Source organism: Nannobrachium achirus (genome assembly GCF_963921795.1).
Source record: "Nannobrachium achirus genome assembly, chromosome: 14".
In the NCBI taxonomy this organism is placed as follows: domain Eukaryota; kingdom Metazoa; phylum Chordata; class Actinopteri; order Myctophiformes; family Myctophidae; genus Nannobrachium; species Nannobrachium achirus.
Window position 1 is genome coordinate 6,878,755 of NC_137821.1, and position 72,089 is coordinate 6,950,843.

At 43.6% G+C, this 72,089-nt stretch overlaps 1 protein-coding gene across 1 annotated transcript; it reads right to left on the reverse strand.

Annotated features, from left to right (window-relative positions):
• Positions 1 to 4,138: 4,138 nt before the first annotated feature.
• aco1 (aconitase 1, soluble) lies at positions 4,139 to 57,786 on the reverse strand. Its single transcript, XM_080741967.1, has 20 exons — positions 57,634 to 57,786; positions 49,742 to 49,940; positions 48,228 to 48,396; positions 46,212 to 46,349; positions 44,557 to 44,626; positions 44,164 to 44,347; positions 37,611 to 37,750; positions 36,853 to 37,024; positions 35,832 to 35,932; positions 30,678 to 30,794; positions 29,188 to 29,347; positions 28,015 to 28,150; positions 25,580 to 25,821; positions 24,662 to 24,786; positions 24,118 to 24,222; positions 15,370 to 15,512; positions 11,490 to 11,637; positions 8,892 to 9,014; positions 7,968 to 8,153; positions 4,139 to 7,144 (listed from the first exon to the last, which is right to left on the reverse strand). The coding sequence occupies exons 2-20, from the start codon at positions 49,848 to 49,850 to the stop codon at positions 7,028 to 7,030; spliced, it is 2,685 nt and encodes an 894-aa protein (XP_080598093.1). The 5' UTR covers positions 49,851 to 49,940; positions 57,634 to 57,786; the 3' UTR covers positions 4,139 to 7,027.
• Positions 57,787 to 72,089: the final 14,303 nt, after the last annotated feature.

The window sequence follows — 72,089 nt, forward strand, 5'->3', positions numbered from 1 at the left end:
TACCTAAACGTTGGAGGCGTTCCACCCCCCCACGGGGAAATCTTTATAGGACCTCGTCTCGGAGCACAACAGTATGCAGCGACGGGTGAGGTTCTATATGGGGCTACTGGACTTACTGCTTGACAGTAGGTTGTCAAGCAGATGAATTACGCACATACTGTACCTGTTGGAAAGACCCTTTAGAAATGACATTCCTCTCTGCATTTAGCGTTAAGATAAATATGATCATATCAAGCTAAAGCAACGCACAACCGCACATGCTTCAGGTGAGCTGCATCCACTTTATTGCGGAGCGGTTCACAATATTACGGGCCCATTTTTTTTTTACCGTCCATTCTTGCCCGCAGGTATTTTAGAAAACACTCTGCACAACATTTGTGTCGCTCCCGTACAACGGTACATTGTCACACATGCAAGAAACAAGGACAGTTTACAGTAGGGCTGTTACGATATGACATTTTACATGATGATTAATTGTCACTCAAATAATTGGCGATTAACGATTTAATTGTGTTTTTGTCGTTGATAATTACATTTCTGTTTGGCTTTTAGGCTTTGAAGTTGTACATGGTAGATATGACACATAACCTAAACCTAAATATACAAAGACATTACTGACATATTTGACAACTTACTACTAAAAAGATAACTTTGACAGTGGAAATAGCCGATCTACAAGCTCACAACGCGTCGCGATGCGACACGTTGTGAGCTTGTAGATCTGCTATTTCCACTATTTCTGACATTTTTCAACATTCACGATTATGACGATTATGACAAAATAATTGCGATAATGTCAAATAATCACGATTAGACGATTATGTAATAATTGTGACAGCCCTAGTTTACAGCATTGCATTGTCAACATTCTACCACACATAAGAGCGGAAATGACCAACTGAAGACGGGAATGTTTTGTTACCCACCCCTGGAAAACCCTTTATGGAGGCTATATATTGGCATTGATTGACCATTTTTGTGTCATGTCTTGATAACCTAATTGTGCTGAATATTCAACAAATAGGCCTCCAGTAACTTTAATATGCTTTTCAGGATGCATTGTTAGTTATGGGTAACATTGATAGTCATGTAGTCAAGTTGACTCAGTCTTTCCAAAGGAATTTTCATTGGGTTCGGAGCTCTCTCAACCTGCAGCCACAATTGAGCTACCTGAGACGAATAACAGTCTTTAAGTCCGTATTTTTGGAGCTGTGTGAAGCACAGGCTCCCTATACGTGGCCGTGTGGGTCTGTCTGTGTGTCTGTGTGTGTGTCTGTATGTAGCCTGAACTTCCTAAACTTCGGCACGCTACTAGTCCCACAGTTTTGCCACCACACACTCGCGCCATATGTCAAATCGACCGGCTTACTCGGGAATCGTGGGCTAACTTGCTAAGAGAAAGGTTCAATAGTTTAATTGATATTAATTTATTAGTGAATTAATTTTCCCCATTGACTTATAATGGGAATCGCAAAAACTCACATTCAATTATTTGTCTCTCGCAAACCATAGGGGCTAGAGTTTCAAGACTTGGAGAGGAGGTTCATAATGATTTCAAGGATTAAATAAAAAATAATTGTGTCATTTGGCCACATGGTGGCGCCATAACACCCCACTTTACGTTTTGGCCTGTAACTCTTGAACCGTAGGTCGGAAAATTAAAAATATTTTTTCCCTGGATTCCTTGGGTCATGACGCATCTCCCCATATAGGCCACGCCCATTTGCGCCATGATAGATTTTCCGCCATCTTGAATTTTCTCCAAAACACACTTTTTGCTCCTTTTCCTACATATTTTCTTCAAATGTCACAAAAATCGGTACACATGATCTCCACACACACACACACACACACACACACACACACACACACACACACACACACACACACACACACACACACACACACACACACACACACACACACACACACACACACACACACACACACACACACACACACAGCTCCACTTCACACGGGTGTGATTTTTAAATTTTGGATAAAGATATTTTTTTGATTTACCAGACTGTAAACCACAAGCTAGAAGTTTTTAATCCCTTAAAGTCTTAATGTACTCCCTTCTCATTTTGTTGAATTAAGATGTTTTTACTTAAATAATATATATTAGGAATTATAAGACATAATACTTATGGAAAGTGGAAAAACAGTATATCTCCAGCTGTTTGTGGAACAACAGTCTAAGTCCGTAAAAGCAATATTCAGCAGACAAAGGGAGCAGATAACATTAAAACAGACAATTTAACAAAATGGGGGGAGATTGCATTAACAATTTAACAGATTAAAAATGACTATTTTGTGGTTTACAGTCTGGTAAATCCAAAAATATATACATAAAAAAATAAATATATATAAAATATTATACTGTTATTCGTCTCAGGTACTCAATACTGTACTTCTCAGCACGTTACACTTTTCTCAGCATCTAAAACAGTGATCGAGTTGCGGCGGCGAAAAAAAATCGGGTAATTGCGGGTATAAAGTCGCCTAAAACGGGTACTTTCCTATATTAAATCATATTAAATCGGGTATTTCGCGGATATAAAGTCGGCTAAAACGGGTATTTCCTATATTAAATCATATTTTTCCTTTCACAATATTAATTCGGGCTTCACATTGGCTATGTTGACAACTCCAGGCAGTCTTTTCTGTTCATATTAACTCACCATTATTGCTCAGCCTCCAGTTCCCAATTCCTCCATCTGATGATCTGAGCTCTGAGCCATCCAGCCAAAAGTTCCCGTTCTGGTAGCATAAAGTCGGCTAAAATGGGTATTTTTCTTTCTCAAAACAAGGCGGGTCGGGTTCATATTTATTTACTAAAAAAAACATTGTCACGGGCACAGGCACACTAAGGCTACAGTCTTGCTAAGACAGCGTTGTTTTGTTTGGTTGTTTTGTTGCTGTCCGGCGTGTCCGCCTTCCTTTGCCGTCCGGGCCGTGGCTAGAAGTGCAAAGACTCGATGCAGTGGTTCCTAGCTTAGCCTATGCCCAGGCCATGGCGAGACCACGCAGCTGGGTAGGTCTGCATCCAGGGCCTCCTCGGCCCTGGGGGAAAGGTAGGAACCATTGCAGCGAGTGTGTTATAACCCGGACGGTAAAGGAAGACTCACACCCCACATTAAATGCGCCTGATTTATAATAATAAAATGAATAGTAGGATTAAACGGTGTGATGTCATTGTTCAGTCTTACTGTCTAACATGTTTATTTAGTATATCTAGTTAACATAAATAATATAAATTCTTCCAATGGAACATAAAAAAAAAAAAAAAACGAGAAAAAAAAAAAAAAAACACACTTAGAAAAAAAGAGACCCCAAAGGGGGTTGTTGACTATGGGGTCCCAGACTTTAACTATGGGAGCTAAGACCCCACTGGCACCCACGTAACTCGAACTCTGATCTAAAACAATTTACAATCTACATTACATTCACATGCAAGGCACCACAACCTGCTCATGGGGAGCAGTCAGCGTCTAGCTCAGGGGTCGGCAACCCAAAATGTTGAAAGAGCCATATTGGACCAAAAAACCCCAAAACAAATCTGTCTGGAGCCGCAAAAAATTATAAAAGCCTTATATATCGTCGTTGTTGGGTAGAAACCTTGTATGTCCAAAACTTTGTTTTGTATTTATCATTTACAAAAATTAACTAAACTAGTGAAAACAGCCGATCTACAAGCACACAACGCCTCGCGGTGCGAGGCGTTGTGTGCTTGTAGATCTGCTGTTTTCACTACCTTTGTGCGTCAGTCTTGTATGATGAAGCAGGGCTTTAGGCCTACTTTGCAAAAAAAAAATACAAATTTGAAACTTGGAGATACAAGGTTTCTGCCCGACAGTGACGATAAAAAAAATACATTTTTTCCATTTTCATACATTTTTGAAAAAGCTCCAGCGAGCCACTAGGGTGGCGCTAAAGAGCCGCATGCGGCTCTAGAGCCGCGGGTTGCTGACCCCCGGTCTAGCTCAAGGACACTTCAACGCTAACTCTCTGGGGGAGCCTGGGATCGAACCGGCAACCTTTCCGTTTGTGGCAGCTCTACCTCCTCAGCTATACTGCCACAGAGACGGAGGGAGGGTTAGGAGGGAGGGCAGAGATTAAACAAACGAGAAAACCATTCCAAAACAAATAATCTTTTATTATTATATATTTGTCAGTATTTTCTATGGCTTAAAACTCTGTATTTCCAGCACATCTCTAGTACTAAAGCAACAGAGACACACACATATCAGTCAGGCTTATGGACATTCCTTAAAAATCACACGTTAAGGCAAGTCAATACTATTAAAACATGAATGATATGGCCTAGGAGGAGGCGTTTCAACACACACACACACACACACACACACACACACACACACACACACACACACACACACACACACACACACACACACACACACACACACACACACACACACACACACACACACACACACACACACACACACACACACACACACACAGAGTAACACGTCCAATCACTTGGAAACAAACGAGAACAGAATCACATGTTTTGGAATCAGACGAACAGGAACACGAATATGCTGACGAAACAAGGTTTGGTCTATCGTTAGAATGTCATCCACAGATGCACATAGGGGAGGGCGATATGGGAAAAATACAATATCACGATATTTTCCCAAGCTGTATCACGATACACGATCTTATCACGATTCTTTTTCGTGTTGGTTTTTATGGTTATTGTTCAAGTTAGTTAACGGTACAACAACCACCTACAAGGTAATACTCACTAAAAAAAAAAGAAAAAAAAAGAGTAACGGGTCATTTAGACCTGTGGTCCTCAAAGTGGGGTCCAGGGACTCTCTGGGTTCCTTTTGGGAGGTCTAAATTTGACCCTTACAAGTATGTAAGTATGTACAAGTATGTGACAGTATACAAATGAAACCTGGTTTCATTTGTACACTGTCAGAGTTAAAGGGAGACATTGCCAGTTTGAAGTTTGAGATCCACTGATTTAGACCAAAATGGTTGAAATGGATTCTGCAATTAATCTCTGTATTACAATTCAACAGGTTTAAAAAAAAAAATAAGGCTCCCTCATTGTATCACAACGATATATCCTCTGAAATCACGGAGACATTGTATCGTTTCAACGATATTTATCACCATATGGCCCACGCCTAGACGCACAGTGGCATTCATGTATTATTGTACTCGCCACTACAATGGCAGGAACTCAAGCTAAAACAAGGAATGTGTCAAAGTGTGAACAATATCGCCGCCTAGGGGCGAACGGCTGCTCACTGTAACATCATCTGGTGACAAGAGGATTAAAGGGGCGTGACACCACAGGTTGGTTCTGTAGTTCATTTTCCACTCCAGGTTATGAAAAAAACTACAGCATACACTGTGATGTAAGCAACAAAGTTGCATGCTGCGTTTACATGCACAGGTCAGAGCCTTAGAAACCTTAGACAGTTCTGCCACTGTGGGGTCAGAGGCAGCGCTGGTCACGTGGTTCATTGTCACTTTCCCCCTCATAGACTTCAATGCATTCTGGAAACCTCCGGTTCGCGGTTTGCCCCTGGACGCCAATATATGTGTGCGTTGAGGATCTGGCCCCATGAAGTGAACGGGAGTGGCACGACTCTCTCTGTATACAAGGCTCTGGCACAGGTGTATTCCACTTGTATTCAGAATGACTGTTCATTCAGAATATAAAAAAAATGCTCATGTAAATACGTCGATTGGAATAGAATATTCTATTCTGGCCTGGAGGGGTGGTGTATACCATTTGAATATTATTATGATTATTATTATTATTATTATTATATTCAGGTTCCATATAAACAGTTGGTTACGAATCTCTGAATGAATGAATAAATATTTTTTACACTTTCTGTACACTTTTTGGATCACAGCACCCTGTCTTCAACCACTGTAGTTTTTAACCTGAAGTTGGAAAGAATAACTACAAAATCATCCGGGGGGGTTGTCACGACCCTTTAACCACTTACTTACTAGTCGATGTTCCACAGCAAAAATAGCTGATTTTCAACTCTTGTGAGCGTGATAGATCGTCAGTTTTTTTTATATATCTTTCTAACCGTCAGCACCATCACGATTCTGTGCGATTTGTCTATTGCAGAAACGTTCCAAATAGAAATGTTTGCGTCGACTTTACCGCAACGCAACCTGTGCTATGAATTTCCACCTTTTCTTACCAAAGGCTGCTACTGACTGTGTTCACATCGCTAAACAAACAGCAGCCTTCTCAGGAAAAAAAATAACGAAATGAGGAAAAACTACAATAAGACGCTTGAATGTCGTATCATTCATGGATGGGACGATTACTCCATTTGTAGTTGTAACTCGCAAACAAAAGCATGGATTGCACGTTAATTAATTCTACTGTAAAACCGACGACAACAAAAAATATGAAGATTCTACCGCCCCTCCCTCCCTCCCCTGAGAAAAGAAAGAAAAAAGGCACGCGTTCCTGTCTTTCTGTGCGTGTTCGTTCAGCAGCGTCATTTCTATTCTTATTTTTTTGTCTTTTTTTTTACTTGGTACATGTTTTTAATCACTTGAACCCCAGCATCCTTATCCTGGGGGGGAAATGTTCGCAGAAAACAGGCCGATCGCAACAAGCTCACAACGCGTCACAGCGTGACGCGTTGTGAGCTTGTGCGATCGGACAGTTTTCATGCGAAGAAATTTAGGCCTCTATTTTGATTGTACCAGACGTACCAGCTCTTATGCCTTAACCTTAAAGGCCTGTCCATACTGTCTCCGACCACCAAACCTCTCGCCGGAGAGTTCTGATGCTTTTCAGAAGATGGGAGTGAGACGTCATTTTGTAGTTGAACCCGGACCTTTTCCGATGAAAGGTACGGTGATCGGAGACAGTACAGACAGGCCTTTTAAGTTAAGGCATAAGAACTGGTATTTCAGCTACAATCTACTACGATCAAAATAGAGTCCTTGGTCGCGTACAGACCAGAGCCAAAAGGAGGACAGTCTCTAGTACGGAGCCCTGAGGTCAGTTCTCAGACATCTTGCGGATCATGTAGTTGAGGATTCCTCCGTGGTGGAAGTAGGTCAGCTCCACATCCGTGTCGAACCTCATCCTCACCTGGAAGCTCTTCCCCGTGTCCAGCTGGGGAGAAGAGGAGCACAGTCACAATCATCTCTATTGTCCCATCTTTTTTTTTTTAGCGCTGTGAAACAATGGAAAGGTACACATGCCCTGTCTTGTGCCCTGTCCCGTCCAAACAGCCCAGAACAAACTGATTAGGGTCGTGCTTGGTCTTCCTCCTCGGGCCCACCTTAACATTCATCACCACGAAAGCGTGGGGTGGCTTAAAGTAGCTGACAGAGTACAGCATCTTGCAATGGGCCTGGTGTACAAGATACACTACACCTCCAAGATACCCATGTACCTGACAAACTACTTCCGGTCAAGGATGTTCACGATCACAACACCAGAGGCAGCTCCACTAATCATGTTCAACGTAGATTTAACACAAAACAAGGCTCTAATTAGTTCTCCTGCCAGATGACAGTGAAGTCACACGATTTCTTTTCATATCTGATTTCTAATAAAATAAATAGAGGTGAGGTCACCAGAACCTTTTAAGGACTTCTTGAAGACCTTTTTAATACCTCAATAAAGAAAATAATAAGACCATTACTGCATCAAAAGAATCATCAAACTAGACTATGAAAACATTAGCAAGAAATGTTTTGAAAATAGCCGATCTACAAACTCATCTATATTTCTATCTGCAGCATAAAAATGAATAGATTGTCAATAGAATATCTGTGTATTTGTATAATTATGTTATTAATAATCATAATAAACCGCATAAAACAGTATCGTGATAATATCGTGTATCGTGATACTGCATGAAGAGAATCGTGATAATGTTTTTTTCCAGTATCGCCCACCCACAGTTTGGGAACCAGTGGAGGTAGGGTACCTTGACATCCACCATCATCCTGGGTGTGAGCGGCTCTGGGATGAGGACGGTGTAGCGCTCCCGTCCGGTCAGCCCCAGGCTGTCTGCAGTGTCTCCCTCCAGGTACTCCAGAGGGATCACCCCCATGCCCACCAGGTTGCTGCGGTGGATGCGCTCATAGCTCTCTGCCAGCACCGCCTTGATGCCCTGGAAGGGAACAGAACAGTGGTTCTTAAACTTTGAAAGGTTCTGCACCAGGGGTGGAGCAACTTTGATGATGGCGAGGGCCACTATATTTCCACCTTCACTCCAGAATAAGAAGGGAATATCTTAAAAAGTCCTGGAATAAATTCCTTAAAAAAAATGACTAAAACATTAGGGAGGGACTAGTGGAGAAGAGATCCAGTAGAACTAAAAGACACGTCGTTTTATGTTTGGTTGAAACTTGGGTGTTGCGCTCTCAGGGGTTAAAGCAAAAAATAGATAACAAAATAACAATAATAATCCCAAAACTGATATTTTCAGACCATGTCACAATACGTGATTTCAGAAACATGGCATGTGCATATCCGGGGTGTTCGCCTGAAGTTCTGAACTGCCTGTCACTGAATGTGTGTGTGCCAATCCATGTTCATTTTATACAAGTATCTTCTGAGGTTCTGTTGTATTCTATGCTAGTCTGGCTGTCTAAATACTCATATCTTGAAATTATAACAGCTTTTTAGTTTAGAGATCACTTGACTGATCGTTTTGACTACTTTGTCACCCACGCCGCCGAGATCGCTTACCTGCCTCTTATTTATTTTGCCGATATGCTGATCTCAGAAACGGCCCCTATGGAATCCCCAAGACTGAAATCAGTCCCCAGGACAGAGAACTTTAACCCCTGAGCTCTGAAAATAGCAGATCTCCAAGCTAAATGAACACACAGAGGGTGAGACTCACCAGCAGAAAGGGTCCTTTAGCGGCCCAGTCTCTGGAGCTGCCCGATCCGTACTCCTTCCCTGCCAGGATGAGGAGGGCATGGCCCTCCTGCTGGTACCGCTCTGCTGCGTCAAATACATCCATCTGTAGAGGAGGAGAACACCTGTTAGTTGTACCGCTCTGCTGCGTCAAATACATCCATCTGTAGAGGAGCAGAACACCTGTTAGTTGTACCGCTCTGCTGCGTCAAATACATCCATCTGTAGAGGAGGAGAACACCTGTTAGTTGTACCGCTCTGCTGCGTCAAATACATCCATCTGTAGAGGAGGAGAACACCTGTTAGTTGTACCGCTCTGCTGCGTCAAATACATCCATCTGTAGAGGAGCAGAACACCAGTTAGTTGTACCGCTCTGCTGCGTCAAACACATCCATCTGTAACCACAGTGACACCAGTTAGTTGTACCGCTCTGCTGAATCAAATACATCCATCTGTAATCACAGTGACACCAGTTAGTTGTACCACTCTGCAGCATCAAATACATCCATCTGTAACCACAGTGACACCAGTTAGTTGTACCGCTCTGCTGCATCAAACACATCCATCTGTAACCACAGTGACACCAGTTAGTTGTACCGCTATGCTGCATCAAACGCATCCATCTGTAACCACAGTGACACCAGTTAGTTGTACCGCTCTGCTGAATCAAACACATCCATCTGTAACCACAGTGACACCAGTTAGTTGTACCGCTCTGCTGCGTCAAACACATCCATCTGTAACCACAGTGACACCAGTTAGTTGTACCACTCTGTGGTTACAGATGGATGTATTTGATGCAGCAGTGATACCAGTTAGTTGTACCGCTCTGCTGCATCAAATACATCCATCTGTAACCACAGTGACACCAGTTAGTTGTACCGCTATGCTGCATCAAACACATCCATCTGTAACCACAGTGACACCAGTTAGTTGTACCGCTATGCTGCATCAAATACATCCATCTGTAACTACAGTGACACCAGTTAGTTGTACCGCTCTGCTGCATCAAACACATCCATCTGTAACCACAGTGATACCAGTTAGTTGTACCGCTCTGCTGCATCAAACACATCCATCTGTAACCACAGTGACACCAGTTAGTTGTACCGCTATGCTGCATCAAACGCATCCATCTGTAACCACAGTGACACCAGTTAGTTGTACCGCTCTGCTGAATCAAACACATCCATCTGTAACCACAGTGACACCAGTTAGTTGTACCGCTCTGCTGCGTCAAACACATCCATCTGTAACCACAGTGACACCAGTTAGTTGTACCACTCTGTGGTTACAGATGGATGTATTTGATGCAGCAGTGATACCAGTTAGTTGTACCGCTCTGCTGCATCAAATACATCCATCTGTAACCACAGTGACACCAGTTAGTTGTACCGCTATGCTGCATCAAACACATCCATCTGTAACCACAGTGACACCAGTTAGTTGTACCGCTATGCTGCATCAAATACATCCATCTGTAACTACAGTGACACCAGTTAGTTGTACCGCTCTGCTGCATCAAACACATCCATCTGTAACCACAGTGATACCAGTTAGTTGTACCGCTCTGCTGCATCAAACACATCCATCTGTAACCACAGTGACACCAGTTAGTTGTACTACTACTACTACTACTAGTAGCTCTCTACTGCATCAAATACATCCATCTGTATAGAGGAGAGTAACACCAGTTAGTTGTACCAGTGGTAGCTCTCTCCTGCATTGAACACAATCCATCTATTCTATATAGAGGAGAATAACACCAGTTAGTTGTACTACTGGTACTTCTCTGCTGCATGGAACCCATCTATCTGTACACAGAGAATAACCACAATGATACCAGTTACAGTATACCAGCCTCGCATTCTGATTGCACGAGAACTTTGGCACTGATCGGTCCAGCGAAAAATCTGCATGTTCACACTGTGTCGTGGGGAGCTCGAAAGACACTGGCGCGCACAACAAGATTAATACAGCAGGGGCTGGCGTTCTGGGCGCATGCCGCGTGGGCTCTGGTGCCTGGCACAGTGTCACGGGGTCGGGTCCCGAGTCTCCCGACCCCGAAGGGCTTTGCCGAGTGTCACTCCCTGTCTCTACTATCAATAAGGGCAAAAAGCCCCCAGAAGAAATTATCTTTAGGATTAATACAGCAGCCATTCTGAAAATGTGATGAACTCAGAGTTTCATATCAGAGTGAAAACATTGCGGACTCATTGTTAGTAGGGATGTCAAAAATGGACCTTTATCAAAATCGATTATTCTATAGCCATAATCGATTATTACAGGTAATCGATTATTAATTATTAATTATTATTTTTAATTAAAAACAATTAAGTGAAAAATAAATCAATGGCCATTTACTATTAGCATTAATACTATTATTAGCCTATATTTTGGTTGAAACGAACTAACTAATCCATAAAATAGTATTTAAAAAAAATTGAAAAACGAAAATAATATTTTCTTTTTCGATTATGAAATATTAAAACCGATTATTGATTAATCGATCGATTAATCGAAAATCGATTAATCGTTGACATCCTTAATTGTTAGGTAGGTAGAGAGTGATCAACTCACCGTCTCGTCAGTTGGCAGGTACAGGGTGCGCGGCGCCTGCTTGTTGAGGAACTTGTTGAAGAGGCGGATGTTGGCGAAGGTTCCGCGCGCCATGACGGCGTCGTTGCCTCGCCGGGAGCCGTACGAGTTGAAGTCACGAGCGGTCAGACTGTGAGAACACACACAAGAGGAGACAGCATTAACACACACTTGGTGCCAAACACGACTTTCCCGAGTTTTGGCTGTACATGCCCCTGTGGGGGCACTTCCGGTTTCAGCATGATCGCGATCACGAAATGCATGTTTGACTCCAAGAACAGCTCTATCTTTCAAACATGGCAGCCATGTTGAAGAAAACACTATACAGTATATAGCTTCTATCTTTTGAATGCCTAAACAGACTTTTTTTTCCAAGCGGATTTTTTAGTTTGAAAGCTGTGAAAGGCGTGCACACGTGTTTTTCATGATCTGTGCATTATCCGTGCATGACCTGTGAACATTGTGCACATTAAAAGGTAAAATTCTGGCAATTGAAGACATTAGTCGCTTTTTAACCCTGGCAGAAACCATCTACCTTAACACATTGGCCGCCATTTTAACATTGACTGTATGGCTCTCCTGCCATTTTGTTTAATAAAAAAATTGATATATTTTTTTTATATTGACATTTTTCCTAAATTCTGTATTTTTTCGACAATGTCATACAGAACCTCAAATGAAACAGGACAAACTCTAGTCTCACCGAAAAATAAAATAAATAAATAAAAAGCTTTTTTTTCTATAGTTGCAGCCATCTCAAAATAGCCATTTTTGACCAAAATCCAGCTATAATTGAAAGAACTGGAGATATTGACCTTTTTGTGATTGATGGCTTTTCGAGCGAATAACTCAGTTGATATTTGTATTTATGGCGTCAGGCACTTATCAGATAAGTGTACTAATGTAATTATGTAATAGGAATTATTTTTAGAATTTTCTGTTTAGAAAAATGCAGAGAAAAATATTTTTATATGCTATGTCTGACCAAAAACAGCAAGTTCACATTGATATACTATTACTGCTACAGTATTCTACAAGTCTGCTACAAGTCACTTGGGGGCGCTGTCTCTCTGTTTCTGTGTGTAAATGCTAGTTGCGCTCTGTAGGCCTACAGGTGCACACACACACATTGACATCAAAGGGGGCATGAGTCTTTACAACCAGTAAGACTCCCTAATCGGGAGATAAGCGACCGTTGGTCGCTTATCTCCACAAATATCACAACCTCCACCTCTCACGTCATACGGGTAGCCATAGTTACACCTGGAATGTTGAATCTCCATATATGGAGATAACCTACGCATCACACAAAGTCTGACCTCACCAGCCCATACTTGGGCATGGACGACTTATATCTCCATATACGGAGATGGCCATATATGGAGATACGATGACATCACAGAGTCCACAGCTGATGATGTGGCGTGATGTCATACAATACACAAACAAGCCCTATATAAAGGGGCAATTCTCACCAGGGAAGAGAGCATTGCCTGGAATGTTGAATCTCCATATATTGAGATAACCTACGCATCACACAAAGTCTGACCTCACCAGCCCATACTTGGGCATGGACGACTTATATCTCCATATACGGAGATGGCCATATATGGAGATACGATGACATCACAGAGTCCACAGCTGATGATGTGGCGTGATGTCATACAATAAACAAACAAGCCCTATATACTGATGCGATACGATGACATCACAGAGTCCACAGCTGATGATGTGGCGTGATGTCATACAATAAACAAACAAGCCCTATATACTGATGCGGAGATATGAGCAGGGCAAAGGTGTGACGTGTGACGTGTGACCGACCGACGGACGGCCGGTGGAGGTTTTCATAGTAAACTGCTCCCTGACGGTCGCAATAACACTTCTAGAATACACCTCTAGAATGGATTGCTATGACATTTGTTCAACAAGGTGATCAGCAATCTCTCAACACGTCGCTCTGCGACACTTTGAGAGCTTGTAGAGCTTGTAGATCTGCTATTTTCACATTCTAGCACATGTTAGAAAATGTCTCCCCCTGCCCCTAAAAAATCCTCTGCACTGCCCTGGCTAGAGCAGGGCAGACGCAGTTTGCTAACGAGGCGAGGCTGTAGTTGATCGATCGCTTGTTGGCTGTAGTTGATGCTTGTTTTGGTGGAGCGTGGGCCAGGGACCCCCACGCCCACCTGGTTCCCTAAGTGTTGGCTGGAGACCAGGGGACCCCCTTTGTGAGACCCCATCGACAGGGACCACTTGTCCCTGCAACTGGATCATGTGAACTTTATGTAACAAATGATCGGCTTATTGATTGATTTTACAATGTTATGTAACTCCGCACTGCTCTGGGAGGTCGGCGAAGCGTTGGACCCGCGGACCCCTTATTGGTTCCGTTAGAAAGGCGACCAGGGACCCCCACCTTTGCAAAGGCGATCATGGCTTGTTTGTGGACTAAATACCATTACAAAACTAATATTATAGCCTGGATATATGGATTATAACCCAGGGTGTGGATTCAAATCAACCATCATCATTATCAGGTACGTTTTAGAAGCATTTATATGGCGAATTGGCGATAATTGTGTGTTTTGTGTCTTGAGAGAGAGAGAGAGAGAGAGAGGCAGATCTCACTGATAGCCCTGTTTTTTTATGGGACTGAACACCATCAGGGGGTCCAACAGGGACCACTGAAACAGAGATATAGTGGTCCTGGAGGGAAGCGCACACACACACACACACACACACACACACACACACACACACACACACACACACACACACACACACACACACACACACACACACACACACACACACACACACACACACACACACACACACACACACACACACACACACACACACACAGCTGTTCTCACACTTTTTTTTCTTCTCTTTTTTTTTCTGGCAGCCAGCCTTTTGAGCTCAAATGCGTCTTTTGCCAGTTCACTGTGGGTTATGGGGAGATTTATACATTTGTATTGCAATTTATACATTATTACAGTATTTTTTTCAAACACACTTACTTTGATGTGTGATATTTTAGGTTCCCTTTAAGATAAAAGGCTCAGACTTTGTGACGGGCTGTGGAAGAATGTAATTAAACATTACATTATATAAAAGCAAATTCTCGGGACTATCGGGCCTGGCGGGGAACGACATTGGGATTTTCTCGGGACTATCGGGGGAGGCGGGGAATGAGTTAAAGACCTGAGGCCGATTCTAAAATCCTCTTCTAAATCCTAACAGTTCTCTGAGAAACATAGGTCTCTGTAACAGTGGTGCTCAAACTTGGACCCCCCAAAATTATATGTATTGGACTACAGACCCCCAATCTGAAAATATTTGGTACCGGGGACTCCGAGAACACCAGTTAGTTGTACTACTGGTACTTCTCTGCTGCATCGAAACCATCCATATATCAAAGCTAGATAGCATTCTTTTTTATTATTTTTTATAATTTTTATCCCACGATTTTGTAACCCATCTTTTCACCCAGTGCCAATTGCCTATTGTAATCCTGGGCTCTGCTCTCCCTCTGCCACGTCTGGGGAGACAACCTCATGCTTCCTTTGCCCTCCATCAGGCGCCCCGGCTGGCCAGGGGGAGGCACTATAGAGACCAGGATTACTGCATGTTTTTTGTGAGGGTATCTAACCTAGGAGACACGGGGAGAACATGCAAACTCCACACAGAAAGGCCCTTTTGCCGACCCCACCTAGGGTGTGGGCGCTGATGACGTGGAGGAGAGAACACGCCCACAGCGCCCCCCGGCGCTGAACCGAACCCAGGACCTTCTAGCTGTGAGGCGATGCGCCACCGTGCCCCCGATAGCATTCTTAATCCATGACTTTTTGTTACTCACCCTCTGCCGGTGAGGTAGCGTGCGGCGGGGCTGTTGCGAGCGATGTTCCCGGCGGGGGAGATGTGGTCGGTGGTGACGGAGTCGCTGAAGTTCAGCAGAACGTAGGCGTCGTTGATGGAGCGGGGAGGCTTCAGCTCCCTGGTCTGTGGAGGAGGGGGGGGGGGGGGGGACACACCACAGTGGTGCAACACCCATCAGTACATGACATCAATCAACTTTATGGTCACAACCAGGCCGGGAATTTCATCATTTTAGGGGTAAGGCCTACTACTAGATCGGGCTTCTAAATGGGTTAGCATTTTGGCTACGTGTCAGCTAGCTTCCTCCCCTCGTCACCCATAGCATTGGCTGGAGTGAAATCCCAAGGCACTTGGGACAGTGTCGACGGAAGCTAGAGCGAAGGTCTATGGAGAAATTTCTGGCACTCTAGCGCCCCTTGTGGCCGGCGGCACTGTATGAGTTAAGGGCACAAAGGCCAGGGCAGGAAGGCCATCAAATAAAACAAGACTTTGGTCCATTGAAATAATTAATTGAATTTAAGGGTTTAAGGATGATTTAAAATATTATATGTAGACTATCTGCAGTGAAATAAATAATAAAAAATCTGTGTGTGTTTTTAATACTTTGAATTAATGAATCATTTTAGTGCTTTGAACTACTACAGTATTTTCATAGTTTTGTGAGTTGATACTTTAAATGCCCACTAGGTGGCACTAGGGGGCAACACACAGTCAGACACACTGACAAAGGCCTCATGATATACAGTACAATACTGTTTAGAGCAGGGGTCAACAGGGGGTCCGGGACCCCTAGGGGGTCCTCAGAGTTACTGCAGCGGGTCTCCAAATATTTGTGTGATTTCTCCTGTTTTATTAACCACTTGGACCCTAGTGTCCAAAAATAGCAGCTTGTAGCTATTTTCAGCAAAGAGGTTTGGTGTAGAGGGGAAAAAGAGCAGACCAAGTACAGAGTGAAAGTTCAGGTTTATCAAGTATTGACGGTTCAAGTTAAATATCTGAAAACACAAATATCTGAATCCAAAATACACTGATGATTGTGCTGTCAAACAATGAAACTATATGGAATCTATGAACAGGTTGTGGGGGTCCCTGCTTCATCTCTCTCTCAACTAAGGGGTCCTTGGCCTGAAAACATTGAGACTGATGATTGGTTCTTGGTTTACCTCCAGTCTCATCCTAGCTTACTATCTCTATGCATTTGATGTATTACCTCATGGTAAATGGTGCATTTATACAGAACCTTTATCAAAGGCACTTTACAAAGACTACATTCACCCATTCACACACACATTCACAACACCGATGGCAGAGGAAACCATTAAGGCACCAACCTGCTCACCGGGAGCAACTAGGGGTTCAGAGTCTTGCTCAAGGACTCTTCCACACTAACTCTAGGGGAGCCCGGGATCAAACTGGGAAACCTTTGAGGACCCTCCGTGTTCTAATAACGTTTTTTTTTTTTTTTTCTAACCCTGAGCCACTCCCACCTGGATTAAGCTGCTAATAGGGCTGTCACGATTATAACATTTTACATGACGATACATTTTCACTCAAATAATTGCGATTTAATTGTGTTTTTGTTGTTGACAATTACAATTCTGTTTGGCTTTTAGGCTTTGAGTTGCACATGGTAGATATGACACATAACCTAAATATACAAAGACATTACTGACATATTTGTCAACTTTATACATAAAAAAATAAGTATAAAGTATAAAAGTATAAAAGTACAAGTATAAGTATAAAAAATGGAAATAGCCGATCTACAAGTATAAGTATAAAAAATGGAAATAGCCGATCTACAATCTCACAACGCGTCGCATCGCGACGCGTTGTGAGCTTGTAGATCAGCTATTTCCACTATTTTTTACTTTAACAAAGATATATGAACATTTTTCAACATGGAAACGATTATGACGATTATGAAAAAGAATCGCGATTATGTCAAATAATTACAGTTTACAGTTTAGGCATTTAGCAGACGCTTTTAATCCAAAGCGACTTACAATAAGTAGATAACATCACAATAATAAACAAGATAATATGTCAGAACATCATCAACAATATAACAAATGCAAATGGATATCTATCTAGAAAAAACACAGTATATTGGAGATTGCTGTTAATGTTTGCTGGGACCTCTCTACCCAGGACAGATACTCCAGTAAAAGAGCAGACGTGGATTCCAGAATAGCTTTTATATAAGATTGGCAACAGTACAGTTGAATGACTGACAGATGAATGATGGATGAAGGATAATAAAGGACTGTATTTGAGTGGTAATTCTGTAACAGAATGAGACAATAGAATACCATTAGGCTACTTATAATTACATCAATTAACAACAAGCTGTAATTGTATTTAGCCTACTACAGAATGCCTACATAGTAAGAAATGCTCAACTGAATGTATTAGCTGGCATTACACCAGGGAACTAGTATTCCACATTTAATGTGGCACACAATAAGCACAGGGCCATGAAAACAGGACTTCACAATGGAATGCTCCCAGCTAGCTAGCTAGGCTAGCGAAATTAGCATATTAGCTAAACAACACAATAGCAGTCTAGACAGTACTCCCAGCTAGCTGGCCAGGCTAACGAAATTAGCATATGTGCTAAACAACACAGAAACAGCACAGAAATTCCCATTATGGCCCAAAAACGTCATGTTCATTACACACAACATTCTCTTCACATAACACACATTTAAGTAATACAATGCAGTAATGACTTACTCTTCACAAACGCACTCTTAGAATATTGCAGATTTAAGGCACTGTGTAGACATGTTCTGTCATGTCACTGTTCACAATTAGGACCCCAACAGTTCCAAAGTGCCTGACTGAAGTGGAAAATGTAGCTGCCCAAAAGGGTGCCTGAACAGAATAAACTCAATATTAAACTCAGGGCACAATGGAAGGGAATTTACAACAGCCGCCCCCTGAATAGCATGGCTATGAAGTAAGAAACAATAAATTCCCCAAGGTGGTACCTCAGCCCTTGTGTCAGTATTGTCCTTGAAAATGGCTGGCAACTGGACCAGGTGTGCTACTGGTCGAAGGTAAGTGCTGGAGTGTGGTTGAGTGTAGGTTCCTTGTGGCAGGAAGGTGTCCTGCCGCCCCATCAGGAACCTGTGCAGTGTGATAGGCTCTGTCTCTTGTGAGGGCACACTGAGCTTACGATTGGCCTTCAATGGGAGGACTGCAGTGTCTCTGTGATCAGACTGGAGTGAGGAGGATTCAGCTGCCGCCCCGTGAGCTAACTGCTGGGCTGCCTTGGCCAGAACTGTGCAGCCGTTGGACTGTGCAATGTCTCTTATTGGAAGTGCCAGACTTGTCTGTGTGAGGCTGCAGAAGACATTTAGCTTGAGCTCTTCTGGCTCTGTGGACGTAGTGAGTGTTGGTGAGTTGTCCGACAGCTCACGGATGAGTAGTGATCCTTGAAGGCACTGACTTGGTGCCGCCAGCTCTGGCAGGGTCTTGCCATGGGTCGGCTCAATGGCAAGCTTGTTAACTCTGTAGTTTAACCGCTGTCGCTCTGCATTGGGAACTGCTTTCAGTAATGGCACATCCTTGACACAGTGTAGAGGTGTGGCATTCTGGAGGATGTCACTGCCATTCACCCCTTTGGTGCATGACCCTTGGTCCAGACGGGACCATACTGCTAACTTGTCACTTTGACATGCAGGCACATCAAGTTGCCTGAGATGTTCATCTTGTTGGTAGAGGGCTTCTGGTTCTGGCCTGAGAGCTGTTAAGTAGCAGGAGGTAGTATTAGGTGGGGGACCATCTGGACCCTGGATTGCCCAGCCGAGTGCTGTGCGAACAGCTACCGGTCCACCTCTGGGGCTGAACCTGACAGGCTCTTTGGCTGTGATCAGGTGGGAACAATCTGCACCGATTAGCAGTAGTGGCTGTACGTTACTGAAGTCCTGCAGTTGAAGGCCTCGCAGGTGACGGTAGCGCTGTTGGAGTGAAGTCACCGGGTAGGATTGCTGTGATAAGGCCAGCCGACCTGCAGTGAAGGCTCCTTTAACTGAAAACTGTTTCGAAGGCTGCATCAGGGAGGCCACTTTGAAATTGACTGATGCACCCGTGAGGCAAGCCACGTCCTGGCGGATGGTGCGCAGAGAGAGGGTCTCAGCTTTGCCTTCGAGTCCCAGTTGTCGGACGGCAGTTGGCAGTATTATTGTGCGCTCAGCCCCATCGTCTAAGACTGCGTATGTGTGCAGTGACTTTCTCCCGTGGCTTATGAGGACCGGCACCACCTTGAGGTACACTTTCCCCCCTCGCTGGGGGTTGGTGAGTGAGGCACGATCCTTTGGTGTGATGAGGTAAACGTGGGGTCCTGGCTTGGCTATGGCATGGAGTACTCTGAGGTGAACCTCTTGGCATTCACTGCATGCTTTCTTGAGGGTACAGGCATCTTGCTCATGGTTGGTGCGACCACACTTATGACAACGCTTGCCGTCTGCTATCCACTTCTCAATCTCTTCTGGTGAGTGCTGGACGATATTTGGACACTCTGAGAGGTAGTGCTCGGTGCTCTTACAGAAGAGACATATCCTCTTGGTCCACTGCTGTTTAGCCTCTGGCTTGAATGTCTCTGAGTCTGAAGGTCGATTGATGTCTGATTCAGGCTCGTCAGCGCCATGATAAACTGAGACAGGCTGGTTGTAAGGCCTGTGTGTGGGAACTTGCTTGTTTCTATTAGGGTGCTGTGGCCCATCAGTCCGATGACGCTGTGCCATTTTCGCAGAGAGACGCTGAGCTTCAGCTTTCCCCTTGAGCCATTCTGAGAGGTCTCTTAGGTTGTATGGGTTTAGGCTGTTCGTGTTAAGGCGACCTCGAGCCTGTAGATGCTCCACGAAGGTGTCCCTCAATTGGTTGGGGAGCTTACTCAGGAGCCGATCAACATGGCCGGTCGACATCACTTCCATCCCGTTAGGCCCTTCCAGCGATGTCAGCATTGCCACAAGCAGTTCAATGCTAAGGGCAAAGCTCTGGAAGGCTTTGCAGTCTCCTGCTTTAAGATCAGGAGAGTTCAGGATGGCTGCAATCTCGCTTTGAGCGAGTTGATGTGGCTGTCCATATTGCCGCTGCAAGGCCTGCATGGCGGCTGTATAGGGCTGTGCATAATGTCTGCAGGACTGGGCTATTAGCTTGGCTTCATCCAGAACCAGGTGCTCCATGAGCACACGGTACTTGTAATGTTCAGAGAGTTCAGTGTGGGGACTGAGTAGGTGGTCCAGCGCCATCTTCAGGTCAGTGAATTCTCTTTCACTATCATGCACCAGATTGGGCAGTTTAGGTACGGGAACTGGCTGCATGGGAGGCTGGAAGGCGTATGGCGACTGTGGTGGTGTATACAGGGGTTGAGGAACATACTGGACCTGTGGTGTTGGACCATGATGGAGTTGATAGGCTGGCTGACTGGCGTATTGGACTGGCAGGGACTGAATGACTGGTTGAGATATTGAAGATAGCTGGGGGTTAAAGACAGGAGCAGGATGGGGCTGATAGCCATATTGGAACGGCTGGGCAGATGCAGGTTGGGATGGAACTGTGCCATATGCTGGAGACACCACCTGATAGGTCGCCTGGGTTACTGGAGCAGGCTGGTGCTGCTGCTGATACACCGGCTGCTGCTGATACATCGGTTGAGACTGGTGGCTCTGCTGGCACTCGGGCATTTGATACACTGGCCGTGCAGAGGTAACTGGCGGAGACTGGTGTGCTGGTTGCAGGATCTCTGCAGGCAGGTATGGTGAAGGCGCCGCTAACCAGGTGGCTGGTTGGTAGTGTACAGGCATAGCTGCTGTGTGCAGGCTTAATGTCTGAATGGAATGTGCAGCAGGTGACTGTGCCATGGCTGGGGTGAGCTGCTGCTGATGAGGCGTCGCTGCTGGGTGCTGATCTCCTGTTGAGAGGGCATGATCAGAAGATGACAGGTGTGTGGGATGCAGCGCCATTGCTCTCTCGTATATTGACTGTGCTGGGCGGGCTGGCGCGTAGTGATTTGCTGGATGTGCAGCTGTCGTTGAGATAGGCTGATATAGAGTCTGTGTGCCCATTATGCCACTACTGTGAGGCTGGTACCCTGGGGCTGCCAACGTTGGTTGACCCATGTGGCCCACTGATTGCATTGTCTGGTAGCTAGACTGCGCCATACTCGTTGTGGTGGCAGGTGGCGACGTAGGTGCTGCACTAAGCAGTGGTGCAAAAGTCATTGTGGGAGGTATGGACTGCGCCGATGTGTGGCTCTGTTGACTTTGGCTTGACATTGAGGCCGTTGTTGCTTGGGGGTTCAAATAATGTTGGTGGTTTGACGAGACTCCTGGGCTGACGTGTGATGATTGCTGCGGCGTGTGAGAACCAGACCCACCTGAGCTAGAGCTGTGTTCGGATGGACTCCGATTGTAGTGGCTCGCTTCTGAGGGGGTTGGCGATTGGAGTCCCTCATGTGTGTTCTGCAGGCTGGGCATGTTAATAGCATATGATGATGTGTCCCATTCATTTCTATTAGCTGCTCCTAGTGCAGATGGACAGGTAGATGGCCCGGGCGTGGTGTGTAGCTGGTCACCTGTAGCTGCAAACTCGGTCTGCAGGCTGAGTGACCGCAGCTGCTGTACGCTGGCTCTCATGTTGACGTCTTCGGAAGGGGCAGTATTAGGCATGAGGGACTGTGGCAGGCTAACCTCATAGCCTTGCAGGTGTAGTGGAAACTGTCGCAGTCTTCCCTGTACTTGTGCTGCATCTCCGTGTGCTGCTGCTGTCCTCTGGGTGTCCATGGTACCGTCGTGGATAAAGATGATCGGGCTCCGAAGGACCAATATTGGAGATTGCTGTCAATGTTTGCTGGGACCTCTCTACCCAGGACAGATACTCCAGTAAAAGAGCAGACGTGGATTCCAGAATAGCTTTTATATAAGATTGGCAACAGTACAGTTGAATGACTGACAGATGAATGATGGATGAAGGATAATAAAGGACTGTATTTGAGTGGTAATTCTGTAACAGAATGAGACAATAGAATACCATTAGGCTACTTATAATTACATCAATTAACAACAAGCTGTAATTGTATTTAGCCTACTACAGAATGCCTACATAGTAAGAAATGCTCAACTGAATGTATTAGCTGGCATTACACCAGGGAACTAGTATTCCACATTTAATGTGGCACACAATAAGCACAGGGCCATGAAAACAGGACTTCACAATGGAATGCTCCCAGCTAGCTAGCTAGGCTAGCGAAATTAGCATATTAGCTAAACAACACAATAGCAGTCTAGACAGTACTCCCAGCTAGCTGGCCAGGCTAACGAAATTAGCATATGTGCTAAACAACACAGAAACAGCACAGAAATTCCCATTATGGCCCAAAAACGTCATGTTCATTACACACAACATTCTCTTCACATAACACACATTTAAGTAATACAATGCAGTAATGACTTACTCTTCACAAACGCACTCTTAGAATATTGCAGATTTAAGGCACTGTGTAGACATGTTCTGTCATGTCACTGTTCACAATTAGGACCCCAACAGTTCCAGAGCCACCTAAGTGCCTGACTGAAGTGGAAAATGTAGCTGCCCAAAAGGGTGCCTGAACAGAATAAACTCAATATTAAACTCAGGGCACAATGGAAGGGAATTTACAACACAGTATAATCAAAGTTCTAAAAACCTAAAGACAAAAAAACTAATGCTAACTAGCTTCATGTATGGTCACTGACTTTTCTGTAGTGCTAAGGGTTTAGGTGGAGTCTGAAAAGGTGAGTCTTCAGTCCACGGCGAAAGCTAGCGAGTGAGTCCGTTGTTCTAAGTGCGACAGGGAGTTTATTCCACAACTTGGGGGCCAGGAGGGCAAACTGTCTCGGACGAGTGGATTTTTGCCCTGGAGTTTTTAGCGAGGGTTCTGTCAGCATCCCTGTGTTGGCTGATCTAAGTGAACGGGTGGGGGTGTAGGGGGTGATCAGGTTTTGGAGGTATGGAGGAGCCAAATAATTGCGATTAGACGATTATGTAATAATTGTGACAGCCCTAGCTGCTAAATGCCTAAATTGTAAATATCCATAAGGCATGTGAATACCATAATCTGCATTCCTCTCTGTGTAATATACTCACTCTAACTATTTGGCTGTGGATATTTATTGGACTAGTTATGTATCACTGACACTGACCCAATTAGGTGTACAGCAGTTCCTTCTCTGTCATTGAACTTGTGTGTATATTTACCAGTCCGTCAAAGAAGGGTGGAGACTTGATGTGTGTATATTTACCAGTCTGTCAAAGAAGGGTGGAGACTTGATGTGTGTATATTTACCAGTCCTTCAAAGAAGGGTGGAGACTTGATGTGTGTATATTTACCAGTCCGTCAAAGAAGGGTGGAGACTTGATGTGTGTGTATTTACCAGTCCGTCAAAGAAGGGTGGAGACTTGATGTGTGTGTATTTACCAGTCCGTCAAAGAAGGGTGGAGACTTGATGTGTGTATATTTACCAGTCCTTCAAAGAAGGGTGGAGACTTGATGTGTGTGTATTTACCAGTCCGTCAAAGAAGGGTGGAGACTTGATGTGTGTGTATTTACCAGTCCGTCAAAGAAGGGTGGAGACTTGATGTGTGTATATTTACCAGTCCATCAAAGAAGGGTGGAGACTTGATGTGTGTATATTTACCAGTCCTTCAAAGAAGGGTGGAGACTTGATGTGTGTATATTTACCAGTCCTTCAAAGAAGGGTGGAGACTTGATGTAGGTGGAGCTTGGGTCCCAGGTGTACAGCTTGTCAGTGGAAGCGACCAGCGCGTTCCAGCGCTCGTTCACGCTCTGAAAGAAGTACAGCTTATTATTAATATAATTTCAAAGCATTTTCAAAAAACAGTCCTGAAAAAGCTAGTTTTCATGAATAAAATAAATATATATGCAACGATTTTTCTATGTAATATCATGAATAAACATAAGAAAAATCTAATAAATTACATACATTAGAAAACAAATGTTTAAGAAATTGTGAAAATAGACAATCTACAAGCTCTACAAGAGCCTGTAGAGCTGCCATTTCTACTAGTTTGGGTCCTGGGGCAAACGTCTATTCTCTCTTATGGGTCTCGAGCTAAAAGATTTGGGAACCCCTGCTCTACGGTACCTCTATCTTCTCGTAGACCTCTTTGAACATGGAGGGGATGACAAACTCTCTCTACTGTACCTCGATCTTCTCGTAGACCTCTTTGAACATGGAGGGGATGACAAACTCTCTCTACTGTACCTCGATCTTCTCGTAGACCTCTTTGAACATGGAGGGGATGACAAACTCTCTCTCCACAGCTTGGATCTCCTCTCTGGTGGGCCAGATGTCTCTGAGGAAGATCTCCTTCCCCTCAGCGTTCACAGCTAAAGAGGAGAGAAAGGATACTAGATATCATCAGCACCAAGGACATGGACAAGTTATCAGTTCAGGAAAAAAACATCAAAAAACTAAACCAAACAGACTCCAAAAGCAGCCAGAAAAAGCAATATAAACATGTACTGTATGAAGAAAGATTTATTGTCGGACAGGAACTTTGTATAGTAAGTGCAAAAAGCAAAAATGTCAGGAAATGGATAATGTTCCAAACGTGAGTGAGTTTGTAGATTGGCCATTTTTGCTTTGCACGAGTAATACTCCGATGCATTTGTTATATTGCTGTTGATGTACTGACATATTATCTTGTTTATTATTGTGATGTTTTATGTGCTTATTGTAAGTCGCTTTGGATTAAAAACGTCTGCTAAATGCCTAAACTGTAAACTGATGTATAAAACAGAGCACTCATTTTCAACTTTGAACAATGTCATTAATATACCTTAGAGTTGTTGTGGAAATAAAATACAAAGTCCCCCCCCTTCTGTGTTGCATAGATTGATTGTGGGGTCATGTCATCAGTGACATCATGAAGATGTACTCTTTGGCTTGCAGAGTACATTATTAAATTAAATAAATACATTTTTAAATAAAAATATACATTAGAGAATACATTATTATTTAAGCTCAGCTTTAGCCAAATGTATACTCCGTAGTGTCACAGATCTCCAAGCTAACAAGGGAGGCGAGCTTCTAGATTATGTGCTTTTTGACACTTGACACCCTCACACATCCAAGCACCAATGTATGAATGAAGCTTCAACGGTCACTACTGTAGGTTACCTATGGGCTCCGTCTCGAAGTCGATCCTCACGGTCCCCGCGATGGCGTAGGCGATGACGAGGGGCGGGGAGGCCAGGTAGTTGGCTCTGGTGTTGGGGTGGACACGCCCCTCGAAGTTCCTGTTCCCTGATAGGATGCCTGCGGCCACCAGGTCCCCCTGGGTGATGGCCTCCACCACAGGCTCAGGGAGGGGTCCACTGTTCCCTATGCAGGTCATACAGCCGTAGCCCACCACCTCAAACCTAACGGGACACAACCAGGACAATGTTTATTTAACATTTACGTGTATACCCGCGCACCTGCACGCACACGCACGCACACACACACACACACGAAAAAAATGTGAGTTGAAAAGTTGTAAAGTCGTCATTTTAAGTGTCATGTTCAGGGACACGCAAAGTTGACACGCGTATACAGGGCAAGCCAGAGAGCAAAACGGGTGACCTTTGGGATTACGAGGCTCACTAAGCTGCGGCCGCTCATAAACAACATGGAATTCACCTCAAAGGAGCTTAAATCACACTCCTGGTGACTGAATGTGCCAACGCAGCAGCAACATGTGTGAACTGAAGGCTAGAGAATGGAACACAACCACCCTAAGTACTACAAACCACTGAGTGACCACTAGACCTACTGCACATACAGTATGAAACAGAGCTCCTACCTTAGTTTAAACACATTTTAAATCTGTACTTAAAATCATTTGGAGGAAATATGCAGCTTTTTGTCCCAAAGCGACCGCATCAGGCGGGAGGCAGTATAGCAGCCAGGTTTACTGCATGTTTTTGTGAGGGTACATGCCGCGTTTTGAGCTTGTAGATCTGCTACTTTTGACACTTTTGTGTATACTGCCTCCTGCCTGATTGGAGGGGTAAGGAACTTTTTTTGTGTAAACAGTGCTACTTTTGACACTTTTGTGTGACGCTGTAGCAACAATCTGAATCTGCGAGTCCCTCTGTGCCTGATCCTGTTGTGTGAATAATATAAAGCGCTTTTGGTCACAAAGGGTTCATTCATGTGTTTCCCCCAGCCTTACAGTGCTTACTTAGCTCTGGTCCATAGCGTTGGAGTTCTCCCTAACGCTATGTTCCTCTACCTCCACCCCGGCTCCGCAAAACCGGAAAGCCCCGTCGTCTGGTCTGAAAATAAAAACTGTTTCACCCCTCACCAAACCAAAGGTATCTGACCATCTGTGGCCAGTTGAAAGCTTACTCTACTTAGTGGACGCAGTCTGGGCCCCCCACCACATGCTTAAAATACATTTCTAGGGCGGAATGAAAAATATTCCACCGGATGGAGACACTCTTCCTGGTTGAAGACTGTTTTTACGAAACAGCGCTTCCAACGTTGTAGAGCTGAATAACATCTAATGCTCTGTTAATGCGGTCTTCTGTGAGTTGGCACCGTGATGGCGACGACAAACAGTAAAAAACTAGAAGAAATGGAGTCTCCATCCGGTAGAATATTTTTCATTTTGCCCTAGAAATGTATTTTAAGCGCGTGGTGGGGGGCTCAGACTGCGTCCACTAAGTAGAGTAAGCTTTCAACTGTCCACTGATACCTTTGGTTTGGTGAGGGGCGAAACAGTTTGTTATTTTCAGACCAGACGACAGGTCTTTCCGGTTTTGCCAAGCCGGGGCGGAGGTAGAGGAACATAGCGTTAGGGGGAACTCCACTAACGCTATGGACCAGAGCCAGGTTTCCCACACATCTTTACCAATTCATTTCCAAAACTTTTCCAGAATATTTTACCCGATTTCCAGGACTATATAGCTCAATAACGAGTCGCTTACTCCTATGCGCAATGCCTAAAGACAGGTAGTGTATGCCTGTGGTTCTCAACCTTTTCAGGCCGTGACCCCCCAAATAATCTTATTTGAACGGCACCCTGACGAGCACTAAGAGTAGAGGAATTTTGTATAACACGGTTTTATTGTGAAAATAGCAGATCTACATTCTCACAACGCCTCGCGCTGCGAGGCGTTGTGAGCATGTAGATCTGCTATTTTCACAATTTCTGCCTCTAATATTTGACAATTTGGCCAATGTTGAATTTGTCATTTCAGAGGTATTAACATAATCAATAACCAAAGACAATGCATAGCCATTTTTTCCAGGACCTTCCAGGACCCTTGATCAATTCCCAAACTTTTCTAGTACTGGAACAATATTTTTCTAATTTCAAAATATTTCCAGGAATTTCATGACCGTGGGAACCCTGCAGAGCTAAATACTTACCCTAACTGGAAGAGGTGGTCTGCCCGGTTACAGGCTGGTGTTTATGTACGTACCCTAACTTGAAGAGGTAGTCCATGACATGGCGGTGTTTATGTACGTACCCTAACTTGAAGAGGTAGTCCATGACATGGTGGTGTTTATGTACGTACCCTAACTTGAAGAGGTAGTCCATGACATGGTGGTGTTTATGTACGTACCCTAACTTGAAGAGGTAGTCCATCACTCCGCTCTCCTTTAGGTAGTAGGTCACCACCCCACTGCCTGGGGAGAGGCTGGTCTTTATGTAGGGCTTCACACTCAGACCATGTTCTATGGCCTTCTTCGCCAGCAGCCCTGAGAGAGAGAGAGAAACAAACCCAACATCATCTAATGTATATTCCATTGCACAACGGCATCGCTTGCTTAGAGCAGTGGTTCACAACATGTAAGACCTTTTTAATACGTAAAAAGATGGATTGTCGCAAAGGTATGTAAAAACACTTTCTATGTCAGTTAACTTTTTAACAGAAAGTTAAAACAGCTAGTCTCCCCCTGCCAGCGATTTCGAGCCTTTTCACAAACCTTTGAAAAGCCACAGACTAATTTCCAACGCACACGTAAACAACAGTGACGTTTAAAAGACTTGTCTCTCTTCTATCCACCGTAAAAAATAACTATTATATCTGTGATCATCTGGTCTTTAGTTAAGAGAGAGAGAAAAAGCTTGTTTTTACTAAAAAACGCATCTGGGAAAGGTTTCCGAGATAAACGGACTAATGATTTTCAGATTACATTTCCCAGTGCATTCTGGGCATAGTAGACCTTATATCCACGCCGGTTCCCACACATTTTTACCAATGAATTTCCAAAACTCTCCAGAGTATTTAAGCCAATTTCCAGGACTATATGACAATAATTCAGTGCAGTAACGAGTCGCTTACTCCTATGTGCAATGCCCAAAGACAGGTAGTGTACCAAAAATGAAGCGCGCACGCTGCAAACGGGCCGTGGCGTGCATGTGGATCGTGCACGATGGACACGCACGTGCCCACGTCAAAAGGACGAAAATCGTGGCAGGGAACCCTCAAAGTCGATTTATGGTGGCAGTAAATAAGTTAACAAAATCAATAACCAAAAACAATGCATAGACATTTTTTCCAGGACCCTTGATCAATTCCCAAACTTTTCCAGTACTGGAAAAATATCTTTCTAATTTCAAAATATTTCCAGGAATTTCATGACCATGGGAACCCCAGAATCACTCACAGGTGCTGGGGAGCGCTCGCCATCATAATCCAGTGTAATTAAAAGATTACAAGGATCTCGTCTTTGGCAATATGGACAGAGGGCAAATTGACGGCATTGAATCAGTTGAAGAGTTAAACACGTACCGGCCCCCAGCATCACAGAGGGGTTGCTGGTGTTGGTGCAGCTGGTGATGGCAGCGATGACCACGGAGCCGTGTGCCAGCGTGTACTCTGAGCCGTTGAACTGGATGGGCACGGTGGCATCGTGGCGCTCCGCGGGCACCTGGAAGCCCTTGAACCCTTGCTGGAATCACACCACATCGTAGACACACACACACAGAAGGATTGAGAAAACACACCTTTTACATCGCTAAAGCAAGCGTCAAAACATGATGAAAACATGGGGAAAGTATGTACACTTGGGAGGTGGTACAGTGTTGTGTTAACCCATTTAGGCCCAGAATTCAATTATTTAATGCTTTAACTATTGAAAAATAGCAGATACAAGCTCACAGCGGGGAACGAGTGCCGCGCTGTGAGATATATTCACAAAGGTGCATTTATCTCCTAATCGCGACCGTTAGGTCGCAGTTACTATCAAAACCTCCACCGGCTGTCTGTCCGTCAGTCAGTCAGTCAGTCAGTCAGTCAGTCAGTCAGTCAGTCAGTCAGTCAGTCAGTCAGTCCGTCACACGTCACGTCACACTTTTGCCCTACTCATATCTCCGCCACCGTTGCCCCTATCCATGCTTAACTTTGCACACACACTCCTTGGCTGCCAAACCACACCCTCCACCCCACATTTCTCACATGGCCCTCTTCTTGCGCCACCATCAGCCTGATTTTGCAAAACACATTTTTGGACACTGCTCCTACACATTTTGGCTTAAAAATCACGCAAAGCTACACAGTGTCTCTAGAGTCATGTCATCAACATGCATCTGTCTCATTTAGCGCCACCATCAGGCCGATCTTTGCAAAACACATTTTTGAACACTGCTCCTACAGATACGGTTTTAACAGCGGGCAACAGCCCGGCTTATTTGTCTATGGGACCCGGCAACTACTGGCGATAGCAGGCGAAGTAATGATGGCAATGAGACCATAGTTGAAAAGTTGGCGGCCAAAAACATGAAAATATTATCCCTTTCGGACGATAGCCAATCAAATTCATGAGTTGCTTTGTTTACCCGCTGTTCGCTGTCAGGGTTACCAGACGTAGGGCTGTCACAATTATTACATAATCGTCTAATCGTGATTATTTGACATTATCGCAATTATTTTGTCATAATCGTCATAATCGTGAATGTTGAAAAATGACAGAAATAGTGGAAATAGCAGATCTACAAGCTCACAACGCGTCGCAAGATGCGACGCGTTGTGAGCTTGTAGATCGGCTATTTCCACTATCAATGTTATTTTTTAAGTAGTAAGTTGTCGAATATGTCAGTAATTTCTTCGTGTATTTAGGTTTTGTGTCATATCTGCCATGTGCAACTTCAAAGCCTAAAAGCCAAACAGAAATGTAATTGTCAACGACATAAACACAATTAAATCGTTAATCGCCAGTTATTTGAGTGACAATTAATAGTCATGTAAAATGTCATATCGTGACAGCCCTAACCAGACGTTACCTTGGCTGCCAGGCAGGCCTCAAAGTCGGTCTTCATGTCGGACACAGCGATCCTGTCCTGGGGTCTCTTGGGTCCGCTGCAGCACGGGACCACGGAGCTCAGGTCCAACTCAAACACCTGAGAGGACAGAGACAGCACAGAGTCATGTCACATACTGCACCGTCAGGTCCAACTCAAACACCTGAGAGGACAGAGACAACACAGAGTCATGTCACATACTGCACCGTCAGGTCCAACTCAAACACCTGAGGGCACAGAGACAGCACAGAGTCATGTCACATACTGCACCGTCAGGTCCAACTCAAACACCTGAGAGGACAGAGACAACACAGAGTCATGTCACATACTACACCGTCAGGTCCAACTCAAACACCTGAGGGCACAGAGACAGCACAGAGTCATGTCACATACTACACCGTCAGGTCCAACTCAAACACCTGAGAGGACAGAGACACCACAGAGTCATGTCACATACTGCACCGTCAGGTCCAACTCAAACACCTGAGGGCACAGAGACACCACAGAGTCATGTCACATACTGCACCGTCAGGTCCAACTCAAACACCTGAGAGGACAGAGACACCACAGAGTCATGTCACATACTGCACCGTCAGGTCCAACTCAAACACCTGAGAGAACAGAGACAGCACAGAGTCATGTCACATACTACACCGTCAGGTCCAACTCAAACACCTGAGAGGACAGAGACACCACAGAGTCATGTCACATACTGCACCGTCAGGTCCAACTCAAACACCTGAGAGGACAGAGACAGCACAGAGTCATGTCACATACTGCACCGTCAGGTCCAACTCAAACACCTGAGAGGACAGAGACAGCACAGAGTCATGTCACATACTGCACCGTCAGGTCCAACTCAAACACCTGAGAGGACAGAGACACCACAGAGTCATGTCACATACTGCACCGTCAGGTCCAACTCAAACACCTGAGAGGACAGAGACAGCACAGAGTCATGTCACATACTGCACCGTCAGGTCCAACTCAAACACCTGAGAGGACAGAGACAACACAGAGTCATGTCACATACTGCACCGTCAGGTCCAACTCAAACACCTGAGGGCACAGAGACAGCACAGAGTCATGTCACATACTGCACCGTCAGGTCCAACTCAAACACCTGAGAGGACAGAGACAACACAGAGTCATGTCACATACTACACCGTCAGGTCCAACTCAAACACCTGAGGGCACAGAGACAGCACAGAGTCATGTCACATACTGCACCGTCAGGTCCAACTCAAACACCTGAGAGGACAGAGACACCACAGAGTCATGTCACATACTGCACCGTCAGGTCCAACTCAAACACCTGAGAGAACAGAGACAGCACAGAGTCATGTCACATACTACACCGTCAGGTCCAACTCAAACACCTGAGAGGACAGAGACACCACAGAGTCATGTCACATACTGCACCGTCAGGTCCAACTCAAACACCTGAGAGGACAGAGACAGCACAGAGTCATGTCACATACTGCACCGTCAGGTCCAACTCAAACACCTGAGAGGACAGAGACAGCACAGAGTCATGTCACATACTGCACCGTCAGGTCCAACTCAAACACCTGAGAGGACAGAGACACCACAGAGTCATGTCACATACTGCACCGTCAGGTCCAACTCAAACACCTGAGAGGACAGAGACAGCACAGAGTCATGTCACATACTGCACCGTCAGGTCCAACTCAAACACCTGAGGGCACAGAGACACCACAGAGTCATGTCACATACTGCACCGTCAGGTCCAACTCAAACACCTGAGAGGACAGAGACAACACAGAGTCATGTCACATACTGCACCGTCAGGTCCAACTCAAACACCTGAGGGCACAGAGACAGCACAGAGTCATGTCACATACTGCACCGTCAGGTCCAACTCAAACACCTGAGAGGACAGAGACACCACAGAGTCATGTCACATACTGCACCGTCAGGTCCAACTCAAACACCTGAGGGCACAGAGACAGCACAGAGTCATGTCACATACTGCACCGTCAGGTCCAACTCAAACACCTGAGAGGACAGAGACACCACAGAGTCATGTCACATACTGCACCGTCAGGTCCAACTCAAACACCTGAGAGAACAGAGACAGCACAGAGTCATGTCACATACTGCACCGTCAGGTCCAACTCAAACACCTGAGAGGACAGAGACACCACAGAGTCATGTCACATACTGCACCGTCAGGTCCAACTCAAACACCTGAGAGAACAGAGACAGCACAGAGTCATGTCACATACTACACCGTCAGGTCCAACTCAAACACCTGAGGGCACAGAGACAGCACAGAGTCATGTCACATACTGCACCGTCAGGTCCAACTCAAACACCTGAGAGGACAGAGACACCACAGAGTCATGTCACATACTGCACCGTCAGGTCCAACTCAAACACCTGAGAGAACAGAGACAGCACAGAGTCATGTCACATACTACACCGTCAGGTCCAACTCAAACACCTGAGAGGACAGAGACACCACAGAGTCATGTCACATACTGCACCGTCAGGTCCAACTCAAACACCTGAGAGGACAGAGACACCACAGAGTCATGTCACATACTGCACCGTCAGGTCCAACTCAAACACCTGAGAGGACAGAGACAGCACAGAGTCATGTCACATACTGCACCGTCAGGTCCAACTCAAACACCTGAGAGGACAGAGACACCACAGAGTCATGTCACATACTGCACCGTCAGGTCCAACTCAAACACCTGAGAGGACAGAGACAACACAGAGTCATGTCACATACTGCACCGTCAGGTCCAACTCAAACACCTGAGAGAACAGAGACAGCACAGAGTCATGTCACATACTGCACCGTCAGGTCCAACTCAAACACCTGAGAGGACAGAGACACCACAGAGTCATGTCACATACTGCACCGTCAGGTCCAACTCAAACACCTGAGAGGACAGAGACAGCACAGAGTCATGTCACATACTGCACCGTCAGGTCCAACTCAAACACCTGAGGGCACAGAGACAGCACAGAGTCATGTCACATACTGCACCGTCAGGTCCAACTCAAACACCTGAGAGGACAGAGACACCACAGAGTCATGTCACATACTGCACCGTCAGGTCCAACTCAAACACCTGAGAGGACAGAGACAACACAGAGTCATGTCACATACTGCACCGTCAGGTCCAACTCAAACACCTGAGAGAACAGAGACAGCACAGAGTCATGTCACATACTGCACCGTCAGGTCCAACTCAAACACCTGAGAGGACAGAGACACCACAGAGTCATGTCACATACTGCACCGTCAGGTCCAACTCAAACACCTGAGAGGACAGAGACAGCACAGAGTCATGTCACATACTGCACCGTCAGGTCCAACTCAAACACCTGAGGGCACAGAGACAGCACAGAGTCATGTCACATACTGCACCGTCAGGTCCAACTCAAACACCTGAGGGCACAGAGACACCACAGAGTCATGTCACATACTGCACCGTCAGGTCCAACTCAAACACCTGAGAGGACAGAGACAGCACAGAGTCATGTCACATACTGCACCGTCAGGTCCAACTCAAACACCTGAGAGGACAGAGACACCACAGAGTCATGTCACATACTGCACCGTCAGGTCCAACTCAAACACCTGAGAGAACAGAGACACCACAGAGTCATGTCACATACTGCACCGTCAGGTCCAACTCAAACACCTGAGAGGACAGAGACACCACAGAGTCATGTCACATACTGCACCGTCAGGTCCAACTCAAACACCTGAGAGGACAGAGACACCACAGAGTCATGTCACATACTGCACCGTCAGGTCCAACTCAAACACCTGAGAGGACAGAGACACCACAGAGTCATGTCACATACTGCACCGTCAGGTCCAACTCAAACACCTGAGAGGGCAGAGACAGCACAGAGTCATGTCACATACTGCACCGTCAGGTCCAACTCAAACACCTGAGAGGACAGAGACACCACAGGGTCATGTCACATACTGCACCGTCAGGTCCAACTCAAACACCTGAGAGGACAGAGACAGCACAGAGTCATGTCACATACTGCACCGTCAGGTCCAACTCAAACACCTGAGAGGACAGAGACACCACAGAGTCATGTCACATACTGCACCGTCAGGTCCAACTCAAACACCTGAGGGCACAGAGACAGCACAGAGTCATGTCACATACTGCACCGTCAGGTCCAACTCAAACACCTGAGAGGATAGAGACACCACAGAGTCATGTCACATACTGCACCGTCAGGTCCAACTCAAACACCTGAGGGCACAGAGACACCACAGAGTCATGTCACATACTGCACCGTAGACATAGCAGGGCTCCAAATTAACTGTTTTACTTGGTAGCACTGGTGCTTCCAGTTTAAAAATGTAGGAACACCAGAAGGAATGTAGGAGCACCCACCAAAATGGAAGGAGCACCGATACGTTATCGATGATTTTATATGAATAAAAAACACAACAATATAACATGAAAAGGTGAAATTGCGTGGGTATAAAATAATTGCAATGTTTATAATAACATGGTTTAAGAATGGTGTAGGCCTATGCCATAGGCCTAATTACATTGCAAAGAGCCTACTCACTTCAAATGTGGACAATGCACACTGATCAGGCTTTTTGTGTTGGCATACACTGTACACCGCACTTTGCGGGGATGCAACAGAAGTTCGGTGAACCCAGCGTGATCTGGGTAGGCCAATCAGAGGCAGGTGGGGGCGGGTCTTTTTCATTAACCCAGGATACGTTGGGATATAGGAACTGAGGTGACTGGTGATGTGCCCTCTGGTCCTTAGTTTATTTGAAGGCACTCTGGGTTCGAAAAGACTAGAAAAGGATTCCATATAAATGGCTGATTTTCAGTTCTCCTTTTCGGTCTGTGACACTCACGTGCACCCATGACACCTTGTCTTATATTAGTTCAACTGGATCTCTTTCCCACCAGTCCCTAGTTTTTAATTAGCTTTGAATCAGTGAAAATAGGTAGTCAACGAACATTTTTCATCCTGTGTCACGTCGGTGTAGCCTCTGTACTTGAAGGCCTACTGTTGCACTGACCCGTGTGTCTGTCTGTCTGTATCTGTACTGTTGCACTGCCCCGTGTGTCTGTCTGTCTGTATCTCTACTGTCGTACTGACCCGTGTGAAGTCGGGGTCCTGGCTGACGTCGGTGTAGTCTCGGTACATCCCCACCGCTCTCAGGTACTTGACAATGTAGGCCAGCTTCTCTGCATCTCTCCCTGGACAGGAGGAATACAACGAACCAGGTCAGCAGCAGGAGGAGTTGAACAATATGCTGACACTGGATAAATAATATCCTAAACCTAAATATATACAATTGGGTCTATCAGTATACTGTATATCCTAAAGGGGATCAGATTATAGCCTAGAGTAGAGTATGCCTGGCCTATTAACAGAAAAGAAAAGTTACAAAAACAAACAAGAAATGCTTTTTTAAAGCACAGTGGACTGGAGACTATTTCTCTTTTATTCATAACTAGCCCTTACTCGTTCAAAGATATGAGCTCTGAAATGATGTGCACTGTGTGGGTTATGGGATGTGCACTGTGCACACAGTATATGAGGGATGGAGAGTAACTTTAACTGGTGCTTACATGATAAAATGTAGGAGCATCAATGTAAGAAATACCCGTTTCGTTTAATGGCTACAGAGATACTGTGTACCAATCGGCATGATTTTTGGACAACATCTGTAACAGGGCCAGACAACACCCCCCCCCCCCCCCCCCCCCCCCCCCCCCCCCCACACACACACACACACACACACACAGCTGGTTAAACATGTTGCCTCATGCTAGATGCAGAATAGATAAGCCTCATGCTAGATGCAGAATAGATAGTACACCATAAAAATGCTAATATACAGCATACGATTTGTGAAAGTGACAAACGGGCTTCACAGTTATGTTAGGTGTGTTCATATGCTAATGGTGATGCGATTTCAGATCAATTGCTCCAGCCACTGAGGAGAAACGCTGTGACAGACACTCAGACAGACAGACAGACAGACTTTTGGAAAATTATATGTTTGATGTTGGAGAGCTGCAGGGAGAGATACAGCTCACCCACAAGGAACACAAGGACACCCACCGGTCTGCTCCAGTATACTGAACACTAGGATAATCGTGAGGACACCCACCGGTCTGCTCCAGGTACTGCACGCTGACGTGGTCCACGGGGAAGAATGCGGCGGTGGCTCCATACTCAGGACACATGTTGGCGATGGTGGCGCGGTCAGCGATGGACAGCTGGGCCACGCCCGGCCCGAAGAACTCCACGAACTTCCCCACCACGCCCACCTGACGCAGGTGCTGCGTGGGGAGAGAACAAGATGGAAGCACTTGACATCTATGTTTGTTTAAAAGAGGTGGTGCCATAGTTTTGTATGTTTGACATTAACTGGGAATGTAGTGAAATCCAGTGGACTCTATTTTGATTCAAATGTGATTTTCTATTGGGCACCAAAAAAGAACAAGAAAGGAATCCAACTGGGATTGACCGGGAAAAAATGACACCATTGCAGCCACTTGAGTAGGTTTGCATTAAGAGGCCATGGACAAGCACATATTCATATTAACCCATTTAGGATTGTTACCTTTCAAGACAGGAACCCATCTTTGTTTCTTTTTTTTTTTTTTTACAAACATTTTAAGTTTTTCAGAATCAGGATTTGTTGTTAGAATCAGCCTCAGTCCTAAACGTGTTAAATGTTCGTTTTGCCCTTTTTTTCCTCTGGCAAATAAAATGGGAGTCTGTCTGCAAGGGGCTTTAACCAGACAAGGTAAGAATTATGAAGGAGAACCCTTCGCTTACTAATAGGGATGCATATGGTCGATACAGCATTCATACACTTAGTGTAGACGAAAAAGTCAAGATTGTACGGCGGATTCCTCTCACCTTGGTGACGGTGAGGACGATGTCGGTGGAGGTGATGAACTTGTCGGGGGTCCCGTACAGCTTGTAGCCCACCACCTCAGGAAGGACCATGCTGATTGGCTGGCCCAGCATCACTGCCTCCGCCTCGATCCCGCCCACACCTGGGAGAGGGAACGGGAAAGGTAAACTTTCAGCTTCGCCCCCATAGATATAAAAAGCTAGATGCCTCATCCGCCGCTGCAGTTCATTGGAGCGACATAGGGATGCAAATTATCGATTCATTCATGAATTTATGAATAGATAACCTTGTTGATCGATTAACCGATTAATTGATATGCGCTGTTTTTCTTGTCCGAAACCGAAGATGAGTGCAGAAACATAATTGCCTTGATGTATATAACATTAACAAGCTTCAGCTGGACACACACGCACCCCCTTTGCAGTGCTCTACGGAGGCTGTCTCATTTCTCTCCAAAAGCCTTTGAATATGATGGAATGTGTTTAAAGATTACTGTGATTACATCACACACACCATACATGTAACTTTCATTGGGCAAAAAAAAAAAAAAAAAAAGATTAATTGCGATTCATTTATTTGAATCGATTAAATCTTAACAGCAATTAATTACTACTAGAAGCTGCGTCTAGTTGGCGACCTGGCCAACTCGGAACAATGTAAATAGGGAATGAATGCCCCGCCCTTTAATGCAAACCCCATTATACCTGTTTTCATAGGACCCGTTTTGACCATCTGTCTGCCTGTGTCCATTTATGCCCATATATGGAGATATCTGTATCTGTCTGTCTGTCTGTCTGTCGGCGTCCATTTTATGTCCATATATGGAGATCACTGCAGTTATAGTTCTGGGTCCATTTTATGCCCATATATGGAGATATCTGTCTATCTGCGTCCATTTTATGCCCATATATGGAGTATCTGTCTGTGCCTCCAACTGTGTTGCAGACACAGTGCCGGTTCCCCCTTTAATGCAAACCTCATTATACCTGTTGTCATAGGACCCGTTTTGAACATCTGTTTGCCTGTGTCCATTTATGCCCATATATGGAGATATCTGTATCTGTCTGTCTGCGTCCATTTTATGCCCATATATGGAGATCTTTGACCATCTGTTTGCCTCTGTCCATTTATGTCCATATATGGAGATATCTGTATCTGTCTGTCTGCAATCCATTTTATGCCCATATATGGGGGCATTCATTTTATGCCCATATATGGAGAACGCGCGTGCCCGTGGGACGAACGGTTCTCGAGATACGCGGATTACATACATACATACACACTCACAGAGATTTTTTGTTGACTCATGTGGCGTACGTGATGTCAGAGCCTTTTATGAAGTGATGTCACAATGAGTCAGAGCTTTCGCCGATTTCCTCCGGAACAGCCTGATGTCAACAATCAACCCCGCATAAGGAGATTCCGAACGCTTCGCGCCGGTTCGGGAAAACCGCGCGTCGGGTCGGGTCGAGACCCGGCACTGCACTCGTTTATGCCCATATATGGAGAACGCGCGTGCCCGTGGGACGAACGGTTCTCGAGATACGCGGATTACATACATACATAAACACTCACAGAGATTTTTTGTTGACTCATGTGGCGTACGTGATGTCAGAGCCTTTTATGAAGTGATGTCACAATGAGTCAGAGCTTTCGCCGATTTCCTCCGGAACAGCCTGATGTCAACAATCAACCCCGCATAAGGAGATTCCGAACGTTTCGCGCCGGTTCGGGAAAACCGCGCGTCGGGTCGGGTCGAGACCCGGCACTGCACTCCGTGCCGCGGCGGGGAACGCGCGTGCCGAATCTGAAGCCGGTGGGACGAACGGTTCTCGAGATACGCGGATTACATACACGCAGACACGCAGAGACTTCTCGCATTTATAGATAGATGTTCGCTCCCGGCTGATGGCTAAAGCAAATTTTTTAACTCAAATATTTGCTTCTTGGAAAGGGTCCCCGGCACGGAAATAATTTCGAGATGAGGGGTCTGCAGCCAAATACATGAATTTTGGGGGTCCTTGACATGAAAAGGTTAGAGGACCACTGAGCCTAATGCATATAAAACTAGGGGTCCTTAGTTGAAATTAAAAACTTAGAGAACGGCTTCTTTAGACCAGGGGTCAGCAACTTTTTTTTAAACTAAGTGACATGTTTTCATCTTCTAGATAGTCAGCGTGCCATGTCAACAACATACATTTTACATAGTTTACATAGCATAACATAGATTTTAATCACACGCCATCATTTTGATTGTCAGGACATTGTTATAACGATCATTAGACTATATAACCCTCCTATCTCCCTGACTCCCTCCCCAGTCAGAGTTCAGAGTTTTAAAGAATGTAGAATTATGTGCAGGATTAATGCACATTTGCTGTAAATTAGGTGACTTTGTTTAACTGACCACATTTAAATATATATATATATTAAATTTTAAATTAAAAATCCTCTCTCTCACACTTGTGCCAGTGATCACCCTCCCATGTGCCAACGTTGGCACCCGTGCCGTAAAGGGTTGCCCTATAGCTGCCCTATAGGGTTGCCTACCCCTGGGTTAAAACAACGAAGAGAGCCCAGTCCTCACTCACCCCATCCCAGGACCCCCAGGCCGTCTATTTCAATTCAATTCAAAAGAGCTTTACTGGCATGAGAAAACACACGTTTACATTGCCAAAGCAAGTATCACAATGGGGAACATATATACAGTTGGAGGGGGCACAGCATTGTGCAAACAGAGCTAGGTCACATTGTGACATTTTATATATATATATATATAATATATATATATATATATATATACAGGGTATAAAGCTTTTGGAACAAAGAGCAGCATTGTCGTTTCTCAAAATGTATTCAAAGCTCTGTTTCATAGGTCTAGATGTCAATCCATGGTTTGTAGTCCTTAGGGTGGTTGTGTTTCTAGCCTTCTTTTGTCACAACAGTTCACAAATCTTGCAGCTGTGTTCGCACATTGTTGTATTTCTCCCAGTAGGTATGGGAGTTTTTCATCATTGGTCATGTTTTCAAACTCGCGTTGGGTGTGTGTAATCTGTGGGAAGTACAGTATGTGTCTCTGATGTCTTGGTATAGTGGGCAGGTGGTTAGAAAGTGTAGCTCTGTTTCTACCACATTTTGTGTGCAGTGGGTGCATAGTCTGTCTTGAAGGATAAGTAGAGTCTGCACACTGGTTACGCTCCATAAAGTTTATTGCGTCAACGTTTCGATCAAAGGATCTTCATCAGGACAAAAGTATCAGGGCATTCACACCTGCATTTAAGTAGACTAGTGCACTATCCACTGATAGGCTAACAGGTTAAGGGTACAATTGGTCACAACAGTAGATGATTGGCTAGCTTGGTGTGACACATCAGGGTGTGAACCCATCCAAGAATAAAAAGCAATAAATGATAATATTCCAAATATCCAAAGAGACAAAATAAAGTCATACACAATATACAAAATATCAATATATAGATAGGTACTACAGGTACACAGTGACAAGTTGCAGACAGTATAGGACATCATGCATGAAGTGGTTTAATACAGAAAGAAGACCAATAGGGGGGTCAACATTAAAACCCTCCCAAATAAATATATAATAATAGAAACAGGCAGGGTGTAATGTTTCTGTAGCCATCAACTGATGGAGTAATGAGAAGGCATGACCATATATGGCGGAACCATATATGGTATAGCTTTGCAGCACTTGCTCTGTTACATGTGTCATGATGTGTATGGAGAACACTAATAGACATGAACACAAGAAAAAAGAAATAAACTCTAATGCCAACTGCCAGAATTCTAGACGAAACCTGAAGATATCTGCAACCCACAACAAAGTGTCCTATACTGCTGCACCAAGGTAGGGGGTCTTGTCACCGGCACCCTGTGGAGGCCATAGAGTATTTTCTCAATCAGAGGACAGATTGTATACCCAGCACTACCTGCATTAAAGAGCTCACTGAAATTGTACTCACTAAAAACTTCTTCCTGTTTGAGAATGATTTCTATCTACAGAAATGTGGAACAGCTATGGGAAGCAAGATGGCTCCCAATTATGCTAACCTCTATGTTGGGCTCCTGGAAAGTAGTTTGATTTTGAACCCAGAGTATAACCCTTTTTTGACACACATACGGTTATGGAAACGCTATATTGATGATATTTTCCTTGTTTGGACTGGGTCCTCTGTTGAGTTGGCAGCTTTTCATGCTTTCCTGAATCACAAGAGTCAGTTTTTGAAATTTACCATAGCCTCTGATCAGACCAGTATGAACTTTCTTGACATTCTGGTTATTAAAGAAAATAACAGATTGTACATGGACCTGTACAGAAAGCCCACAGATCGTAATGCCTTACTACATGGTGAAAGTTACCATCCCACGCCACTAAAAAAAGGCATCCCTATGGGCCAATTCAAACGTATTCGCAGGATTTGCAGCAAAGACAATACTTTTCAGGTACATGCAAAGGATCTAGAGAACAGGTTTAAACAACGTGGCTATCCTGTCCAATGGATCCAACCGGCCGCAGATAAATTTAATGATTGTACCCAATCAGACTGTCTAAAACCCATAGAGAGAACAGATGGAACTAGAGAACAACACTTCAAGTGTTTTGTTCAGTATTCTCCTTTGGGCCATCATTTTGAGAAGGTGATCAGAAGACATTGGTATGTTTTGAGTTCGGACCCTATTCTTGGTCGATCTTTTGCAGCCCCTCCCCGCATTGTGTATAAGAGACCTCCAAATCTGAGGAACCTACTGGTTAGGTCACATCTACGTCAGGTCACTCCTACACATTTTCTTAGTAATATTCCAGATGGCAATTACAAATGTGGCAGATGCGCTCAATGTAGCTTTACGTATAAATGTCACACCTTTAATCATCCTACAACAGGTAAATGTTACAAGATCAGAGGTGTCATCAGTTGCACAACACCAAATATCATCTACATGATTAAATGTGTATGTGGTCTAGCTTATATAGGCAAGACACTGAGACCCCTGAAAACTAGGATTTCAGAACACAGGAGTGACATTAGGACCAAGGACTTTAAAAACCCTGTGGCAGCACATTTTCACCAAGCTCAACATTGCATCTCCTCATTAAAATATATAGGAATTGAGCGTGTTACTTTGCCACCTAGAGGGGGAGACATTGACTCTTTACTCCTCAAGAGGGAAGCCTTTTGGATTTCCACCTTAAATACTGTAAAAAAAGGTTTAAATGAATCCTTTGACATCAGGCCATTCCTTTAAGTCACTAGGTCCCTCTACTGTTTTTAATATTATGGTTTTATCTGGGTATATTACCCCCTATTGTTTTTAGCTGGGTAGATTACCCCTTCTAATGTCCATCATTTGCTATTGCCTATTTGGCCTTACTACTATTTGAATTGTCTTGTATTGTTTACTTACTTTCTCCTCTTGTCCTCCACAGGGTGCCGGTGACAAGACCCCCTACCTTGGTGCAGCAGTATAGGACACTTTGTTGTGGGTTGCAGATATCTTCAGGTTTCGTCTAGAATTCTGGCAGTTGGCATTAGAGTTTATTTCTTTTTTCTTGTGTTCATGTCTATTAGTGTTCTCCATACACATCATGACACATGTAACAGAGCAAGTGCTGCAAAGCTATACCATATATGGTTCCGCCATATATGGTCATGCCTTCTCATTACTCCATCAGTTGATGGCTACAGAAACATTACACCCTGCCTGTTTCTATTATTATATATTTATTTGGGAGGGTTTTAATGTTGACCCCCCTATTGGTCTTCTTTCTGTATTAAACCACTTCATGCATGATGTCCTATACTGTCTGCAACTTGTCACTGTGTACCTGTAGTACCTATCTATATATTGATATTTTGTATATTGTGTATGACTTTATTTTGTCTCTTTGGATATTTGGAATATTATCATTTATTGCTTTTTATTCTTGGATGGGTTCACACCCTGATGTGTCACACCAAGCTAGCCAATCATCTACTGTTGTGACCAATTGTACCCTTAACCTGTTAGCCTATCAGTGGATAGTGCACTAGTCTACTTAAATGCAGGTGTGAATGCCCTGATACTTTTGTCCTGATGAAGATCCTTTGATCGAAACGTTGACGCAATAAACTTTATGGAGCGTAACCAGTGTGCAGACTCTACTTATCCTTCATGATTCTGCTTGTCTAGCACCTGGGCCACGGATGTGCGTGCACTATTCTTTTCATGCATAGTCTGTCTTCCCTTGGGAGCGGGGTCTGTCTGTGTCGGCCTTTCTCTATTGCAAGGCTGTGTTAGCTGAGTCTGTACCTAGTCAAGGCTTTCCTAATGTATATTCTCACTCACTCACTCACCCCATCCTAACACCCCCAGGCTGTCTATCATGGTGGTATGGAGTCACTGACCCCATCCCAGGACCCCCAGGCCGTCTATCATGGTGGTATGGAGTCACTCACCCCATCCTAACACCCCCAGGCCGTCTATCATGGTGGTATGGAGTCACTCACCCCATCCCAGGACCCCCAGGCCGTCTATCATGGTGGTATGGTAGTCACTCACCCCATCCCAGGACCCCCAGGCCGTCTATCATGGTGGTGTGGGAGTCGGTGCCCACCAGGCTGTCAGGGTAGTACCACCCGTCCTGGTCAAAGACCACCCTGGCCAGGTACTCCAGGTTCACCTGGTGCACGATGCCCGAGCCGGGCGGGATGATACGCATGTTCCTGAAGGCCTTGGAACCCCACTGGAGAACAAGGACACTTTTCAGTCAGTTCTAACCAGAATGTCTATTATGTCAACATTTTCCTCAGAGCATAATCTCTGTGTTTATGCTTCCCCTTATATGGAGATGAATTCATTTGAATGTACAATGCAAATCCGAATTTTACTCAATAAAACATCATACTGTTATGCTAAAATATGTCATAAATACAGGGAAGTGAAAGCTGATACCTTCAAGAACTGAAACCTCTCCTTGTTCCTGTCAAACTCCAGGTCCTGGTTCTTCTGCAGGCTGTCAGACCTGACACACACACACACACACACACACACACACACACACACACACACACACACACACACACACACACACACACACACACACACACACACACACACACACACACACACACACACACACACACACACACACACACACACACACACACACACACGGTTACAGAATGTCACACAACACACTTCTAAAAGAACACACTTCTAAAAGAACACACTTCTGAAAGAACACACTTCTAAAAGAACAACAGCAGGAGTAAAAAAAAAAAAAGAAAAAAAAGAAAAAAAAAGAGGCATTTGGCCGATGCGTTCAAGTTGCAGGAGATTGAAAATACCCCGCTTTGACAAACACAGAGCGAGAGTCACGTAGCGGAGAAAAAGGCGTTTACGTGAAAGACGTGTGGGACAACATAAAAAATCAAACCTCGGTTCGAAGTGGAGCGGTGAATTTGAGCAGCTGTACCCTATGTGAGTGAGTGAGTGAGTGAGTGAGTGAGTAAACTGTGCCTGTGAGTGAGTGGTGAGTGTGCCTGGCCTGCACAAAACAGCGCCCCTCCTTTAACTAGTGTGTTGTGTGTGGCCACTCAAGGTATTGCCAGGCTACGGACATGGCCAGCCAGCCACCCAGCCACCCACCCACCCAGCCAGCCACCCACATACCCACGGACATACCTGTCTATTGGGAGCGCTTTCACCGCTCCAAAAAACTGTGGAGCCCTGTTCACTTGGGTTCCGTCTCTCTGTGTTAGTAGCATCGCTTAGAATAGCCAGACAGCCGTATCCACAGTGGGTGGAATTCAGAAGGTTGCTGGTTCACCCCCCGGCCTTCCCAGTCTAAGGGCCCTAGGCTAGCTTGTCCTAAACGTAGCACTGGCGCCTCACAGCTAGAAGGTCCTGGTGCCGCGAGATCATCTGGTAATATTTGGAATTTATTTGAACACTTAAACAGATATTTTGTATCATTTTAAACTTGAGTTATTTTCAATGTTTTCCTTGCGACATAATCCCTAAAATATGCCATGAATATAAGGTACTGGGAGTGAAAATTATGAATGTCATGTAGGTAATATTATAATATAATGTAGGGGTGCCTCGGATGAAAAAGATATTTATAGGGTTGCCCTGAGCCCAAAAAGCTTGGGAACCCCTGCCCTAGGTACCCTCACAAAAACATGCAGTAATCCTAACCGGGACACCTGATGGGAATAACGTGTTCCTTCCACTCACTATGTCCAACCGGGGAACTATATCTCCCCCCCCGGCAGGTGAAAAGAAGCTGCTTGGACTCCTCATGCACTGAAGGAAGCATGAGGTCAATTCGGGGCTCTCATGCACATGTACAGTAAATGCCACATATGCCAAAACAACTAAAGGGGACCAAAGAATAATAACAATAATAATACTTATTTTATTTACGTTTTAAAACTGAACTGATTGAATCTACAGTAGATTTCACCAGACCCATCGGTAGGCAGAGATCTCACATTGTCTCAACAGACCACTGTTGGCTTTGTGACCTTGTATAGCAGCTATTTTCGCTATTCGTCGCGCAACGACAACAAATTATAAAGAGATTAAAAGAAAAAAAGCCTCACTTCCTGTTGAAGTCCACCTGGATGGAGTGGTCGATGACCAGGTCAGCGGGACACACAGGGTTAATCTTCTCGGGGTCTCCGCCCAGCTTCATCACCGCGTCGCGCATGGCTGCGAAGTCCACCACCGCTGGCACGCCCCTAGTGGAGGGGAGGGGAACAACACACCATTCTGAACATGTCTGCAGGAGTCACATTCAAGCTTACACTCACTTTAACCCATTTAGGCCTGACCTGAGATCTACAAGCTCACAGCGTGGCACCGAGTGCCGTGCTGCGAGCTTGTAGATCTGGAGGGGAAAGGAACTGGTTGGAATAACGTGTTCCTTCCACGCGCTACGTCCAAACCGGGGAAATCCCCAGTGTCAGGTGAAAAGAAGCAACTTGGGACTCCTCATGCATTGAAGGAAGCATGATGTCAGTCCGTTGTCTCCACAGGCGTGGCAGAGGGAGAGCAGAGCCCAGGATTACATAGGCAATTGGCACAGGGTGAAAATGGGTTACAAAATCGTGGGATAAAAATTATATAAAAAAAAAAAAAAAAAAAAAGGATGCCTCTCACCCCAACTGTTTCATCCTCCCGTTCACAGAGGCGGAGGGGCTACACATGTCTCAAGACCTCAACCACCAGATCCAGAAACAGCTTCTTTCCCTGTCATCATTCTGTTGAACTATTAACCCCCCCTCCTCCCTTCCCAGGACAAATTAACTCATATACTGCCTTTTTTTTAAGACTGTTGTTTATTAGTACCTGTGCTGCTACTTCTTTCATTGCATTGATTGGATTGATGCCATCAAGTTAATTTCGTTGTACACTTGTGTTCAATGACCAAATAAAATCCATCCATCCGTGAAAGGCTCAGTGTTTCACAAGCCAGGATGGGGTGAGGTTCACCACTTTGTGAACGACTGCGTGGCCAGATAGTCCAACAGTTCAAGAACAACGTTTCTCAACGTACAATTTGCAAAGAATTTAGGGATTTCACCATCTACAGTCCATAATGTCATCATCAAAAGATACAGAGAAATCAAAAGATACAGAGAAAAAGGGGCAAGGCCGAAAACAAACATTGATTGCCCGTGACCTTCGAACCATCAGGCGATGAAAAACGGACATCATTCTGTAATGGTTATTAGAGTTCTCAACGGGCCTGAAAATTAAGACCCGGCCCTAACTGGGCCCTAACTGGGTCGGCCCGAGGCACCGAGGCCCGACTAGTCAGCATACATTTCAGCACCTACCCTAAATGTCGGGTCGGGTTCGTGTATGGTCGGGTTCTCATTACTCTATCGCAGAGTAATAGTAATAAAATAATAACAAATATATATTTTATTTTTTCATTGAGCCCGAAGGCCCTACGCGGCCCAACTAATTAGCATACATTTTAGGCCCTACCCTACCCTAAATGTCGGGTTGGGTTCGGGTATGGTCGGCTTCTGGCAGAATTTGAGAACTCTAATGGATATTACCACATGGGCTCGGGAACACTTTCGAAAACCATTGTTATTTAACACGGTTCGCTGCAGCATCTCCAAAATGCAAGTTAAGACTCTACAAGGTATTCACCAAATATTCTAATATCAGAGTAACTATTCGACGTTGTTCACCGAAGTTGAATATTTGCTTTTTTTATCGTTTTCTCTTCAAAAAATATATAGTTTATAATTTATAATATTTTCTGTCCCTGGCTCTAACAGAACAACCTACGTGAAGTCCTGGAGGATGAACTCTGGCTCTAACATAGTGACCTACGTGAAGTCCTGGAGGATGAACCCTGGCTCTAACATAGTGACCTACGTGAAGTCCTGGAGGATGACCCTGGCTCTAACATAGTGACCTACGTGAAGTCCTGGAGGATGAACCCTGGCTCTAACATAGTGACCTACGTGAAGTCCTGGAGGATGACCCTGGCTCTAACATAGTGACCTACGTGAAGTCCTGGAGGATGACCCTGGCTCTAACATAGTGACCTACGTGAAGTCCTGGAGGATGACCCTGGCTCTAACATAGTGACCTACGTGAAGTCCTGGAGGATGACCCTGGCGGGTCTGAAGGGAACCTCCACGCTCTGGCTCTGCGTGTTCTTCCAGTCCAGGATGCTCTCCACGTCGGAGCTCTTCACAAGGAACTCCTCACAGTTCCTCACCGCAGACTCCAGCAGCACACGGATGGAGAAGGGAAGACGCTCTGGAGGAGGGGAGACATTTAGAACATTTATAACATGAGACAGCAGGTGAAAAGAAGATGCTTGGACTCCTCGTGCACTGGAGGAAGCATGAGCTCAGTTCGGGGCTCTCCCCAGGTTTGCAGAGGGAGAGCAGAGCCCAGGATTACATTTAGCAATTGGCACTGAGTGAAAATCGTGGGACAAAACTAAAAAATAAAGATTGCTGTCGAGCAGAAACTTCACCCATATTTTAACTTTTTGTGTTTTTTATTTTTGTAACTGATACACCCTGCTTGATCTGACTACAGCGTCACTCAAAAGAATAAAAAGTAGCAGATCTACAAGCTCACAAAGCGATGCATTTTGGGAGGTCAGGGGTTGATTCCCTGGCCGGGTCATCATACCAAAAACCCTAAAAACGTGACCCAGTGCCTCCCTGCTTGGCACTCAGCATCAAGGGTTGGACTGGGGGGCAAGTCCCTGTGACATGCTAGCATCATATCCAGAGGGTGTACTTTACTTTAACTTTATTTATTTATTTGGGCAGGACAGTACCAGTTCATGGACACATTGACATTGACATGTTGCATAATAAATACAAACATACAAAAATCTCAGTGTAAACCAGCCGGAGTTAGCTTAAAGCTAAATTTCGTCCGTTGTCCTCAGGACATAAAACAAGAAACAAAACAAGACTAACAATAACAAGAACAGAACAGTACAGGGCGAACAAAACACAACAAGAACAAGGTGCTTGGCGCAACAGAGTGCCTAGTGCGACAAAGTGTACATGTCCAAACTTGTACATGTAGGGCTGTCACGATATGACATTTTACATGACGATTAATTGTCACTCAAATAATTGGCGATTAACGATTTAATTTTGTTTTTGTCGTTGATAATTACATTTCTGTTTGGCTTTTAGGCTTTGAAGTTGCACATGGCAGATATGACACATAACCTAAATATACAAAGAAATTATGGGCTCATTTGACAACTTTCTACTTAAAAAATAACATTGATAGTGGAAATAGCCGATCTACAAGCTCACAACGCGTTGCGATGCGACGCGTTGTGAGCTTGTAGATCTGCTATTTCCACTATTTCGGACATTTTTCAACATTCACGATTATGACGATTATGACAAAATAATTGCGATAATGTCAAATAATCACCATTAGACGATTATGTAATAATTGTGACAGCCCTATGTACATGTCCTATTTTATGTGCTCAGCATGGCTATGGCACTTATCAGTATTAAGAGAATATACAAAGCAGATATATACGTTGTTATCGGATTCAAATCGGCGATACACATCACAATGTATTTACATGTATTCCAAGTAGTGGTTATTTTATTACCATATCTGGGATCTCCCAGTTTGGTGAGGTTGTAGAAGCGTTTCTCAGGGGCGTCGGGGTCCAGGGACTCAGCGATGTGCTGAAACGGATTCTTCTCCACGTCGCTCATCCTGGAGCTGCTCTGAACCTCGTCCAGAGGCCTAACAACACAGCTCACGGATCCACTGGACACAGATCCACTGGACACAGCTCAGATCCACTGGAAACACAGACCAGAAAACGAATGAATAAATAAAAGAATTCAGGGAAGATTCCGGACGGGGACCCAAATGCATTTGGGTCCCCATCCGGACACTATGGCACGATAGGAGTCCAACTAGTACTGGTGGTTCTCAAACGTTTTATTTGCAAGGACCCCCATAACTCTGAGTATGTACAAATGGAACCAAATGGACCAGTAAGGGTCCATTTGGTTGCATTTTGAACACTCTCAGAGTTACAGGCCTGTTATGGTCATTCAGGGCTAGATCTTTATGCGTTTCTTTTTTTTTGTGTGACCAACTTTTCTGTTTTAATACATTTTCAGAGCAGGAGACAAAATGACATTGCATTGCATATCATTACATGTCATTTACAGTACATGGCAATAGCAACAGTCTCTTTCTCCCATCAGTGGCCCTGTGGTTGCGCATCAACCCAGGCTGCTTATATGGTGCCAACCCCGAGTTTCCCGAGTTTGGGCCGTTTTTGAAAAAAAAAAAAAAAAAAAAAAACGTTTTTTCAAAGAAAAAAAAATTAAAAATGTTTTTTGGACCTCCAGAAATGTGTTAGGCATGATCGCGATCGCGAAATTGCATGTTTAACCCCCATACCAACCCATTCTTTCAAACATGGCAGCCATGTTTGTTTACATCTGAAGAAAACATAATGGCTCATAAATCTTGAATGCCTGAACGGATTTTCCAAGCGGATCTTTTTGTTTGAAAGCTATGAACAGCCTGCACACACGTGGTGCATCATCTAGGCATGGGCGTGCACTTTTTACACAATTGCGCAATTAACATGTAAGTCTATGGTAACCATGGCAACGTGGCCCATTGAAGAGAAAAAAATCATGGCTACATGAGTGTTAAGCCCCTTACCATATCCCCATGTTTGCACAGACTTTTAGGGGAAGAGAGAAACACTGTGACTTACATATACATACATCATACTTCTTTTGAGTCCAGATTATAGAATGAAAACAGAAGACAAAGGGAACCAAAACAGATGAGAACTGAAAACAGAGGGGAACCAAATCAAATGTATGCGTTTCTGGTAGGGCTGTCACAATTATTACATAATCGTGATTATTTGACATTATCGCAATTATTTTGTCATAATCGTCATAATCGTGAATGTTGAAAAATGTCCGAAATAGTGGAAATAGCAGATCTACAAGCTCACAACGCGTCGCGTCGTGAGCTTGTAGATCGGCTATTTCCACTATCAAAGTATTTTTTTAAGTAGTAAGTTGTCAAATATGTCAGTAATTTCTTTGTGTATTTAGGTTAGGTGTCATATCTACCATGTACAACTTCAAAGCCTAAAAACCAAACAGAAATGTAATTATCAACGACAAAAACACAATTAAATCATTAATCGCCAATTATTTGAGTGACAATTAATCGTCATGTAAAATGTCGTGACAGCCCTAGTTTCTGGTAATATTGTTGTCCACCCATTTCGTTTGTCTGTGGCAAAAATGTAACTTTGAGGAAAAACGTCCACCGCAAGCCAGCATGGCGATGAAGCCCGGTCAAACACAATGAATGGATTACTACTTCCTCAACATGCTTACCACTGTGTGCATATTACCTGGAAGAACTGCCTATTATTCACATGTCAATCACTATGTTTGTTCCGCCCCACAAGGGCAAAGAATAGACTGTAACCTGTACTGTATGTACAGTACAGTGAGACAGCACTTCCTCCTAGAAGCTTTGTAAAGACACTTTCACAATGATTACATCATTGACCTTTTCCATCATCCTCTAATTCACTGTTTCCACAAAGCGGGTGCCGTCTGCCGTGGCACCCTAGGGTGCCGTGATGCCAGTCCAGGGGTGCCGCGGAGGAATTTGATAACATTTGGAATTCATCAATATCACTTCTGTGCGTTCAATTATTTAGACCCTCTAAACACCTCTAGTAAAACAGACCTGATTTGCACTGTACTTGATTTCATTTGAGTTCATTTGCCATTTACCCCAACTTTCTTTACCAAAAATAGCAGATCTACAAGCTCAGCCGAGCTTGTAGATCGATAGGGATGCTGAGGTTCAAGTTGTTAAACGTAAAGTAACAGTGTAATTCAGGGGTGTCATGTTCAAGCCTCATTAAGCATCATTAACAGCCAATGAGGGACCAGCATTCCTGGTGATGCCAGTGGTGAGTGCACCTCATGGCACGCTCTGCTGGTGCACAAGTAGGCCATACATGGCCTACTTGTGCACAAGGCACAAGTTGGCACCTCGACAGTTCTAGTGGTGTATATTATGTTCCAAACTTCCAATGTCTACAACCAGTGGTTGTGGCAGCCCAGCCCATCCAGCGGCAGAGGAATGGATTCAAAGGTCTCTGACAACAACAACCACACGTGCCTGATAGCAGCTGACATCATCAACCTGGAACAGATCCTCACATGTCTGTCTCACTGTAGGAGGGACAAAAACTAGTAAACTACCCTACGAACCACCGTGTAACGCCGATTGTTTCCCAAACACTTGAAAGTGGCTAAATATGTCATTTAACACACTATTAAAGCCGGCAATTTCTTTTCTACTATTTACACCAGCCACCATAAGTCACATCTGCCCATGAAAGATTGCGCTGCATCTTGGGAATGGGCATATTGTGTCTAAAAATACACATTTAGCCACTTGCATGCATGCCCCCAACCTGGGGGCATGCATCAAAATCACTAAAATGATAGAAAGAAGTAAATGAAGACACATCTTTTCTTTTCTCTAATGACTATAGACTAAAATATTAACTCTTGTTGTAAAAAAAAGAAGTTGTCCTTTAAAATTGCTGTTACATTTAGTTTGACTCGGTTCCGCAGATACTGTATAAAAACACCTCAGGGCAAACGGTGGTTTGACCCTAAAAAAAGGAAAAAAGCTCACTGTAACATGAAGCAAATCAGTGTCTCAGGCTGTCAACACGCACGCACGCACACGCACACGCACGCACACACACACACACACACACACACACACACACACACACACACACACACACACACACACACACACACACACACACACACACACACACACACACACACACACACACACACACACACACACACACACACACACACACACACACACACACAGCTCTGGTTGGAGGGCTGGTGGGGGTGTGTAGGATCTTTGATAAAGTGCTGAGTGTGCATTACATAATCTGAGAGTATAGCGCAGCGTTCGCTTCAAACCAATGCACTCTAGTGTCTTTTTATGCATTTTATTGCATGTTCAGTCTTATCTCTGACTCCACTCTTTACCTGGAGTGGACGGTGGACCTATCCTGTGTGCAGTGGTGTAAAGTAACTAAGTGCATTTACTTAAGTACTGCACTTAAGTACAGTTTTGAGGTATTTGTACCTTCCAGTTTTCAGTACTTTTACTTCTTCTCCACTACATCTCAGAGGCAAATATCTCACTTTTACTCCATTACAATTATTTGAAAACTTTAGTTACTAGTTTGCAAATATAAATGATTATATTATAAATAACATACATTAATCCACTTTAGCCCTATTTTATACCTAGGCTGTTTTCAAAATAGCCGATCTACAAGCTCACAACGCATCACAGTGGATCTGCTATTTTCAAACATTCTTTTTTTAATTGCAGACTTTTACTTGTAACTGAGAATTTTGTTATTGCAGTACTTATACTTTTACTTAAGTAAAACATCTGAATACTTTTTCCAACACTGCCTGTGTGACACCTGACCCGAACCCCTCCCCACACCCTGAGGGGATCAGTAAATAAAGTAATATAATCTTATAAATTAAAATATAAAGAGTACTTCTAAAAGATTTGTGAAAAGCTGTGTAGGGCTGGCTGCAATTATCGATTATGTTTTCGGCAATTATTAAATTGAGATTACTCTACTCTTGGATTCATCAAGTAATCGGGGGTGTCAGTGTCTTTGTTCTTAAAACATTAGCATTAAGCCAATCAACATGAAAATAATTCTAATTTGTCTTATTAAGCAAATCAACCACTGAAGCTCTGTTTTAGACAGCCGTACAAAGAAATGGAGAAACTAGACATCTGCAAGCTCATCTCACGTTGCACTGCGATGTGTTGTGAGCTTGTACTGTAGATAGGCTTTTTAAATAATAATAGATTAAATGGCTGCAAAGCTGACAATGTCAACTATATCAATGCTGCTGTTATAGATTAACGATTGATCAGAAAGGTATTGATTAATGAGAGATCAGAAAGGTATTGAATGGAATTGAATTGAATAATGAGGGATCAGAAAGCGCTTTGCATGTCCTCCCGTCACTGTGTTAAAGTTGAACAGATAAGGAGACAGCTCTTTCACCTGAAATGTCCACACACTGCCAAATGACCAAATATGATACATTGTTGTTGGCAGAAACGTGGTATCTCCTATCCAAATTCTAACTGTTTTTTTCACATAAATCAACGCCCCACTTGATCTGCCAAGCGTCACTCAAAAGACTCCAAAGTAGCAAATCCACAAACGTGTTCCGAGCTGGTGGGTCTGCTACACTTTTGACGCTTTGGAGTTGAAGAATCCTGAAAAGTAACATTTTTGGACATTATGTGAGGTTTCCACCCGACAGCACTGAAGTGTACCGCGTGCACTTTGACCCCTCGCTGTGGTGACAGGATGGACTGTCCAATCACACGCTACCATTAACCCATTTAGACCTGAACACATTATGACGCAATATTTTATGCTTTAAATATAAAAAAATAGCAGATATACAAGCTCACAGCGCGGCACAGAGTGCCGCGCTGCGAGCTTGTAGATCTGCTATTTTTGAAAAATCGTGAAAATTCTATAAGTGTCTTTTGAATCCTTCTAAGATTTTTGGGAAAAAAAATATGTTTCTATGTCAGCAATCTGGCCAGCCATCGTCAAAGAAAAGGTCCTTTTCACTTGACTGGAGCTCAGTTATTCTGTTCTTGAGAGACTACTATGTCAGTGGTTCTCAAACCTTTTCATGTGAAGGACCCCCAAAATGATATTTATTTGGCCACGGACCCCCATTTCAAAATATTTAGTTCCAGGGACCACCCAGAAGCAAAATTTGAGTTACAAACGTTCGCTTTGAAAATACACATATTCAAAGATTTTTTTCAAAAATAGCAGATCTACAAGCTCGCAGCGCGGCACTCGGTGCCGCGCTGTGAGCTTGTATATCTGCTATTTTTCACTGGTTAAAGCATTCAATAATTCAAGGCCTAAATGGGTTTTAAAGCGTTGTGATTGTGAAGCTCCTGTCCAACAGCATGCCTATCTTCTGTACGTCGCTTCAAGCAGATCGACCCTTTCCCCCCGCCTCCCTGGCCCGTTCCTATGAGTTTGTGTAGAACAGGGGTAAAATGGTAAATAAATGGTGCATTTATATAGCGCTTTTATCCAAGGCGCGTGCATAGATTGTGCATTACATTCACCCATTCACGCACACATTCATACACCAATAGCAGAGGAAACCATACAAGGCACCAACCTGCTCACCGGGAGCAACTAGGGGTTCAGAGTCTTGCTCAAGGACTGTTCGACATTAGGCCTAACCTATAGTTAGGCCTAAATCAGAAATTAGCCTACAAAAACAAATATGTTGCTACATACTGTACATGCATTGTAAGCCCCTCCCATACACTATAATGTGTTCCCGGCCTGAATGGGTTAACTCAGGGGGAGACCGGATTTGAACTGGGAACCCTTCGTGCTCTAATAGCGGTTTCTCTACCCCTGAGCTATGCCGCCCCAGGGGTATAGGTAACCTTAGGCACGGTGCCAACATTGGCACAGGGGAGGGTGATCACTGGCACACTGGCAGAAGTGTGAGGAGAGAGGATTTTTATTTTAAAATCAAATATTGTTTTTAACGTGGTCAATTGCATTAAGTCGCCCAATTTGCAGCGAATTACATCCTGCACATAATTCTACATTTATTAAAACTCTGAACTCTGACTGGGGAAGGAGCGGGGGAGATATGCTGGTTATTGCTCCGAGTCAAAATATGTCCAAATTTTGATGGGGTGAAGAAAAAACAAACAAACATGTTACTTCATTTCAAAGAGGTTGCTGACCCCTTGTGTAGAGCAATAACTTCCAAACGCGTGACTAAGAAACGTGGCGTCTGAGATTCATGCAGGGTTCCCACACATTTTTACCAATTAATTTCCAAAACTTTTCCAAAACCTTTCCAGAATATTTTACCCAATTTCCAAGACTATATAACAATAATTCAGCTCAATAACGAGTCCTATGCACACACAGTGCCCAAAGACAGGTAGTGTATGCCAGTGGTTCTCAACCTTTTCAGGCCGTGACCCCCGAAATAATCATATTTGAACTGGGGACCCCGGCACCCTGACGAGCACTAAGAGTTGAGGAACACGGTTTTATTGTGAAAACAGCAGATCTACATGCTCACAACGCCTCGCGTTGCGAGGCGTTGTAAGCTTGTAGATCGGCTTTTTCACACTTTCTCCCTCTAATATTTGACAATTTGGACAATGTTTAATTTGTCATTTCAGAGGTATTAATTTTTTCCACGACCTTCCAGGACCCTTGATCAATTCCCAAACTTCATGTTCATGTTACGAGGAAGCTGTCACTTCTTATTATGGCGGTGCGAGTGCGGGGGACCCCCAGCAGTTATGGGGGGCCCCAGCAGGGGGTCCCCAGCAAAAACAAGATAATAATAATACAGCATTAAAATCAGTTAGACCACTTGTCTTTAACCCTAGAATAGCATAAATCCAAGTTAAATAGTACACATCTGAAGCATACAACGCGCATTTGTGATAACTTGTGAACTTGCAGATTGCTGCTATTTCATATTAATCAAAACAAAACTATATGACAACATAAATCTTGTATGGGGATCTCTGGCACATAATATTTTCAGATTGGGGGGGTCCATGGCCGAATACATTTTAATTTGGGGGTCCTTGACCTGAATAGACGGTTTGAGAACCATTCTTATTTACATATGTTAATTATTATGTAATTTCTTATTAATAACCATTACAAGCTTACTGTGTAATTCACACGGAGCACTATAGAACTATAAAGAAAACTATATACATATATTGTTCACCTTTGTATTTTATTTTTTATATATATATAGGCCTATATAGTCTATATAGTTGGTGAACTCTGCCATACACTTGACTTAAAAAACGATTTTTAAAACTATATTTTGTATAGTCATAGATTTTGGAACCTATAGTCTAAAATAACCCGCATTTAAAAGACCGGTTTACACAAATCAGCATTGAATTAATGTGAGGTCTGATGTTTAATAACACAATTAAACGTGAGTAATTTGCAATGGCTATGGTTAATTAAAATGCATACATTAATAAAGCTAACTATATTATAGGCCTAAACATAATTATACACAGTGAACAACAACAAAAACTGAACAGAGATTAAATAAAATAAAAAAATACCCCGATTTGTATTTATTTTTCATCTCTGTTTTTACGACGGTGTGTCGCCCTTTGCGGCCGACGGAGAGCAGATCTACAAGCTCACCGGGCGTCGCGGAGGCGACGCGCGGTGAGCTTGTAGATCTGCTCTCCGTCGGTAAAGTGACAGCTTCCAACAGCAGAACAAGCCGTGTTTGTGTGTCTTGGGTTTTTTAGCCTTTTTAGCGGTGAACAAATGACCTTATATGGACTTACCTCGGCGCACTAGAGCCGTGCGTGCGCGTGTGCGTCCGTGCGCGGTGTGCGTGCCTGTCTAAAACGGTGTAAAACGTGGTAGAATCCAAGCAGATCACCTCTGATCACACACACACACACACACACAACATCAGACTGCACTGTGTGAGCTGCTGCTGCACTTACCATCATCATAGACTCTCTTCCGGGTTCACCGTGACGTCACCGCGACGTCACTTCACGCGATGCGTGGTCAGATCATCTAGAAGCCCACTTTTTTTTTATTTGGTCAATTTAATGATTAATCTATTCCTTTAATCTCATGAAGGACATCATTTGCTATTATTATAGCAATTGCAATAGTGGTGAACTTGAGATTATTGTTATATTATTTTATTATTCATATTTTTTGATTGATTGATTGATTGATTGATTGATTGATTGATTGAAGAGTTTATTAGCAGTTTGCAATAGAGAAAAGTACAGTTGCATGACAGCACAAATCGCTGGTACAAGGTCAACTAAAAGGAGATCCTAGAAAGCCTTGCAGCTTTTTTTTTTACACAGGACACTTTAAAGGAGCTATAGTCAACTTTTTCTTGAAAAACGGATGCTAAAATAAAAATAATGTTTCGAAAATATTTTATAAAAAAATAAGCTTCATATATGTGTTTCAATTATAAAATGACCACAAAAAGCGGAAAAATAATGATAAAATAATCATTTTGGTCCTTTGTTTACATTTACAGGGTCCGTAAATGTAAACAAAGGGCCAAAATGATTATTTTATCATTATTTTTCCGCTTTTTGTGGTCATTTTATAATTGAAACACATATATGAAGCTTATTTTTTTATAAAATATTTTCGAAACATTATTTTTATTTTAGCATCCGTTTTTCAAGAAAAAGTTGACTATAGCTCCTTTAAGTATCATTCTCATATAACATTGAAAGACAGACGGATAGAACATAGTACTTTATCTAGGATAACAGTAATTTCAAAAGCAGAAAAAGCATAACATTAATTACAAAGGCATAATAAAAAAAAGTCTATTTACAAGTCACAACACAAGTATTCCATTATTCTTTATGCCAAATTCTATATTCACAAGCAAATATTTGCCAAATCCCCACCTATTGCTTTCTTCACCAATTTCAAATTGGAGGTCAATATGTTAATTAAAACGCTTGACCAAGTAAATAACAAAAAGAGTAAAACTTTTAACATTATATAATCTTTATTTTCCCGATCCCTCTGATTAGCTCTTTCTTCTACTATTGTTGTTTTGTTTGTTTATTTGTCCATTCGCTTTAGTTTTATGTCACTTTTGTAACATGTCTACAATGTATTTTTATGAAACGAACACTTAAGAAGTTAAGAAGATAAGTCAAGCTTTGCATACAGCCACAAGACAATGTTGGTGAGTTTGACGTTGTTTAAAACAATCAGATAGCAAAAAACTGTTTTGATGCATTGAATTCCTATTGGAGGTATTGCAACCCTAGATTCAACATATTTAAAAGAAATCGAGTGTTGCAATTTGCGGCTATTGTTGCCCTAGGGCTGATTATGAGACATTGCGTTACTCTTTTTTTTTATCCCACGATTTTTGAAACCCATTTTTTTCACCCGGTGCCAATTGCCTACGGTGCTCTCCCTCTGCCACGCCTGGGGAGACAACGGACTGACCTCATGCTTCCTTCTATGCATGAGTAGTCCAAGTTGCTTCTTTTCACCTGACGGGGGATTTCCCCGGTTTGGACGTAGCGGGTGGAAGGGACACGTTATTCCAACCAGTTCCTTTCCCCTCCATCAGCACCCCGGCTGGCCAGGGGGAGGCAGTATAGAGATCAGGATTACTGCATGTTTTTGTGAGGGTATCTACCCTAGGAGACATGGGGAGAACATGCAAACTCCACACAGAAAGGCCCTTTCGCCAACCCCACCTAGGGTGTGGGCGCTGATGACGCAGAGGAGAGAACACGTCCCCCGCGCCCACAGCGTCCCCCGGCGGGAATCGAACCCAGGACCTTCTAGCTGGCGACAGCGCTACCAACTGCGCCACCCGCGTTACTCTTTCTGACATGGAAAACCCCTCCCTCCCCATAGCAGGGCAGGTACCGAACGCTGACTGGCATGCAACAGTCAGGTGCTGTACCAGAACAGGATTAACAGCACAAGGCCCGGGGCACCTATAGGCTGAGGCTCCAGTGCAGCCTTGGTTCGAGTCCCTATCCCGACGGCCTCTGCTCCGTGTCACTCACCAGCGTGTCTCTATTCTGCATCTGGCATGTGGCAAGACCCACAAACATTTTTATCTAAAATCCTTGCTTCTGGGGATCCCCAGAACATAATATTTTAAGATGGGTGTCCGTGGTCAAATTAAATACATAATTTGTACAAATACATACGGTAAAAAACTATACGAGACAAGAAATGCAACGTTAAAATGTTATAATATTATAATATTTAAGCAATCGATGCAATTTTTCATGTCCACACATACAGTATCTCTATAAATACATGGCAGTGATGTCAGCAGCACAACATGTGGTTGTAAAGTTATCTACGCCCTCTAAACATGCTGACATGTTGACAGTGTGGTTTTAACACCTTTGTGTTCTCAGAAGAGACGCAGAGAAGGGACCAAAATGCAGTGGTAGAAAAATACAATTTTTAGTAAGTAAAAGTCCGGAACTCAAAATGAAATTGAGTAAAAGTACAAAAGTAGTGGCATCAAAAGGGTACTTAAAGTACCAAAAGTATAAGTACTCATTATGCAGAATGTCCCGTTTCAGACCTGTTCAAATTGTATAGCCTGGCTACAAATCCTTTGAAAAATAGTGTGCTTGTAGATCGGATTTTCAAATACCGGTAGGCACAGTATATACGTATAGGGGTAAAGCGGTTAATGCGTGTTTAGTAATAATAATAAAGATCTACAAAGTAACTAAAGTTTTAAAGTACAAGTGCAGAAATGACACCATATAGCCTATCATGACAATGTGGTCAGCTTAGTTTAAGCTTAGCTAAGCTAAAACAACAGTGATGGGGTTGCACAGTGGTAAAGTCCCTGCCACTACCATGGAGGTTGTGGGTTCCAAATATCCACCGTGATGGCCATGCCAAATAGCCATGTCAACTTGAGATGGTCACTTTTGTCAAAGTTTTCAATCTTTGTCAAATTTCTCACACATATAACAGAAACAGATCTAATATGGGGGAGGCCATAATAATAATAATAATAGCTTGGATTTATATAGCGCTTTTCTAGGTACCCAAAGCGCTTAACAACAGAGGAAAAAACAACCTTATTAGAATAAAAAACAGTAAATTCAACAATTAAAAAGAATAAAAGTCAGTCAGGGACTCGGGAGGCATCATTTCCAGACCTCAGCTGGGATAGGCTATCCTGAAGAGGTGGGTTTTGAGGGAGTGCTTCTGAGGTGGTTGGGGAGAGCGTTCCAGAGGGTGGGGGCAGAGACAGAGAAGGCCCTGTCCTCCCAGGTGTGGTATTTGGCCGTGCAGACCTCCAGGAGGTTGGCTTCACTGGACCTGAGGGATCGGGTTGGGGCGTAGGGATAAAGCTGAGTGATTAGTGAGCCTGCCTTGTTGCAGGTACGATTCCACACTTACAATGTGTGGAAGTGTCCCTGAGCAAGACACCTAACCGCTAACCGGACTCCTAATGCAATTTCACAGTAAGTCAGTGTCATACATATTCTGAAGAAACCTGGAGACACATTCAGTAAATGGTATATGATCAAAATAAGAACATTATAATATTCAGTAAAAAAATCTAAAATTTGCCACCAACACATGTGTCCGAGTATATGGACATGTGTCTGTGTAAGTGGACACGTGTGCTCCCGGTGAGCAGGTTGCATGGTTTCCTCTGCCATCTGTGTATAGGAATGTGTGTGTGAATGGGTGAATGTAATCAAGTAAAGCGCTTTGGAATAAAGCGCTATATAAATGCACCATTTACCGTCTCTCATTGTCTTCACCAGGAACCAAAAACTGTGGTTTTGCCCCTGTCTGTGTGTATCTGTGTGTGTCTGTGTGTGTCTGTGTCTGTTTCTGTGTGTGTGTGTGTGTGTGTGTGTGTGTGTGTGTGTGTGTGTGTGTGTGTGTGTGTGTGTGTGTGTGTGTGTGTGTGTGTGTGTGTGTGTGTGTGTGTGTGTGTGTGTGTGTGTGTGTCTGTGGACAGCTAATCTGAATGTATGACATCCAAACAGAACACCACTGACTTTCATTGTAAAATGATAGAAATGACATTGGAAAAAAACAAAACAACTAACCCATATTCAACATAATGTCCCCGTTACCGTCCGCTTAACAGCAACTTCATGCAGAGGCTCTGGCTTAGGGGGTCCCTGAGCTCTTATTGGGCCCCTGGGCTCTGGCTTAGGGGGTCCCTGAGGCGGGCCTAAGCTCTTATTGGGCCCACGGTCAAAGGTCAGGGTAAATGTTCCTGCCCACCTCCACAGAGACTCTAATAGGGCTTTGATTTCTGCATGGGGAGGGTGCTCTCTGTCTCTGCACTATAGTGACTCCTACAGGTTGGTCAGGGTAAGAACAACTAGGACACCTCTATCAAACCATCAACCACATCCTCAGTGTTCATTTAACTCTGAGAGAGTTCAAAAACCGGAACGGACACCGAAACAGATATGTACACGCACGCACGCACGCACACACAACCTTTTTGCCGTGTCTTTGGGCATCCCGAGTTGTGGAAACCCTCCAACAACCAGTTGTGTGGGAATAATGTCCCAGTTTGGATCACCAGAGGAAACAACGTTCTTAAGCCCTTTGCACACAGGCGTGTTTATCCGCACGGATAAAACGGACAATTTACATTTTTTAAAAGAAAACAATGATTCTCTACGACCTCATGCACACCGGATCCGAATTAGCCCTGCGACGAGTGGCTGTGGCCGTGCGTTTTTTTTCTCGATCGAACCCAGTTCAATTTGTGCGTCTTGTCACATACGGTAAAAAACTCATCACTCCTGTTATGACTCCTTTTGGGATCCGCAGCGCCGATTCCGCACAGCATTGCACACCAAATCCAATGCGTTTTATTCATGCAGCAAACGAAAAAAACGCAACTGTCCCGTGTGCAAAGGGCTTTAGTCTTGCCTGCTGCTTGGTGTTAAATAGTTCTCATGGGTCTGGAACTGGAAGTCCATCCATTGCTGTTCAGACAGCAGACAGACATACCACTGGAAGGCCTATGTAAGACCTATAGGTCTATTGCCTCTCTCCCCAGTAGCTGTTCACGGGAGGGGTCGACAGGTAGGCCCAGCTCTTGGTAGATTCCAACCGTGAACAGTGCCAGTATGTGTAGCCCCCTATACTTAATACAGCCGTAAACCAGCCCCACAACAGCCCTGACAATCGGGCTCAGCCCTATTGGAACGACGGTTTGTGCGTCGGTCTGGCAAGTGGGAGCTCCGGATTAAATCCCCGCTTAATCCCCGATTTCTCAGAGATTCAGCCGCCACCATTGCTCCAATCATTACCCACATAATTAACCTTTCCATCGAACAGGGTCATGTCCCCCAGGACTTCAAACTAGCAAAAGTAACCCCCCTGCATAAAAAAGGTAGCAAACTAGACCCTGGAAACTACCGCCCCGTTTCCATTCTTAGCTCCATATCCAAAGTCATGGAGAAAATAGTCTACGAACAGATTGCAAGATATCTCGATGAGAATAATCTGATTTACGAGTTCCAATCTGGATTCAGAAAATCCCATTCCACTGACACATGCCTTCTCTATTTGACTGACCAAATCAAACGCGAAGCGGATCAGGGCAAGTATAGTGGCATGGTCATGATGGACCTCCAGAAGGCATTTGACACCGTGGATCATGCTATTCTGATTGAGAAACTAAAAGCCATCGGTCTTGACAGCGCAGCAGTGAGCTGGATGCAATCTTACCTGGTGGGGAGGGAACAGGTGGTGGAGATTAACGGTACCCTGTCCCCCCCCCTCCCAGTAAGCTGTGGAGTTCCCCAAGGTAGCATACTGGGACCTCTGTTGTTCCTAATATACGTGAACGACATGGCATCTGCTTGCGACTGCAACCTGTTCCTGTTCGCGGATGACTCGGCTCTCCTAGTCTCGGGCAAGGACCACTTGCAGGTTGAAAAGACACTTAACTCTGAACTGAGTAAGATCTGCACATGGCTTAACGACAACAAATTATCAATTCACCTGGGCAAAACCGAGTCCATCCTCTTTGGATCAAATCATAACCTCAAAAAGGTAGAGAACTTCACAATCAAAGTGGGTGATAAGGTCATAACACGAAAAAACGAAATCTCCTACTTAGGATGTATCCTTGAAGCTAATCTTTCCAGCGAAAAGATGACTTCAAAAGTAATACAAAAAATCAACCAACGAACTCGTTTCCTACAGAGGATCGCCCCAATGGTCAACTTCAACACACTGAAGACCATAGCTGGTGCAATAATCCAGCCCCTCTTTGACTATGGAGTCCACGTATGGTATCGTGACGCCCCACAAGCCCTAAAAACTAAACTCCAAACAGCCCAAAATAAACTAATTAGGGTCCTGCTTAACCTTCCCAATCAGACTCACCTCACCGCTACTCACCAGTTAAGAGTGGGGTGGCTCAGAGTAGATGACAGAGTACAGCAACTTGCAATGGGCCTGGTGTACAAGATACACTACACCACTATGATACCCAAGTACCTGTCAAAATACTTTATAAACGTTAAGGATGTCCATAATTACAACACCAGAGGCAGTGCCACAGATCACGTTCAACCCAGAGTCAACTCAAAGAAAGGGTCGAACTCGTTCTTCTGCTACACCACAAAAATGTGGAATGCCTTACCGAAGGCCATAAAGGAGTGTGGATCACTAGCATCCTTTAAAATTGCCCTAAAAAACCACTTACAGGCAGCAGCCGTTCACAACTGGTAAAAACCTAGCCCAACCCTACCCTCCCTGCCCCTTCCTTGTATATACTGTACATACTGATTGTTTAGACTTACTGTTACCTGCCCCTTCCTTGTATATATTGTATATACTGTACTTACTGATTGTATAGACCTACTGTTTTCTTTTTTCTTTACATATCTACTGCATAGTACTGTGTTCTATTTGTCTGTCATTCAATGTTATATGAGATACTTTAATGGTTTCCTGTTGAAATAAGCTTAGTCTTTTCATGGATCTCCTTTTAGTAGACCTTGTACCAGTGAACTGTACCGTCATGAATCTGTACATTTTCCTATGCAAACTTCTAATAAAGCCTTCAATCAATCAATCAATTACGCACATCACCACATAATATGCAAGCTACATAGTTCAGAGAAGTTGCAAATGCATTCACTTTTCACTTCATTTCACTTCATTGATGTTGGTTCTTAATGATGGACCGTTGTGAGTGTTTGTGTAACTTTTAGAGAGATCATGAAGCTAAAGGAAAACTGTGGTCACTTCTAGCTGCCGTCAGCACAGCCCACGCAGTGCGGTGGATGTTTCTGATGAAAAACGATGAAAAAACCTTTATGAGAAATTAGATGAATTTCATCAGATAAGATCAGGTGTTAATCCACGGAGCCTAGCAGAGGAGAGGTGACGTTGTGTGTGTGTGTGTGTGTGTGTGTGTGTGTGTGTGTGTGTGCGTGTGCGTGTGCGTGTGCGTGTGCGTGTGTGTGGTTTGTTTCCATTGGTTTCCACAGAGTGTGAGCTGTCATGTTGCCATTGTCGGGTGGAAACCTTGTACGTCCAAAACCGTTTGTTTTGTATTCATCATTTTAAAAATGATTTAGGGTAGTGAAAATAGCCGATCTACAAGCTTATAGATCTGTTATTTTCACTAGTTTTGTGCAACAGTCTTGTATGATGAAGCAGAAAGAAAACGTACAAATCTGAAACATGGAGATACGAGGTTTCTGACAGACAGTGACGATGATATAAATCGCAACAGCGCAACAGTCTACGTTCAGTGTGTTGTGAAGAGGTGGAACATACTGTACGCATCATGCAAGAAGAACTGGAGCCGTTAAGGTAGAAATGGCCGTGGCTGAACACTCTGAAACAATCGAGCTCCAAGACATGGACGACACGATCTACAACGACATTGAAGCGAGGCCTGCAGCTCAGGAGAGAGGTCCACTCCAAGAGCAACATCACGTTGCAGCAGAAGAGGCTGTCTCGACGTCCAACAGAATGACGACGCAATCTATGAAGACTTTCAGACCAAGACCAAGAAGGAGAAAGACCTGATGAAGAAACTGCGGGCGGGTAGGAGATGTTACTAAAACTAATGTACCAAAAAAGAAAGAAAAAAAGTTTATACAAGTGGTTCAAAGATTTTAACCATCTCACTCCTTGCACACGCACACGTTTGTGTGTGTGTGTGTGTGTGTGTGTTTGTGTGTGTGTGTGTGTGTGTGTCCTCCAGACATAAGACGGTACAAGCGAGGTCGAGTCAGGAGTAGACTGCTGTGTGTTGTTGCAGTTCTCCTCAGCATTGCAGTCCCACTCTACCTCCGTAAGTCAACTTTCATGACAATATATATATTTTATTTTCAATGTATGTATATAGATTTTTTTGCACTATTTATTAAGCACTATGATATTAGTTTTTAGGTTTTAGTTGCAGCAACATGAGTGTTTTCAAATGGTGGATCTCTCATGTTACAGATCAGACCAACATGGTGGAGAGACAACAGCTACTGAGCAGTTTGGAGCTGTCACAGAACATCCATAACCTGACTGAACAGAAAGGCCAGTTACTGAGCAGTTTGGAAAAGTTAGAGGCAAAGTATGACAAGTTAGAAGTCAGGTATGTAAAGTTAGAGACCAGGTGTGACAAGTTGGAGACCACCCTGACTGAAGAGCGAGAGAAATTCCGAACCACGATCAATGACCTGAAGACGAGACTCTGTGGTCAGTGAGACATCACAGTTTGTATTCATTATTACATCATGTTGTTCATTAAATAAACATTTGTCATTCATATAAGAAAAAAATAAATAATAAAAAAGTGGCTAACTTTATTGTTTTGTTGTTAGAATCAACTGGATGGCAGGAGTTTGACAGAGGTTGTTACTACATCTCTACTGAGAAGAAAACCTGGGAGGACAGCAGGCAGTGGTGCAGAGACAAACACTCTGCTGACCTGATTGTCATAAAGAGCAAAGAAAAACAGGTACTGTGCGTGCGTGCGTGCGTGCGTGCGCGTGGGTGCGTGTGTGCATGCATGCGTGCGCGCATGCACATTAGTGCACTTTGTGTATGTACATCAGTAACCATCAGCTGTTCTGTCCAGGACTTTGTTGCCAGTTTCAACAAGAGAGTGTGGCTGGGTTTGACCGACAGAGAGACAGAAGGATCGTTCCAGTGGGTGGACGGCACGCCACTGACCACACCAACGTAAGACTGATCATCTTCTTTTTACCTCCATTCTAATAAATGGTATTAAATGTTTACAAATCTACTGCACTGTCACTAAGACATCTGAGTCTACTTCACTATCCAGTTAATGTGCATCTAATATCTAGAACAGTGCTTCTCACAGGGTGTGTGGAGCTACACTGATGTGTCATGAGCAGAGTTGGACAGTAAAGCCTTACTTAGTAATATATTACTGTAATATTATTACATTTCCCAGTAACCAGTAGTGTAATATTAATATTATTACATTACTGAACCAAGTAAACTTGTGTTACCAGGGCTGGATTAACCCTTCTGGGTATTGAGTGCAATGGACCACAATGGAAACAAGCCGTGGCTTTATGTGTTATCATTTTATCATAACCTTTAAAGGACAACCTTTTACAACAAGGGTTCATATTTTAGATTGTAATTAATGAATATAAAAGATGAATGTTAAAATAATTTAATTTACTTTTTTCTATTGTTTTAGAGATTCTTATTTCAGTGGTTGGGGCATGCGTACAAGTGGCTAAATATGTCATTTTACACAGAATAAGCCCATTCCCAAGATACAACGCAACCTTTCATGGTTGGATGTGACTTATGGGGGCTAGAAGTGTTACTGTAAATAGCAATAAAGAAACCGCTAGCTTATTGTGTCTAAAAAGACATATTTAGCCACTTGTACGCATGCCCCCATGCGTGCGCATGCCCCACATTTTAGCACGGTAAACACGATAAAACAATAGAACGAAGCAAATGAAAACTTTATAACACTCACTTTTTCTTTTCTCTAATTACAATCTAAAATATGAACCCTTGTTGTAAAAAAAACAAAGTTGTCCTTTAACGTTACCACCTGTACTAAACACAATCCTGTTAGTACATTATTTAATCAATCAATCAATCAATCAATGACGCAGCCTATGCTTGGTCTGTATGTGCCTAAAAATGAAGCCACCTCCACACATAGAACACACATACAGAAATACTTTAACATGTGGAAGTAATGACATTATTTTGAGTTTATTTCAGTCAAAGATACAAACATTGTTGTCCATTGTAAAGTTTGTTTTACTCCTCCTGTAAGGATCATTAATTCTTATCTGTCTGGCAGAAATCTTGTATCTCCATATTTTAACCTTTTATATTTTTATTTGTAAATTAATTCCCTACTTCATTATACAAGAAAGAGGGTCTCACAAAAGTAGTGAAAATAGCAGATCTACAAGCTCACAACGCATTGTGATACGTTGTGAGCTTGCAGATCTGTTATTTTCACTATTTTAAAAAGGTTTATAAAATAATAATGAAAAGGGACCTGACAGCAACGATATGGAATATGAAGAAAAACTGGAAACGTAATAAATAATATGTAATATACCTGTAATGATATTACTCTGGATACCAAGTAATACGTTATATAATTACTAAGGAGTAATAAGTAACTAATAATTTAGTTTTATTCCAGAGTAATTATGCCCAACACTGGTCATCAGATCCAGGTGAAACTTTTTGTGGCAAACGCACAGTTTTTGTAAAATAAGAAAAAATATGTTCAAATAATTATGATTTTTATATTATTTCCTATATCAGTACTCTTTGTGCACTCAATTCTCAATCCTGAAATATATATTTAAATATTCTATATTCATCTGCAAAAAATAGCCGATCTACAAGCTCACAACACATTGTGATGTGACGTGTTGTGAGCTTGTAGATCGGCAATGAATACTGGTGTTTCTTGGACACAAAGGGTTTGAAAATCACTGAATATAAAATGAGGTCATGATTGAAAAACAAAGTATTTAGAGTGAAAAAGCATCCTTGTAAAAGTATTGTAATAATTATATGTTCCTACTTCTACAGGTACTGGAGGCCTGGTCAGCCTCATTATGAAAGCAAGGAGGCCCCTAATGCAGAACTAGACTGTGTTGAGTATTATGATGGGTCTGTGTCTGGCGCTCCTAGCAGAGGATGGAACGATAACCTGTGTTCTGCCTCCACCTACTGGATGTGTGAAAGAGTTGTGTGCTGAAACCATCATGTTCACCATGTATCAGTTAGCTGCTGTGTTGCTACAATGTATTCATGTAGATTAATACAAAGTTTGTTCTGTTGTATTCTTAAAACAGTGCAAGAGAAGTTATGCATCTATTTCTCACCGTTTTTAATCTCAATTGAATTAATTTACATTTTATTTGCCATTTAAACTTCTTATTGATTGATTTTGTGCTTTACATTGTGCCCTATTTTATACTTTGGCTGTTAGAAAATAGCAGATCTACAAGCTCATCGTAACGTGTTGTGAGGTTGTAGATCTACAGTGTTATCCTTTTAGCGTCATTGTAAAATCCTACCACGGTACTATTTACAAACTCTTAATAAAGTATAATCAATTAATCAAATGCTATTTTCATCTTCTGGATGAGGTTTTCCTCTAAATATATTTTCTTGTAATATTTTTAATGGGTTAGGGTTTTTACATGCTTTGTATTAAAGGTGATATACTGCATTATACTACAGTACTACTAAATCATCATCATCATCATCATCATCATTATTATGTCTATATTCATTATGAATGAACACATTAATGAGACAATGATCTCATACAGTATATTTATAATCATTCAAGACAGTTTATATCAATGTTTATAAAGTATAGGTCATGGACATATTGCAGATTATACATAAATACTAATGTGAGCATTAATCTCTCTTATCATGGTGCTTTGTTAACAACATGGAAATGATAGAAGTACTCTAGCACCAACTTGTGGAGGTTGAATGTTTCACTAGCAGATGAAACAGAGTTTAGAAGGTTTATTCAAACATCATCATATTCAGAGGCATCCAGTCTATGTGTGGAAGAGTCTCTGATCAATACACTGAACCCTATAACTGCTGCCTGGGCCATGTATTAATAACACACACTGATCCTAATAGTTAGGATGGTAAATGTGTTAATAACACACACTGATCCTAATAGTTAGGATGGTAAATGTATTAATAACACACACTGATCCTAATAGTTAGGATGGTAAATGTATTAATAACACACACTGATCCTAATAGTTAGGATGGTAAATGTATTAATAACACACACTGATCCTAAGAAAGAAAGAAAGAAAGAAAGAAAGACCCCTGGGCTCTGTCTTAGGGGGTCCTGAACTCTTCCATGGAGCCCTGAGCCTGGGTGTGTTGGGTCATCCACCCTGAGCCTGGGTGTGTTGGGTCATCCACCCTGAGCCTGGGTGTGTTGGGTCATCCACCCTGAGCCTGGGTGTGTTGGGTCATCCACCCTGAGCCTGGGTGTGTTGGGTCATCCACCCTTGTTGCCCAGGGTAAATGTTCCTGCCCACCTCCACAGAGACTGTAATAGGGCTTTGATTTCTGCATGGGGAGGGTGCTCTCTGTCTCTGCACTATAGTGACTCCTACAGGTTGGTCAGGGTAAGAACAACTAGGACACCTCTATCAAACCATCAACCACATCCTCACTGTTCATGTAATGGAACTCAGAGTAACAGAACTACTAAGGTTCATTCAGACTCCACTTTTAGAGACACATTTATTTCAGTTCAGCTCTGTCCAAACTACACTATGACGAGGCACTGTGGAGCAGCCTTGAAGTGAAGTGATAATGTGTAGGCTATGTATTTATACACATGCACGTACACACGCACGTTTATGTACATACGAACGCACGCACACCCACCCACACACGTGACACACACAAAGGGACATGTGGGCAACTGATCAGACGTGGGCATGTGGAAGAGTTGCCACCAAAAGGCACCGCTCACTTCAGACTTTCTGGGTGTGATTTTCAATAAAAGCTCATCTGTGTGAGAATGCCTGACTTGCAGCTGGAAGCAGTACAGGGGCCTTGCTTAGGCCGCAATCACATATATACGTGAGACATCATCTCTGTATCGTCTGAGAATAGAGCATCGCAGTTGAAGCCCCACCCCGTCCTCACTCTGGTGTCGGAAGCGTTTTCCGCATTCATTTCTTCCATAGACATTTCATAAAGTATTTATTTAAACGTTTTTAAGCCTCAGACAAAGCCACCTCGGCTGGAGAGGAATCATGACAATATTCACATTTTTTTGAATGCAAAGATTAATTAGAAAGCTGAAAAAAATGGCAGGGTACAAGACTGTGTACATCATTATTTTTGAAATTGCGGAAACTACACTCCCAGAATGCATTGCGAATGTTGTTGTTGTTTCCTGAAATATAGCCCTTAAATCACGCTCAGTTTAGTTATCCAGGCCAGCATATGGCCTGAAATGTAGTGATTGTCATCTCTGTGGACGCTCTTATCGACATCCTTAACATAGTGCATCATATTTGTAAAAGAAAGACGATCGCTGACGGAGTTCTTCTGAAGTGCAATAATCCGCCGGGAAGACAGGGGCAGTAGCTACTTCCGCGGTAACCGCAAGATATGTGAAAGAAGAAGAAGCTAGACCAATCACAGACGTCGATTTCACCGGATGAATATGTTTAGCAGTATGGGAAATGCAGTTCTTCTCTGTGCGATCTTGATTAAAACGTGTTTTTACTAAAACTAGAGTGATTGCATACATACTCGGGGGTTCTACAGGAGCATATAGAACCATTTTACAACCACCAGCCTAGTGGTAAGTGTACATTGAATTGCTACGACTTTGTGGCTGATAATGAAAAACCCTATGGTAAGAATGAATGGCGAGCTTGCTTCCAACACCTCACTGCGATGCTCTATAAGGGAGGGAGGGGAGGGTCCAATTCAATGTCAATGAAGGTCACGTGGTTTTTTGTTGTTGCTGTGTCTCTTGCTCAACAGAAGGCTGTCTTTTGGCCAAGAGACACGGCAACGACAATGAATTGGACTCCCCTCCCCCCCTCATTCTCAGACGATACGGACACGATAGCTCTCGCAACTGTCTGTAGCGCGCCTTAGGGTTTAACCCCAAGGTGCATTTATTCACCAAAAACCAACACATATAACTTTCTATCCTTGTTAAGACATTGTCATGGAGGCTTTCACCCCTCAGCTC

Coding starts and splice junctions, on each gene's coding strand:
- aco1 (XM_080741967.1), bottom strand. CDS start 49,850: ATGAGCGACGTGGAGAAGAATCCGTTTCAGCACATCGCTGAGTCCCTG. Junction 24,223..24,661: donor AGGTCTACGAGAAGATCGAG/GTACAGTAGAGA, acceptor TACTTCTTTCAG/AGCGTGAACGAGCGCTGGAA. Junction 8,154..8,891: donor CTAAAGGACCCTTTCTGCTG/GTGAGTCTCACC, acceptor GTTCCCTTCCAG/GGCATCAAGGCGGTGCTGGC.